The sequence below is a fragment of the Stegostoma tigrinum genome, chromosome 4 (genome assembly GCF_030684315.1).
Source record: "Stegostoma tigrinum isolate sSteTig4 chromosome 4, sSteTig4.hap1, whole genome shotgun sequence".
In the NCBI taxonomy this organism is placed as follows: Eukaryota; Metazoa; Chordata; class Chondrichthyes; order Orectolobiformes; family Stegostomatidae; genus Stegostoma; species Stegostoma tigrinum.
The window spans coordinates 39,813,396-39,885,484 of NC_081357.1; the positions used below are offsets into that span (position 1 = coordinate 39,813,396).

The 72,089-nt window shown below is 41.4% G+C and overlaps 1 protein-coding gene across 1 annotated transcript; it reads left to right on the forward strand.

The window, feature by feature from the left end:
* Window positions 1-3,500: 3,500 nt before the first annotated feature.
* LOC125452461 (uncharacterized) lies at window positions 3,501-52,251 on the forward strand. The gene is made up of 3 exons (XM_048530904.2): window positions 3,501-3,540; window positions 30,067-30,196; window positions 51,274-52,251. Exons 2-3 carry the CDS (start codon window positions 30,123-30,125, stop codon window positions 52,169-52,171), a joined length of 972 nt encoding a protein of 323 aa, XP_048386861.1. The 5' UTR covers window positions 3,501-3,540; window positions 30,067-30,122; the 3' UTR covers window positions 52,172-52,251.
* The last annotated feature ends 19,838 nt before the right edge of the window (window positions 52,252-72,089 follow it).

The following is a 72,089-nucleotide window of genomic DNA, read 5'->3' on the forward strand; positions in this document are numbered from 1 at the left end:
TTAGCCAAAAATGCTGAGATTCAGCCCTAAGTTTCTCTCTCTATAGATGCTGCAGAATTTTTCCAGCACTTTTCAAATAAAGAACAATATTCTTTTTCAAATTACTACGCCAACAGCTCTCTCTCCCATACCTCCGAAGGATTTGTTCTTAAAATATAGCGGGATAACACTTAGAGTGAATTTTGTTTTCACCTTTGCTAACTGAATATTCAATTAAATGTTAAAAGAAAATGTGAACAATAGCAAAGACATAACATATATTAATGACAACTATATTTTGCAACTTAGTTTTTTTTACCTACACTCATAGGGTGGGGGTGTCACTTACTGGCCAGCATTTATTGCCCCTTTCCCAGTTGCCCCCTTGAGGAGGTGGGAGTGAGCTGCCTTCTTGAATTGCCACAGCCTACTCATAGAGTGGAAAATAATGCATAGTCCACTAACCTGACTCATTACTTTTTATATGGATGTTTTATTAATCGTTTGCAATTATGGATGTTGTCTAGCTTATCTAATTCTCTTCAGAGATCGCAGTTAGATAATTTGGCAGAGTTTGAAAATGCTAATTTGAAGTCAGTGACTTGAAAAACATAGGTTAATAACTACCTCCAGAAGCAGTAACTAGAACCAATCAGTTATGTGAATAACTATCTGTTAAAGTTGCATTGCCTATCAGGCATGCCACTGAGGCAATCATATAGCATACTTTTAATTGGATTGTGTTGCTTATCATCATCTCAAGCATATTGCTTGGCAACCAACTGAACGGTTGCTATTAGATTGCATGGAATTAAACTGGTTTACAATTACTAGAAGTGAAGTTGGCTTTCAATCTCTTGTTACAGCAATAAAGAAATGAACACTTCTAGACAAAACAACTTCATTTCTGTCACAGCCTTAGCCACAGCCACTTTCCAACAGCCAGACTGGCTACCAAGCTCATGATAGAGGCAGCTGCAAAAACTATAGTGTAATGGACGTCTCTGGCAGAATTCCCAATGAGCTGAACCTGACCTTACTCACTCCCCCAAACCCTTTTCCCAAATATCGATTAGTTGGAGTGTGCACCATGACTACAGCCTGTACAATGCCTGATTTTGAAAAACCAGATCATCACTATAATTAAACCACACCCTGCCCCAGGCCCTGCAGTTGCGAAGCAAAGCTATTCTGCTGATAACAAGGCCATGACCCCATTCACTAACTTACATGCTTTGTTAACTCCTTCATTTTAAAATTCTCATTCTCTTTTTCAATTTCTTCCATAACCACTTCCCTCCCTAATTATACAATATCCCTTCAGTCTCGCAACTGTCTAAAGTATTGCTCACTCATCAAATTCTCTCCTTTCAAACATCCTCAGTTTAATCACTCCAATCTTTAGCAGCCACATGGTTGTAAGCTCCAAAATTCTCTATGCAAATCTCTTTACTTCTGTTATTCCCTTGCAGACAAATCTTAAAACTTTGTCTCCTTATAGGGTTCATTGTCAAAGTTTGGTTCTAATATTTCAGTGCAGCACCTTGGGACAGTTGATTAGATTAAAGGCATTTTTAAACTATTGTCTGAATTGTTTTGTTTAAGTTGTTTTCTAACAGAAAATCAGGAGGCCCTGGATTAATCAAATAAGTAAGGCTTTGGGCCTTTGTCAATGTAGTTGCCTACTTTCAACAACCAACTTCCCACTCCTCCAGTCTGGCCTGAGGGGAATTTAGAGCAGATGGTCTCCTGTCAAATTCTTCCAAAGCTGCCACTTATAAGTTCTTCAAAGAAAGGACCTAATGTGCATCTATAGTTGGAAGCCCAGGCTCACCTCTGTCTGGGGCAATGGCAAAAGGTATGGATACTAATAAAAACGATTAAACCTCAATTTTCTTGCATAGCACCTTGGAAATGATTAATGTCTAAGCAATAAGGATTACAGGATCATAAATAAAGAATCCTGACAAGACAGACTGCAGAATATTTGAACTTGACATGTCTAGAGCATGAGGTTCATGCTACATTCATCATGGTATTTATACCTAAACTTGTGATAACCTCCAATGTGAGTTCTACTGCAAGGAACCCTGCAGTTCTCTTATGGTAGTCTGCAGCTAAATCAAATGGCCATGTAGCATTGCACAGAGATAATGGGAACTGCAGATGCTGGAGAATCCAAGACAACAAAATGTGAGGCTGGATGAACACAGCAGGCCAAGCAGCATCTCAGGAGCACAAAAGCTGACGTTTCGGGCCTAGGCCTAGGCCCGAAACGTCAGCTTTTGTGCTCCTGAGATGCTGCTTGGCCTGCTGTGTTCATCCAGCCTCACATTTTGTTGTCTAGCATTGCACAGACACAGGTTGCCAACTCTTCCACTGACTTAACAAGGTGTAGAGTTGGATGAACACAGCAGGCCAAGCAGCATCAGAGAAGCAGGAAGGCTTTGACTTTCATTGATTTCCCTAAATTGCACTGGTTGTTTGTCTTTCTGCCAAATAGCTGCACAAAGCCCCAGTGTTGAGTTACTAAATCAATGTATTGACCTTGTGAGCTCTGAATCATTTGAAACAAAAACTAACAAAGCCCTGAAGCTAGCTCTCTAGCTAACAGATTACATCTCCTGCATTTTTGTTGGCACTTGCTTTTTTTGAATAATCTTTTCCTCACTCTTTATCAAATACTCTCTCCTGTAGCTCAGTAACTGAAGCACGACCTTAGTTTGAATAAACATGTGATGTTTTTTGCCAGTCAGCATGAGTGAGAGAGGATGATGTTGGGTGTTCAGCTGTGGCTAAGCATTTGACTTGGCCATCTTCATTTCTTGAACACCTTGAGGAGTAGATTAAGAGCATCATTTGCAATGCTCAATGTAGGGCACCCCTTGAAACACTGTTTCATATGGCAATACCCTGCAGAGCATTAATTGCACTTACTGTAGCGTGAGATATTGAATGAGAACCAAAAGTTACCAGCCATGACCTAGGTGAAATCCTGTGACAGTAGATTTTCTCAGTCTTTCTATTGCCAAAAGTAACCCAGTGTCTGAATGGCACCCAACTTATGAGCCTAAAGTCACAGGTTTGATGACCTCCCAGCCATCAACTCATGGGGTCTGCTATTATATGTAGTCTTCATCTGCCAGTAGAGATAAAAGTGATATACTTTTGGAAAGTGGAAAGTGAGCGAAGATACATACCATACAATTCCTGGCATAGTAGAAGCCTTATATGAGCGTGTGACCTGATAGCATTCGGGACTCTTGAGCTGTGCATTTTACATGGTCCTTAATATTTTCTACATTTGACATTAGCAAGATGTATGGGTTTTGGCTCATAGCCTTCTTAGAAAGCTAGATTTTTTGCTGTGTTAAAAATATTGGGGCAGAAGCTGAAACATAACAGTTAACAGCACACATGTCGACTGATTTTACAAGCGGGTTTTTTTTTTGTAGGTAGATGATTGCTACTTCGCTTGCTGATAGATTCCTGGGAATCGTCCACAGCCTAACATTGAGACCCTGAGAAGGAGTCTCTGGACCAGTAGTGGAATCTGTAAAGGTCAGTGTGTTCTTGCTGCTGGAGGATATGGGGAAGAGAAAAGGGGCATTGTATATGATAGGATACAAGTACTTTGAATTTTTAGGCTCCTTTTTTTTGTCATCACACATGGTCTTTATCTATTGGCCTTCATTGCTTCAACTAAATCCTCCAGCCTCCAACCGAGATCGGTGAAACCAATTTTTCGTAAGTCAGGAAAGCTTGCTCACACATAAATGACCTGTTGTTGCTGATCTCTTCTAAAATTTGATTACTGTGGAGAGGAAGTTAGTCTCTATCATCAGAGGAGACATCTAAGTGGTAGTTTCATCCCAGATGACATCTTATGAACCCTCACAATGTGAATAATGATCCTGGTTGTTGTTGGCAGGAGAAATACACCTATTTACAATGCGTCCTAGATTGCTATACATTTTCAGGTATTGTCATAATTCAGTACTCTGTCATTTTACTATCTGGCTGAAAGGTTCTCTTGAATCTTGAGTGGGCGGCCTCCACCAATGTTTCCTTTTAAAATTTAGTTGTTGTACATGGTCAGTTTTCTAATTGTTTAGTCCCAAACTGCTGTATAGCCGTGCACCCATGCAGCTTAGTGGTAATGTTGCTGTCCCTACTGTCTTGAGTTTTCTATCTGAGAGGCATTGTTGTGCACAGGATGTGTGTAGCATGGTCCAACTGGTGAAAGTATCAGCTACTACTTAAAACCTTTCAAACTCTCAGGGTCTTTCCTTCCTCCCTAAATTGAGGAATTCCTCGTGTACCTGCTACTATGTGAACTATAGGATTAGTTCTAGGATTCTCTCACTTCTTGCAGATTTCCTTTTTCACAGAGAAGCTTAAATTTAGTTAGTTTGCTTTTGTCTTTGACTCTTCAGATTTGATTTCAGGGTCATGCTCACTTCGCCATATCTATACACCAACACAAGTTAAAATATTTTTGAGGATAATATTCTTTTCTTTATTTGGAGGCAATTTACACCAGGAATGTTTATCGTTGAAAACGTTCTTATTCAGGTGGCATATCTGCATCTGAGACTTCCATGGCATAAATGACACTTCAGTCCTGTATAAATACTTATTTCATGAACTCGCATTTCCCAAGACAATATGCTGCATTACTGGTGCAGTACATGACATGCTGCAGAGTAAAGTTATGTTTGAAATTTGAGTTTTTAATAACAGATTACATTATTGTGTATAGCATTAATGCCATAGCAAAGATAAAATCAGATCCTCCAGTCGGTAATCCAAGTCACAGCACTTCATCAAAAGGCAGTTGATACAGGCAGATTGATTATTGCTGGTGGAGCATTCACTGCTTCTTGATTCATCTTCCTTTTTGTCTTTCCAACTTTGGTGGTGCCTTGCTGTATGTGCTTTGACTCTTTACCTTCTACTTTCTCAACTTTGTCAACAGAACAACTTTATCAACAGAAAGTGTGATGGTAAAACCAAAATCTATTTGTAAACAGCTTCAGTTCTGCACCGTTTTCAAAATTAACAATATTGGAACTTTTCCAATGTGTCTCATATACTTTCTTGGATTGAAGAACACTCAATAAAGAAATTCACAGACTTCTTCCTGTGCTTTTAGGAGTTCGGGGGAAAAAAAGAGTGTTTACCAAAGCTACTTTTAGTTTGGAAAGCAAAAGCCTGGATTTTGTCATAAAGGGAAATAATCATGAAGTCCAACATCAATTGTGTCCAGGAGAAAGATTTGATGAACAACTTTTTGGATGAAAATAGACGTGATTTTATTTAATGCAGATACATTTGAACAGAATATGCTGAAACCATAGTACGTTGTTAGATTTGAATTGATATTCATTTCATTTTCTCATAAACAAGAAGTTACTGTTTGTGATCCAGGCAGGCAGTGTGGCATTTCCCAGTTCATTATTTTAAGATGTTAATAGACTCACAATGAATCAACATGTCCCTTAAAATAATTATTAATATCCCTGTGTGGGTGTGGAGGGATGTGGTACTGAGTAGTGTTTCCATTGTACTGATGTGGACAGAGGTGAATGATCTTTGCATTTTTTTTTGACAAAGTGCTTTGCACACTAATACCTGAAGATAACATAAAACAAAGAATTGCAGATGCTGGAGGTCTGAAGGAAATAAATCCAGAAATTTGTGGAGAAATTCTGCAAGTCTGTGAAGAGAAAACAGAGTTAACACATCAAGTTTATTAATTCTATTTTCTCTTCACAGACGTTGCCAGGCCTGTCGAGTTTCTCCTAATATTTGAGGAGGTTTTTAAAGGCTGCTCATAAGATGTATGTGGAATACTGTTCTATGCATAAACAACTTGCATTTGTAAGACATAGAAAAATATGCTAAAGCACCTCATTGTTAGGCAAAGTAGATGGTTAGCCAAAGAATAAAGCATGACTAACAGTTTTATGTCATCTCTGAATGTTCTTCCGCTCTGTGAGAGACCATCAATGACCAGTGACAGCCAAAATCTGGAACATGAAGGTGGTATGTTATTAGTATGATTTTGTATTTCACCCTTCCATGAAAAGTTCCCGGAGGGGTAATACATTATACAATGAATTTTTAATTCTCTCATGGGGAGATACTTTTCCTGCTGGCAAGGCCAACATTTGTTGCCCTTCCCTAGTTGCCCTTCAGAGATTTGCTATGCCATTTCAGTTAAGAGTCAACCACATTTGCTTTAACTGGCATGAGGTTACATTTAGTCTGCCCAGTTAAAGATAGCACACTTTCTTTCCAAAATGACATTAGTGAACCAGATGGGTTTTTATGGCAATTGATGGTGGTTTCATGGTCCCCATTATATAGATCAACTTTTAATTCAAGATTTTCTAATTAAATTCAAATTTCACCAGTTGCATTGGTGGAATTTGAACCTGTGTTCCCACAACATTAGCCTGGGTCTTTGGGTTACTAATGCAGTGATATTGCCACTATTCCACTGTCTTCCCATGACCTACTACCTTCTGCAAATAATTCAATGATTTGAATGAAAATGTACTAAGACGCGAATGGTTGAGGTATATATTACAATCTGAAATTTTAATATTCAGAAGTTAACAATTAAAGTTTAGTATTGCAATATGGGATCAAACAAAATGAAAGCTCCTTTATTACAATGCAGTTAACAGAGTGCACTTCCATATCAAAGCATGATCACTGGGGACAGGAGTAATGGGATGGGTAAGAGTCATTGTCTCTTTAACAAACTTATAAACGTACTAGACATAAATGGCACAGAACTTGGCAGATGGCCCACTCTCCAATTCTTTGTCTGTCCCACTAGGGAGAAATGCTTTTCCTCGATAGCTCCATATCAATTGCACAATTGCCACTTGAGGAGCCGTGGGCTGGAAGGTATGTTATACAGCACTTCCCATTTGTTCATATGATCTGTGACACGAGTTTCAACAATCAGTGGTCATGAGGTATTTGACCCAAGACGTGAGACCATAGTTCACTTCGTTCTCTCATCTTGAGGTCATATGCTTGTTAGTTCAAGATCCCACTCTAGGACCTGAGCGCAAAATCAAGGTTATCACTCAAGTGCAGTACTTGTCAGAGGTGCTATTCTTTGGTTCAAACATTAAACCAATGCCCATCTGCCCTCTCTAATGGGTATAAAAGATCAAAAGAGTGTAATCCAGTTCCCCTGTACATTTAGAGATAGTAAGAACTGCCGATGCTAGAGTCAGATGACACAGTGTAAAGCTGGAGGAGCACAGCAGGCCAGGCAGCATCAGAGAATTAGGAAAGTTGACGTTTCAGGATGGGACCCTTCTTCAGAAATGGGAGAGGGGGTAGGAATCTCAGAAATAAATAGAGGAGGGATGGGGATGGGGAAGATAGGTGGGATGGTGAGGATTAGTCAGTGAGGTGGGAAGAGCTCACCTAACATCTTCCCACCTACTTCCCACAGCCCCACCCCTCCTCTCTCTATTTATTCCAGAACTCCCTTGCCCCTCTCACATTTCTGAAGAAGGGTCCCATCCTGAAACATCAACTTTCTTGCTCCTCTGATGCTGCCTGGCCTGCTATGCTCCTCCAGCTCCACACTCTGTTATCCCCCATATATTTCCTGTTACAACAGTGGTTACATTTTAAAAGTGCCTCATTGGCTTTAAAGCACTTCAGGGCTTCTCTGATCATAAAGAAACTGTCATTCTTTCTTGTTTTCTTCTACTTTGAAGAATGCATCTCAATACTTTATTCTCACCTGTCTGAACAAGGTCAACTAGGAGAAGCTTCACTGGGATAATATGATAGCTTTATTTCAGCGCACCTTTGGTATTACAACAAGAAATTCTGCATTATAGCTTATTAAACATTTGTTTATCCAATCCTGAAGTATTCAGCTTGTGCTTTGCATCCTTCTAATGATAAGATTGAAGTGTGATACAAACACATACTGCACACTTCTGCATGAATCAGTATTGGAACTATGGCTGTGTCACAACTTTGATTAAAGATTTGGAATGGGAATAACTACTGCATAGGAGAAAGCAAAGTAAGTTAACCGTGTTCCATAAATTATGGAGTGGACAAGGGGAGTTGACAGAAACACATACCTTGCGTCGTCCAGCAATGACAAAACATGAAGTAGCCATCCATAGACTATTTGTTTCCAAGTCAATGTTTCAAAAATCTTTCTTCCCAAGGACAATCCCTCAGTAGAACAGGTTGCTACCCCAAAGTTTGCAATATTCAATTATTTCTCTTTAACAGTTTCATTATCAGGATTACCATCGAAGTCTGTTATACGTGATTTGGCTAGTGCTGCCAGAAAAATGTTGGTACAATACAGTTATTAACCTGTAATGCCAATGTAAGAAAAAGGGAAGAAACAGACCAGCAGATAGCAGAGTGAACATTTTAATGCATCAACCTGATCTAGAAAAATGGCAGAAAAATAGATCAATAAACTAATGGCTAAATTTTAATTATTAGGCCTAGTATAGAAAATGCCTCTAATTTCTTGCAATGTAACATATTCTTCACTCTACAATGAGCAGCAAATGTTAATGATGGAAAACTTTTTATTGATTTAATGAACCCTGTAATCTGGTTGATTTTGCGCTTTCTGGAGCTCTTAGTCTCCCATTGCACTTTAAAACTTCTAAAACGTCTGTTGTTGCCATGTTGTAAATCAACCTATGTTTCCCCATGATTTAAAAGTTTCAGAAGCATATGAGAATTCAAATAGTATTTTCCTTGATTAACAATTAGCATGGACTCAGTTGAAAGCATACTTTAGTTTGTGATAAGAATATAATTTGTGTTATTTTTAAATGTATTTATTTCCAATTGCAAATCATTCTCTCTCACTGATCAAAGCTCTCCAGTATTGTCCAGATATGCTATCCTTTGTCTAAAGGCCGGGACACTCAGCTCAAGGACAGTTTAGCTAAAACAACAATGAATAGTGGAGTGATATAACCTTTCTTAGACACAACGACTAAAGCTGGCAAATTAAAGGGAGACCCTGAGAATGAAGCAGTGAGGATACAATAACCTATTAGGACAACTGTAGATTCTAAATCAGCATACCCCTTCGTTCAATAGCTCATTAGGAAATATTTCTGGATTATGTCTTGGTGAGATCAGTAATCCGCCGTCTTATTAATAACTGTGTAAGAAACACATTATTTCATCTTTATCTATAATTATAAGGAAAAGATCAGGTACAGTTTGGCCTTTATTTTACCACCAGTGGCATTCTGAACAAAACCAGCAATGTAGGAATGGCTTGACATGATTACTGATTCACCCTATTTCTTGAGCTGTAGCACTGCTGCCTCACAACACCAGGGACCCGGGTTTGATTCCAGCCTCGGGCGACTGTCTGTGTGGAGTTTGCACATTTTCCTCGTGTCTATGTAGATTTCCTCCAGGTGCTGTGGTTTCCTCCCACAATCCAAAGATGTGCAGACTAGGTGGATTGGCCATGCTAAATTGCCCATAGCATTCAGGGAGGTGTAGATTAGGTGGGTTACAGGGAGATGGGTCTAGTTGGGATGCTGTAAGGTTCAGTGTGGACTTGTCGGGCTGAAGGGCCTGTTTCCACGCTGTAGGGACTCGACTCTATTCTAAGACCATTTAGGGAGAAGCAGTGGCATAGTGACAATGTCACTCTACTAGTCATCCAGTAGATCCAGGCTAATGACCCATGGGAACACAGCAGGCCCAGCAGCATCTCAGGAGCACAAAAGCTGACGTTTCGGGCCTAGACCCTTCATCAGAGGGTCTTGGCCCGAAACGTCAGCTTTTGTGCTCCTGAGATGCTGCTGGGCCTGCTGTGTTCATCCAGCCTCACATTTCATTATCTTGGATTCTCCAGCATCTGCAGTTCCCATTATCACTATGATCCATGGGTATGGGTTTGAATCCCATGATGGCCAATGGTAAAATATACATTCACTAAAAATCTGGAACTAAAAAAAAGCTACTCTCAGAGCAGCCAAGGAACGATTGTTGTTAAAAATAAATTTTGCTTCATTAGTGTCCTTTAGGGAAGAAATCCACCATCCTTACCTAGTCTGGCCTGCATGTGACTCCAGACCAACAGAAAATTAGTGAGTCTTAACTACTCTCTGGACAGTTAGGGGTAGGCAAGAGATGCTGGCCGAGCCAATGATGCCGACATCTAATGACTAAATAAAACAAGATTTGAAAGTCTAGTGAAAGCAGGAAAATTTGATGTTGTGACGTTGCTTCGGATAGCAAAATAAATACCACCTCCCTGTTGTGACAAAAATAGTGTTTGAATGTAGATTGTCTTTAGAATTATATACCGCCTTACTTGAAGATTGGTGTTGTCCCTTTTTGGCTCTTCAGGAGCTGCTTCTCACATTCAGCTTCCTCTGGGCATCAAGCAGGCATTCTGACCCAATGGCCATCAGTGAGGCATTATAATTGGTCCCAATATTAACATTGGAAACCACCTCGATTTGTTTCTCACTGTGGGCTGAGATGGAATGTTTGACCATGGAGTGACAGCCCACCTGACCACCAGTTGCAAATGTGCAACAGTCACCAGTCATGGTGACTACAGAATCTCATTGACAGAAAGTCTTGAGGCTGACATACAAAGCCATTTGGTAGGAGGTAGGTGCCAATGTGAGACATGTGTATTTTTATATCTTTGATTGTCTGTACCAGCTCTGTTTAAAGCTGACGGTTTCACCTCTGGCCAGGAGCCGATTATTCTCCAAGAAGATCAACCCACCATCCACGTTGAAAAAGAAGACCAACCAGTAGCTTACCAGTGTGACACACTACTTGAAGGTGATGTTGTGGCATCCATAAAGTACTCAGTATATACAAATACTGGTATGTATTAAGGAAAAACACATAGAATACTTTCTAGTGATTTACTGCCATTCTATAACTTGTTATTCTACTTAGATGTTATATTTAGATATGTAGCTATGACTCCATTTGACTTAGTGAGAATTGGAAGGGAGGAGTTAAAATTTGGCCAAATCCAGCTGTGGGTCTGATGCCACAACTTTCCCAATCAGCAGCACCTTATCTCCAGCAACGTTGAAGTCGATTGCTAACAGGCAATCGAGGGGAATATTTAACTGCAGAATTCATAGATCGATAATCTCACAATGTTGTGAGGTGACTTGACAAAGACTGGGAGGAACACAGCTGGGTGGAATGTAGCAGAGTGGCCAGAGCCCTTTTTTGGGAACAATGGCCCACCCTAGCTCTTACTTTGTACCGTAGCTCATTCTCTCATTTTTCGCTCTTTCTTATTTCTCCCCTATTTCTTGCTCTTGATAGCTGGCCATGACATTGTTCTGTCCAGGATACCATCTGGATCATTCAAATGTGGTCCTTAAGTTAAAAATACTTCCTTCAGAATTGCTAAACATTCTGTCCCCATTAGGCTTCTGACATGATGCACTTGGCTTTCTGTACCCTGACACTTAAAATTAGGGTGACCTGTTGCATGTTCTTACAATGTCCTATGTCAGTTATAGAGCTTCAATGCAGCCAGTTCACAAATCTTGAAACAAACAATTATTTTTTAATATTGCTGAAGAGAACAGAAGTGTTGTCAAAAGAATTTCACCTTGCACACATCAGGACAGGAGCAAGAATTCCAAATTTCAAAGTGAGCAGTTGAGAAGGTTGCCAATGGTTTGTCAAGTCAATCAAAAGACAGCAATATTTGACTCCTTCTTCAGCAGTGCTCAAGTTTAAAAAAAAGACTAATTTGGAAAATAAATGTATGCATCAAATTTCTGGTAAGAGCTTAAAATTAGATTAGTTTCCCTACAGTGTGGAAACATGCCCTTCAGCCCAACAAGTCCACACTGCCCATTGAAGCATCCCACCCAGACCCATCACCCTATAACCCACACACACCTGAACACTACGGGCAATTTGGCATGGCCGATCCACCCAGCCTGCACATCTTTGGACTGTGGGAGGAAACCGGAGCACCCAGAGGAAACCCACACAGATACGGGGAGAATGTGCAAACTCCACACAGTCGCCCGAGCCTGGAATTGAACCTGGGTCCCTGGCGCTGTGAGGCTGCAGTGCTAACCACTGAGCCACCTGGAATGTGATTTTAACTCTGTCTGAGTGAATGGTTCAGAGTGAGTTACAGTCTTATCCATTGGCCTTGTGGTTCTGGATTTATCACAGCTGCTTAAATGAATTCTTGTCACAATACTCACTTCTAAACATCTTGTTGTCTAACATCTAATTTTAAATGATTTCTGGGAAGAAGCAATCATGTTTATTGACTTTGTGGATTGTAGCTACTGTTTTTTACCATAGTTCTTTCTCTGGTTGTAAGATTAACCTTGCATTTACAGTAAATGAATAAACTGAGAAGCTGTTCTGTATGTCTATTTTCTTGTTTAAAACGTCATACATAGTGAGTATTCTATTCAAGTTCACTATGTATCGTTGCTGCAGCAGTTGGGTTAGTATTTAAAGAGGGAATCCTGCTGTGAAAATTACCCTTTTTAAACTTTGCTATGTTAAATGTTACTGTTTTCATTCTTTTTTCAGATTTCCTTGTACCTTATAAAAACAGTAATTCTCAGGATGTAGGAGTTGCCGGTAGGGTCAGCATTTCTTACACCTCTCTAGAACTGAGTGACTTTCCAGATTGCTTCAAATGGCTATTAGTGACAACCTATTTTCCATTGGTGTGGAGTCACCTTTAGGTCAGCCTGAGCAAGGACAGCACATTTCCTTCCCTAAAGAACAGCAGGGAATAATCATAATCATTTTGTTGTTGATACAATTTGGGGTTTGAACTCTACATTCATAGTCCTATCCTTGGGATTATCAGCCCAATAATATAAATACCACATCACCGTAACCTTGGTACATACTATTCACTGGGCAAAAAGGAAGATATTGACATCGAAGAGCCCTATTAAAACTGGAGTCAATTGTGATCAGGAGAAAACTCTCCACTGGTTCAATAGGAAGATGGTATTGGTTGCTGGAGGCCAGTCATTTCAGCTTCAAGACATCTCTACAGAAGTTCTTCAGGATGGTGTCATGGGTCTAACCATCTTCAGCTGCTTCATCAATGACCTTCCTCTATCATAATATCTGAAGTGGAGATGTTCTCCTGTGATTACACAATGTTCAGCAAGTCCTCAGATACTGAAGCAGTCCATGATCAAATGCAACAAGATCTGGTTCAATATTCAGGCTTCAGCTGACATGTAGCAAGTAATATTCACGCCACATAAAGGCCAGGCAATGACCATCTTCAATAAGGGAGGGCCTAACCATTACCACTTAACATTCAATGATATTACCATCACTAGATGCATTAGCAGCGTCCTGGGATTACTATTAACCAGAAACTAAACTAGGCTTGCCATATAAATACAATGGCTGCAAGGACAGGTTAAAGACCAGGAGCACCACAACAAGTAACTCACCTCCTGACTTCCAGAAAGCACAAGTAAAGAGTGTGATGGAATACACTCCACATACCTGGATAAGTGCAGTTCCAACAACACTGAAGAAGGTTGACACCATCCAGGGCACAGGAGCCTGGAGAGTGGTACCATGTCCACAAGCAGCCAGTCTCTCCACCACTGACGCTTAGTAGTGTGTGAAATTAACAAGATGCACTGCAGAAATTCACCAAAGACGCTCAGACAGCACCTTCCAAACTATGACTATTTCCACTTAGAAGGACAAGTGCAGCAGATACATGAGAACACCACCACTTGCGATTTTCCCTCCAAGCCACTCACCATCCTAACTTGAAAATATATTGCTATTCTTTCAATATCGCTGGGTCAGAATCTGGGAATTCTTTCCCTAAGGGCATTGTGGGTCTTGTTACTGCACAGGTTTGCAACGTTCAAGAAGGCAGCTCAACACTACCTTCTCAAGGGAGACTAGAGACAGGCAATAAATACTGGCCCAGTCAGTGATGCCTATGTCCCTTGAGTGGATAAAAAAAAAATTGATCTCTCTTGAATGCAGGACAATTTGTTGCATTATAGAATGGTTACAGGGTAGAAAAAGGCCCACCCAGCTAGGACCAGCTCTCTGCAAGTGTAATATAGTAAGGCCCATTGTCCTGTTCCATCCCTGTAATCCTTTATTTTTCTTTGCCTTCCTGTCATAACTCAGGAAACCCGAGTGAAAAGGAACATTGTTTCTCGTTTAATATTAAAATAGAGCCACTACTCATGGCATACGTGAGCTAGTCCCAACCCAGGACAGGAACTTCTGCAGACCCATTCCTGGGTCTGCTCTATAAAGGGCTCAGTTGTTGAGTTCCTGCTGGGCAGGCCATTGCCTGTAACCAAGGAAACTCATACTCAACAAACTCCACAAGGAGATTAATTTGTGATTCCCCATGAGCTTTGTAGGGGTAATCACATTTTCTAACAGCATACAAATAAGTGTAGTCCACCCAGTGCTTCAAGCCTCTTCTATCATTCAATAAGATTGTGGCTGATTTAATTTTAACCTCAACTCTACATTCCTGCATTCCCTCAATAATCGTTCATTCCCTTGCTAATCAAGAATCTATCTCCCTGTACCTAAAAAATATATGAAGATTCTGCATCCATTGCCTTTGAGGTAAGAAATTCCAAAGATTCATCACCCTTGGAGAGAAAAAAATGCTTCGTCATCTCTATTTTAAATGGGCCCCCCATTAGTTTTAAACTATGACCCCCTAGTTGTATATTCTCACTCAAGAGGAAACATTCTTTCCATATCCACCCAGTCAAGTCATCTCAGGATCTTCCATGTTTCAATTAAGTCACCTCTGACTCTTCTAAACTCTCAAATATATAGAACCCTAGTCTGCCTAGCCCTTCCTCATGAGGAAATCTACTCATTTCTGTACTTAAGCAATCCTTGTTTGAAAAGAATGGTTGAATTTACTTGTAATGATTTGTCAGGCAGTGCATTTCTGATCATGGCCACTCGATGTGTAAAGGTGTTTTCCTTTTGCTTCCTTTGTTTCTTTTACCAATAGCCTTAAATTTCTGTTCTCTAGTTCTCACTTTATATGCCAATGGTGTAAATTGTGGAATGTTAATTAAATGGAGAACAGTGGATAGGCAATGGCAAATATTTAAAGAGATCATAGATGAATACAACAATTGTTCATTCTTGTCTGGTGCAAACATCCAACAGGTAAAGTGACACCAACATAAGGATTATATCCAAAGAAAGGGCATACAAATTAGCCAAAAGAAGCAGCAGATCTGAGGCCTAAGAGATGTTTAGATTTTGAATCAAGAGGACAAGGAAATTGATTAAGAAGTGGAAAATAAATGTTCATAATAAGCTTATGGGGGGCATACAACATAATTGCAGAAGTTTCTGTAGGAGTGTGAAGATAAAAAGATTAGTCAAGATTAGTGTAGCCAATGGGCTGAGGAGTGGCCAAAGGACTTTAGTTTAGATGAATGTGAGGTGCTGCATTTTGGAAAGGCAAATCAGAGCAGGACTTATGCACTCAATAGTAAGGTCCTGGGGAATGTCGCTGAACAAAGAACCCTAGAGTGCTGGTTCATAGTTCCTTGAAAGTAGAGTTGCAGGTAGAGAGGATAGTGAAGAAGAAATTTGGTATGCTTGTCTTTATTGGTCAGTGCAGTACATGTAGGAGTTGGGAGATCATGTTGCAGCTGTACAGGATGTTGGTTAGGCTACTTTTGGAATATTGCATGTAGTTCTGATCTCTGGCTATAGGAAGGATGGCGTGAAACTTGAAAGGGCTCAGAAAAGATTTATCAGGATGTTGCCGGAGTTGGAGGGTTGAGTTATAGGGAGAGGCTAAAGAGGCTGGGGTTATTTTCTCTGGAGCATCGGAGGCCCAGGAGTGAACTTACAGAGTTTTATAAAATCATGAGGAGCATGTAAATAGACAAGATCTTATCCCTGGGGTAGGGGAGTCCAAAATTAGAGGGCATAGAATTAAGGTGAGAGGGGAGAGATTTAAAATTGACCTAAGAGGTAACATTTTCACTCAGAAGGTGGTGTGTTTATGGGATGAGCTGCCAGATGAAGTGGTGGAGACTGGTACAATTACAACATTTAAAAGGCATCTGGATGGGTATATGAATAGGAATGGTTTAGAGGGATATGGGCCAAATGCTGGCAAATGGTACTAAATTTATTTAAGATATCTGGTCGGCATGGATGGGTTGGACCGAAGGGGTCTGTTTCCACGCTGTACACCTCTGACTCTATGACTATAAGACAAATGTAAGTCCCTTAAAGTCTGAAACCATGGAAGTTATAATGGGAACAAAGAAATGGCAGATCAATTATATAAATAATTTGGTGTTGTCCTCACTAAGGAGAATACAAATAATATCCCAAAAATGCTGAGGAACACATGGCCACATGAAGGGGAGGAACTGAAGGAAATTAGTATTAGTAAGGAACCGTTGTTGACAAAATCAATGGGATCAAAGACTGATAAATCTCCAAGCCCTGAAACATCCCAGAGAAATTGAGGAAGGGGCCTGGAAATATTGCACACACTTATGGACATCTGACAAGATTCTATAGACTTGAGGACAGTCCCTATGTCTTGGAGGGAGGCTAATGTAACCTCTCTTTGAAAAAGGAAGTTGAGAGAAAACTGGGAATTATAAAGCAGTTGGCCACTTTTGGAATTATGCAGTTCTGATCTCTGGCTATAGGAAGGATGGCGTGAAACTTGAAAGGGTTCAGAAAAGATTTATCAGGATGTTGCCAGGCTAAGAGGGTTGAGTTATAGGGAGAGGCTATAAAACATTCAGTTGCTAAGTAATTGGAAAATGGTGACAAGATCAGGCAGAGTCAGCATTGACTTACAAAAAGGGATTCATGCTTCAGAAATATACTGGATTTCCTCGAAGCTGCAACTACTAGATTTGGTAAAGGATAGCCGGCGGATTTGGTTTATTTGGCATTTGATGAGATCCTGTATGTGAGATTAGCATGTAAAATTTAAGTACATGTGATGGGCGCTAGTGTATTGACATGGATAGAGAACTGATTGGCAGGCAGGAAAGAAAGAGTAGGAATAAACAGGTCCTTTTCTAAATGGTGGCAGTGACTAGTGGAGTATCAAAGGGATCAGTGCTTTGACCCTAGCCATTCATAATAAATATTAATAATTTAGAGGAGAGAACTAAATGCAATATCTCCAAGTTTGTAGCCAACACAGCAGGGTGGGAAGGTGAGCTGTCAGGAGGATACAGAGATGCTTCAATGTGAGTCAGCAAAGTTATGGCAGATGAAGTATAATGTGGATAAATGTAATGTTGTCAAAGGTGGATTATAATCTGAATGGTGATGTATTGGGAAAGGGGAAGTGTGAAGAGAGCTAGGTCTTCAACATTAGTCACTGAAAGTAAACGTGCCAGTGCAGCAGGCATAAAAGAAGGCAAATGGATATTTTGGCCTTTATAGCAAGGGGATTTGAGTACAAGAGCAGGGATACATTTGCCACCATAAGACAGGATTTTGCTGAGACCACAGCTGGTGCATTGTGTGCAGTTTTGGTCTCCTTGCCTGATGTCGGATGTTGTGGTGACGGGGAGAGTGTGGAGTGATTTACCAGACTGATTCTTGGGATGGCAGGACCGACATATGAAGAGAGACTTCATCAGTTAGGGCTAGATTTACTGGGCTTGAGAAGAATGATATATTCTCATAGAAACAAATAAAATTCTGACAAGACTACACAGAGTAAATACAGGGAGGGTGTTCCTGATAACCAGATAGTCCAGAACCGGGAAGCATAGTCTATGGATAGGAGGTAGGCCATTTTGGACAGAGATGAAGAACAATTTGTTTGTTTTCATTCTGTTTATTAATGTTTGGCTAGAATCATCTTCCCGTGGCAGTGAAGCTGATTCCAAAAATACATCTTGGACTGATCTGTCATTATAAAACTGTAGTACAGAGTGCTGATGGACCATGAATGGTCGCCAGTTTTGGTTTACAGTACCATAATTATTGATTGCTTATTCTTGTAGAGTGTTAACTTTGGAGATAATGTAATAATGCAGATACAGCTGGCAAATGATATGTTGGTCTTCATAGTGAAAACACTTGAGTACAGGAGCTGCAATTGTCCATGGTCTTTGTGTGCTCACACCTGGAGTATTATGTGCAGTTTTGGTCTCCTTGTCTGCAGAAGGTTTTTGTGGCTAAGGAGGGAATCCACCAAACATTTGCCAGCCCTGATTCCTGGGATGGCAGGATCGACGTATGAAGAAATATGAAGGATAATATTCACTGGATCTTGAAAGGATGAGGGATGATCTCATAGAAACTTATAAAATTATAACAGGACTAGACTGGGTAAATACAGGAAGTGTCACCAGTGAGTTCAGAACCAGTAAGGATGGTAAGGATATGGGGTAAGCCGTTTAGGACTGAGATGAGGAGCAATCTCTTCACCCAAAGAGCCTATGGAGTTCCCTACCACAGAAAGCAGTGGAGGTCAAAAACATTGAATGTTCTCAAGAAGGAGTTAGATAAACTTCGCAGGGCTGAAGGGATCAAAGGAGAAAGCAAGAACAGAGTGCTGAGTTGAATGCTCATCCATGATCTCATTGACTGAATAAACAGGCTTTGAAGGCTTACTCCTGCCCCTGCTTTCTACATTTTTCTCTATTTAGACCTTAGAACCATTAGTCATGACCCCTCAATACTTTGGAACCCCCTGCAAGCTGCAGCTCAGATATCGGCACCATGTTGCTATGATGGTAATTTTAAAAAAAGCATTTGAATTCCCATTTAGGATTGAAAAGGCCAGGCAACAAAATTACATGGTTTAAATGCAAAAAATATTTTTACTAACAAAAGAAAATGAACAAACACTATTAATTTAACAACATAGCTCGCAAGTACTTATACTTCAAGCCAAAGTTCCACGAAGGACTCTCTTGGTTCTGTGATGACAGTGTGGAGCTGGAGAAACACAGCAGGTCAGGCAGCATCAGAGGAGCAGGAAAATTGATATTTTGGATCAGGATCCTTCATCAGAACTCTGAAATGTCAACTTTCCTGATCGTCTGATGCTGCCTGACCTGCTGCGTTCCTCCAATCCTACACTGAGTTGTCTCTGACTCCAGCATCTGCAGTTCTTGCTATCTCCTCTCTCTTGGTTCTATGTTTACTTTGAGCCAAGAGTTCTCATGTTTTTACGTCACAGCTTCTTGAGATTATTCAATTCTTCTGGAGCCAAACCAATCTGTGTCACAGCTCCCAGAAATTCACACTCATTCTCCATAGTTTCTCATTATCTTCTGTTACATTTTGAAGGTTTGTGGCTAGTTTTCTAACATAGGTATTTAGCCTTTCAACAGGAATTTTCAGACAGTTTATTAAGTCTATGAAGAAACAGCATTTTGGATAAATGCCGTTTGGATTAGTGACTTAGAAAAGTAAAGGACATGGCCCATGACAATTGAGGAGGGTTCACTGTTATCAGAGGATGAACAGGCTATAGGCATACAGTGCGTCAATCTCATTGTAGTTTTAAAGACAGGATCACACTCTTTAGCTATAGTGTTAGGGAACTCTTCTTTCGGTGTTCCCTCAATCTCCTCTGGTCTACCATCCATCTGAAGATTCATTTTCAATCATTTTGGGAAAGTTTTTTAATTGTTTCCTAAATCTTCCTATGATAATAGGACACATATGATGCCAGATAATTATTTGATGTCAGCCAATGGAATTTAGAGGCCATGGTGGCATTTATTGTCACCTCCCTTTGGATCTTGTTAATGAGAAATTGCTTATATTTGGGGAAAGGAAGTAACTGTTGCAACAGTCATTACATGAGATCTCATGCTACCCAGGAGAAACAAGAAAATTCAATTTTAAAAGGACCCAAATTTCCAATGTTTCTGAGATGAGGAAGAATTCTCCCACTACTATTTGTGTAGTCGAATCCTCCTGCCCTGCTGGAGCACATCATGAAAATGGATTTCCTATACTGATTCAGATCCTTGTGTAATAGTTGGAAGAAAGCTGGTATGGAGGACTGAACAATGAATGTACATTAAATGCTAACATGGGATTAAGCATAGGCCTGTGGTCATGAATCAACTAGATGTTGAGGGAACAACTTATCACTGATATCACCTATTGTAGCCTGACAAAACCTGTGGGATAATGGTTAGATGCCACGATGACTGATACAGCCTCAAATGCCTGGTACAATGCTTGGGTTGTAACTGCAGCAAGTGACATATTCACTAACCACCTTCATGTTGAAGTGAAGGAGCCTCATACATTGCATCTTTGAAAGGTTTCTGTCGGAGAAAGCGTCCTGGATACCAACAATGGGCAAAACCGTCTGCACAATGCTTTCCCTGATCTGTGCCTGCTTGTGTCATAGCCCTGTTGCTGGTCATTCCTTTAGTATGTCCTGTCATCGTTTGCCATGAGTCACTTAAATTTGCTGAGTATTAAAGTGAATGTTGGATGTCTCACCCATTAGTTGGAATGTAGTGTGAGACCCATAGCTATTCTGTGAGGAAGGCGGACAGAATTAATTATCTTTCAGGAATTTAATTGGCTAGCTTTGGATCCTCTCAGGATTTAATCCAAGGATGTAGAAATCCCATGTTCCTGAAAACCACCAGTCAATCAGAGGTTACAAAGTGTGAAGCCGGATGAACACAGCAGACCAAGCAGCATCTTAGGAGCACAAAAGCTGATGTTTCGGGGGTCTAGGCCAGCTCCACACTTTGTTATCTTGGATTCTCCAACATCTCCAGTTCCCTTTATCTCTGAGTCAATCAGAGGTTGGCAGTTCTAGATGGCCATCTCCATTGGGAATGGTGGCTTTTGCTGGTAACGCTACAAGGACTTCGCCAGGAATTGTCATTGGACCCCCACCCCTAGGCACATGTGAATGAAGGAGCGATAGGACCTCCAGGGAGGGGTCAGTGGGAGCAGGACAGGGAATTAGAAACAATGGCAGGGATGGCTTTGAGTGACCACCTTCCCGATATCTGGTTTTTGATTCCGTGATGATGTTTCTGATGCTGGGTTCCTCATGCTTGCTGCGAATGTGTGAGGTTGACACACAGCCCCTTCCCACCTCCAGCTTAATCGTGGGAGATTTTCCCACTGACATGAGGCCTCTCCCATGATTAAGTAAACCCAGCTGCCATATTTCTACATGATGTCCTCCATTAAATTCCAATGCATCAGGATAATATTAGATGATTGCTCAGTATAATAAACCAGGACAGAACTGACTTGCAGACCTAAGAGCCAAGGTCTCATATGGCAACACCTATGTTATTACCAGAAACTGCACTTTGATACACAGGAACAGGATTAGATCATTCAAAACATCAAGCTTGCTCTCTCCTTCAATTATCTATTTGCTTTGACCTTTGCCGATGCAGAATTTGGGGACGTGTTCTCTGTAGAAAATAACTTTTCCAGAAGGCACATGATTTGCTAAGGTACCACATCAAAATTTAAAATAAAAATTAAAAGCTTGTGGCGTTAGAAGTAACGTAATGACATCGGCAGCAGAGTGTCAGAACAGAAAGCAGAGAGTTGGTTTCCAATTGGCAAGATGTGTGGCAAGTAATGTGTACAGGGATCAATACCGGGACCGCAACTGTTACAACTTATATAAATTACTTGGATGAAGGGATGGAAAGTATGGTTTCCAGATTTGCTGATGCTGCAAAGATAAATAGGAAATTAAGTTGTGAAGAAGACGTAAGGAGGCTACCAAAAGATATAAAATAAAAACAAAATACTGCAGAGGCTGGAAATTTGAAGTAAAATCAGAACATGTGGGAGAAAATTAGCAGGTCTTGACAGTGCGACACCTTTTCATCTTTTGTCTCACTTTCTAGCGTCCCATTGTTAACTCTGAGCAGGCTTTGGTTGGATAGATAATGGATGAGTTAAGTATTCAATCAGGATTTGGAAAGCAGTCCAATTTAAGTGTCTCCCACATGATTTGTTGATGCAGTGAAACCATACAATTTGCACAACTTCCAGCATCAACCAGAGGCATAAGTAATACAAGGGATCCATTGTTTAAAGCCTCGTCCTCCAATAGTTTTGCTTAGAGTTGTAGAGGGAAGAATTGCATCAGCATGAAGCGTTGACAAGCCTCCCGCTTTCTCTAGAGATCCTCCTCACTTCCTGATGAAGGTGAGTATCTAAGAAAGGATGTGCTGGCATTGGACAGGGTTCAGAGAAGGTTTACAAGAATGATCTCTGGATTGAAAGCCTTGAGGACTCTGGGTCTATACTCAATGGAGCTTAGAAGCATGGTGGAGGGGATCTCATTGAAACTTACCGAATACTGAAAGGCCTGGATAGAGTAGATGTTGAGAAGATATTTCGGCTTGTAGGATAAACTGGGACCTGAGGGCACAGCCTCAGAATAAAGAGATGACCGTTTAGAACTGAGATGAGGAGCAATTTCTTCAGCTCGAGGGTAGTTAATCTGTGGAACTCTTAGCCACAGAGACCTATGGTGGCTAAGTCATTGAGTTTTTTTTAAGACAGAAATTGATAGACTCTTGATTAGTAAAAGGGTCAAGAGTTATGGGGAGAAGGCAGGAGAATGGAGTTGAGAAGCATAGAAGCTATGATCAAATAGCAAAGCAGATTCAGTGAGAAAAAAGGACTAATTTGCTCCAATATCTAATGGTCTTATGGTCTAAGACAAGAATCTACTATAGGAATCCTTTTATTAACTTCAGAAGGAGCATGTACTTTACATTTATAGCTTCTCCACGATTACATTTTGGTTCTTTCTGCTTTCAGCATTGTGCAATGAGTGGCCTCACATGCCAGCTCTCTCCTTTGTATGTGATATTCACTAAGTATCATCTTCTCTGAAAAATTACGCCCAAAGAGTGGGGTGAGAGTTGTTGGGGGATATCGGCTGACATCATGAATCTCCCTTGGTTATGGCAGATTAATGTGAAAATTAGTGGCTTCTCCAGAAAAGTATGTTAGGACATTTCAAGCCTAGGAGCATCTCTAAAAATGAACTTTGATTATCACTTCTAACCATGCACATTTTCAGGCAGCTTAACCACATCAAGTCACATTATCTTGGTTGTAATTTGCTATCACCCAATCTCTCAGTGCTTTTCTAACTCTTGTGCCTCTCTACTTCTGCCAGGTACTTAACAATATCTGTAACACATAGAAGAGGACACCTCAGTGGAGAAGAATCCACCTGAGTGGGCATCTTTACATATTGCATTATTCCCATTCACAAACATTAGCATTCAGGCTTGGCTAGAGAGTCATTGCGGCTGCACGTGGTGCTATATATTGCACTAGTGAGAAGCATCAGGTACTGCTGGCAGAGAAAGTCTTAGTAACAGCTCACTGGATTCAAGGTCCTTCCCTAGGTTTACTTAAGACGACAACATTGCAGTTTTGATGGGTCCAGCAATGAGCAAAAACAATCTTCTTGCCTCTAACAGTCATTAAATCCATTGGAAGATCTGTCAAGGAATTTCAACACGATGGTTGAAAGTTTTGGAGGAAACCCCTTTGGCCTGTATCATGTCATTTTGTATGATGACAGCTCTCCGCTGTCTATCGAAAGAAAATGAACAGGTACAGCAAATGTGTAGTTTGATCCTCAGAACAGTAATCAAGGCTCAGAGTCTTAACTGCTTTGGTGGGAGTTCAAATGGCTGCTTGTGGACTTTGAGCTCAGAACTGAGCTTTGGAGAGACAGATGTCAGTCTTGGAGAGACTGGTGAATGTAATGGGGGTTTAAAGGTGCCACTTATTTTGTGATGGTTGATCTCTTACAGAAATGAAAATGATAGTGGCATAGAAAGAGCGATTCTCTCTCTCTCAGAAGATACACACATTACTAGTCTCTTGACTGATCCCACAATACGTCAGAAGTTTCAGCTGCACCAGGCTGTCATAGTGGCAGCTACAGTGCGCAATCAAGCCCTCTGAGGATCCAGAGCTTAGGAGCTGCTGGACATGAACATCTGAATGGTCCCCATATGAGGGACAACAGCCCACAAAAGGAGCAAAATTAAGGATTGCAGCAGCAATGGCAGCATGCAACAGCTGCATGGATCAGCTATAGAAGAACAACCTCTTGGTATAGTGCTCTTCATGATTTAGGCAATGAATTATTTGTTTAAGAGGATATCGAATGTGAACTTTTACTCATGGTATATCATGTTTTCAAACGGTTTCATTTTTTATAGCTCAAAACCTCAGAATGCAGGAATTGATAGCGGCCTCCTCTTCATTGTGCTAACCTTTGTACACATCTAGGCCAAGATCAGTGTGACTATAGAGATTGCACTTAACCTTTCAACCACCTTGTCCAGCGCAGACACTTGTTAAGGATAGTAGGATAGTGCTCTTCCATACCAAATATACCAAACCGCCTTAAACTTCAGAGATAACAAGGTGTAGAGCTGGATGAACACAGCTGGCCAAGCAGATCAGAGGAGCAGGAAGGCTGACGTTTCGGGCCTAGACACTTCTTCATAAAATTTCTGAAGAAGAGTCTAGGCCCAAAACATGAGCCTTCCTGCTCCTCCGATGCTGTTTGGCCTGCTGTGTTCACCCAGCTCTACATCTTGTTATCTCAGAATCTCCAACATCTGCAGTTCCAACTTTCTCTGAAACACCTTAACTTCACCTTTTGTAACATGGAATACAGTATTATTATACAATATTATCCAGTTGGATACAAAATTGACCTTATGGTAGGAGACAGAGAGTGGTGTTGGAGGGTTGTTTTTCAGACTGGAGGTCTGTGATCAGGAATGTTTCATAGACATCGGCACTGAGTCCACTTTTGTTGTCTTTTGTATAAATTACTTAAATGAGAATAGAGGAGGCATTAGTAAATATGTGGATGACACCAAAATTGGTGGCACAGTAGACTGTGAAGAAGGTTATCCAAGATTACAAAGAGATCTTGATCAATTGGGTCAATGGGTTGAGTTGGGAGCAGAGGGAGTTTGATTTGGATAAATGCAAGGTATTGTATTTTGTTAAAACAAGCAAGGGCAGGACTTATACATTTAATGGTAGGTCCCTGGATAGAGTTATTGAACGTAGAGACCTAGGAGTTCAGGTACATAATTCTTTAAAATTTGCATCACATTTAGGACAGGGTGGGTAAGAAGGCATTTAGCATGTTTGAGTTCATTATTCAGTCCTTTGAGTATAGAAGTTGGTATGTCATGTTGAGGTTGTACAGTACGTTGCACAGTACTGTACGCAGTTCTGGTCGTCCTTCTATAGGAAGGATGTTATTAAATTGGAGGGGGTTCAGAAAAGATTTACCAGGATGTTGCTAGGAATGGAGGTTTTGTGTTATAAAAATAGGGTGGATAGGCTGAGACTTTTTCAACGGAGCATGGGAGGTTGAGATGTGACCTTATAGAAGTTTATAAAATCGTGAGGGGTGTAGATAAAGCGAACAGCAAAGGTCTTTCCCTAAGTTGAGGGAGTTCAAAATCAGGGCTGTATTTTTAAGGTGAGAGGGCAAAGATTTAAGAAGGGCATGAGAGGCAACGTTTTAAAATTGAGAGTGGTTGATATGTTGTGGAATGAGCTGCCAGAGGAAGTGATGGATACAGGCACGGTTACAACATTTAAAACACATTTAGATTAGTACACGAATGGGAAAAGTTTGGTGGGAAATGGGCCAAACACAGGTAGGTGGAACTAGTTTAGTTTGGAAACATGGTCAGCATGGACTGATTAGACTGAAAGGTCTGTTTCCATGCTGTATGACACTATTGATTCTACGACTCTAATATTAATTCGATGGTTTTTTAGGTGAGGGAAAAAACAACACATACAATTCTCGATCTGAATCACACATCATCTTGACGTGGTGCTTTATCACTTTTAATGCATTTTCATTGAGTAAAAATCTTGGAACTCCCTCGTTAACAGCACTGTGGATATACCTATGCGTCACTGAGTGCAGCAATTCAAGCAGTGGTTCATCAGCCTCCAATTTCTTAAGAGCAATTATGAATGGGTACCAAAGACTGATTTTTCATGTGACCATCATATGCCATAAGAAAATAAATTGGAAGCAATCTTCTTCTCATTGCTGGGCCATTGCACCAGCCGTACACATTTCTAATATTTCCAAACACAGCATTTGGGAGATATAGGCAATATAGGGGTCTCTGTAAAGTTGTGCTGCTCTTCTGCCCTCAATCTCCCTATTCCCAAGTAAATGATGAGAGTCCTGTGTTCTTGCTTAAATCAGGGAAACTTTGACAATACTAAGTGGTTCACCACGTTTATGGTTCATTTATGGTTCATACTTTGAGGCTATTTTCCTGTCATTTGTAGTCAAACATACACTTGAATTTGATATGTTATAAAGTCAATTCAATTGGCATAGCAAAATTTGAATTACATAAAATCTAGAACTGAGGGTAACAATGTAATCACTAATGATTGTCATAATGATGTCTGGTTCATCCTTACATGGTCTGACCTACATGTAATTTGGCTGACTGAGTTGCCCTCTGGGCAATAGGGATGGGCAATAACTGCTGGTGAAGTCACATCTCATGAACAAATGAAAATGGCTTTGAAAATTGGTTTATGTTGCAGTAGAAAATAAATTAACTACAAATAAATTCACAAGTATTTACACTTCACATGTTTCAACTTTAAACTCGAAATTTCCCCATTCTGTGTAGCAACATTCATACAGATCCATTAATGAAATTCTTTGGCACTCAATGCAAAGATAAATAGAACTATTTTACAAACACTTAACAAATATTTATTTACACCACTTAACACATTAGTTGGAAATAGAAGTCCATTCAGTAAAGTGGACACTGCAGCTGTACTCTGCACAGAATCTGACTGTGAATTCCTTCTCTTCTGCATTCAGTAGAACATTAAACTGGCTGAAGAATCATTTGGTTACATTGATTTCAATATAATCTGGTATGTTGTTAAAAAAGGTATAATTTTATTTTGACATATTATTTGCTGCATTGAGATGCGGTGTGACAAAATAATATAAGGCATCTGCATTTTCAAATAACAATGCCATACTGCAAGTCAAGGTGGCTCTTAACAGGGGAGCTATACAAAATTGTTAAATACAACAATTTCATATCGCATTGACATTAAGCCCAACAACAACTTAGGCATTGCATATAATGTTGCACACTGACGCCATTGACAAATAATGAAGGGGAGGTGATGGCCTAGTGTTATTATCCCTGGGCTATTAATCTAGAAACCCAGATAATGCTCTAGGGGCCTGGGTTTGAATCACAACCATGACAGATGGTGGAATTTGAATTAAATAAATATCTGGAATTAAGAGGCTAATGATGACCATTGTCGATTGTTGGAAAAACCCATCTGGTTCATTAATGTCGTTTCGGGAAACAAACTATCATCCTTACCTGGTCAGGCCTACATGTGATTCCAGACCCACAGCAATGTGGTTGACTCTTAACTGCCCTCTGGGCAATGAGGGGTGGGCAATAAATGCTGCCTAGCAGTGATGCCCTCATCCTGTGAATGAATTTTAAAAACACTTTCTCCACAACTGTTTTGGGTTTGAACTTGAGACGATGAAGATGGGTTATTCCAGGAATTTGCTGTTACACATATACTGAATTTCATCCCACATCAAAACTACAAGTCATGTTTTACATTCCAGTTACTTTTTTTTAATGGTTTTACCAATGAAATTCAAACATAGAACTTTAATGTAGGTTTGCATTCTATTTCTGCCTGGCACCAAAGCAATTTCAAAATTCATACAGTAAACTTCGAGGTGTTTAGCTAGGCTTCTTGGCAGCCTAATCTGTGCCTCTTAAAAGTAGTCAAAGAAAATGGTTGAGTAAATTCACTCCACCCCTCCTTGCATAATAAAATCATGGGTATGTATGCGTTACTAAAAGGTCTCAGGTTCCCCAGTATGCTGCAATTTCTCCTCTTGTTCTGCTCATATCATCTTGCTAGCTGAAAGTCTGCAACTGCAGGACAAGCATGGGATTGAAACTGAATATCTTTCAAAGGGATGTAAGTTATAAACTAATAAAATCACTTTAAAAAGCTTACAATGGAAAACATAAATTATTTGGTTACTTCCATTACACTTTTTATTCATTAATAATTAGATGAAGGGAGTGTTGTGATTCATGTCCATGTTAATGGCCAGTTACAGATACAATGCTCAAGTGAATTGATGCATATTGATAAACTTGATTCCCAATCACCCCCATGTCATACATCACACTGTACCTCGGTGGAGAACTGATCGTGTTTGTTAATGAGAAAGCTTGGATTAACAATCTTCAGGGTCATTTTCAAAGCAGGTCTTCAAATCCAGTGATGAGCAATAAAAATTTGTGGAGTATATTGCACTGTGCATATTAAGCACACAGCCTAACATTTGCCCTGCCACTTGGCCAGTCTGAATGGAAGTGGCATGATTATGTGGTCTTTAACTCAAACAACTTACTCAACTCCCCGCTCAATTCCTAACCATTCATACCCCTTATGGCCTTATGGTTTTTGGCACCTTCTCTCTACTTTTCAAAATTGTGCCATTTCCCCCCAACCTCTTTAATAAGAAGCTGCATTATTGGCATTTTAAAAATTGAAACTGCATTGAAAGAGACACAGCTTCTATGCTATGTTGTTTAAATTATGTACTTTGCTTGACTAATTCATTTTGTTTTATTTTGAGCAAATTCCTTCTAATCCTTGCCTATTTTACAATGCGTTCAATATATAATTGACTGTGCCATCCTGCATTAATTCTTCTCCTCCATCATGCCATCCTTACTGGGCTTCTCTTGAAAGGTCCCATTCCTGCTTACCTGAACACAGCCGGAAATCCTACAGCAATGTGTTCTCCTTCCTTCTTTCTCCTGCACTAGCACCTTCAGGATCATTAAGAATGTGCCATTTTTATCCCCTTCTTTTCTCTATTAACATATATTCCTTTGTGATATCATCCCTACTATTGGGTACGTGTGCTTAATGGGTAGACAATGAGAAACATTCCGGCTAGGATTTCCCTTCACCCATCACATTCCTTCTTATACTTGTCCTTTTTTTGAAATATCTACAGAATCCAGCACAGACTGGTCAGGAAGTTCAGGGGTCAGCACATGTTGGCTCTTTAGTTCGATTCTTGCCTGATGTACACTGTGGTGAAACAGGGCACATTTCTGGCCCCACTTATGTCACTATCTAGTATTCAGACATTTCTCTTCTTGAACATCAATGCTCCACTTCCAACTGGTCCAATGCCCTCCTGCAAAAATCTTCTCTTGCATGAAAACTCACTGGCCTATCACTCCTCACTTCCTGATTGCATTGACTCGCTAACCTCTGGTACTTTCCAACTAAATTCTTTGCTGTCAGCAACAGGTCCCTTCGTGGCCTTACAAACCCTCCTCACCCGACTCTTGACAATTTCCCCCTGTTGGTGTCAAAGGCTTCACTCACCTTGGTTCTATTCCTTACAATTTGCCTTCCTCTACTTTAAAAACATCTCCTTAAAACCTAGCTCTTCAATCTAGCTTTTATTCCCTCTTACTATTTTTACCCTCTGGTTTGACTTACATTTTTAGTCATTTGTGCTTTGGGATCTTTGATGTTAAACAGTCTGCGTGCTGCGTGAGTGCTACTCATTGTTAGACATTTAAGCATTTAGATATGTTTAAGAAAATTTGGCTTGTTAACTATAGTGGAGACATTATGTATTTTTTAAAAACCAAAAGAACTGTGGATGCTGTAAATCAGGAACAAAAACAAAGTTGCTGGAAAAGCTCAGCAAGTCTGGCAGCATCTGTGGAGGAGAAAACAGTTAATGTTTTGGGTCCGTTCTGAGGAAGGGTCACTGGACCCGAAACATTAACTCTGTTTTCTCCTCCACAGATGCTGCCAGACCTGCTGAGCTTTTCCAGCAACTTTGTCTTTGATTATGTATTTTTTGCTTCCTATTCACCATTTTCTGGTCAGACAGTCCTACTACCTAGATTTTATTTTCTTCAGAGGCTTTAACAGGATCTGGAAATCCTAGTTTGGGAGTCAAGTCGCAGATAGTTTTGATGGCTGTTGCTGGTGGCGCTGTTATGGTTGTTATAAGCATAATCTGTGGAATTGTCTTCTTCTGCCTTAGAAGGTAAGTGATCGACCTGTTTTATAAATTGAATAACAAGCCTAAGAATTAGTCTGTTCAAGTTCTGATGGGGCAATTGTTTTGTAAATACTTCACTGCTTCGGGAACTGGTAATTATAATAACTTAAAGTGGCAAAAATTTAACAGATTTAATTTTGTTTATAATCTTGCCCAACTTTAGCAAAAATCTACCTTTGGGGTTAGTACATGAAATGTGGCTTTGTTTCAGAGTACAATTCTTTTCTTCTGACAATATTGTGTCATCCCAATCTTAGAAGAATCCTTTTACCACTAAGACTTGAATATTACACCAACCCTGCTAAAGCAGATGTTGCAGTTTCTGATGGAATTATAGAACCCCAAAGAGCGGAAACAGGCAATTTGGCCCAACAGGTCCACAATGACTCTCCAAGGAGTGTCCCATCCAGACTCATGCCCCCCAACCCCCCAGCTAGCCCTGTATAATCCAACTAACCTACACGTCCCTGGACACTATAGGCAATTTAACATGTCAAGTTCACCTAACCTGCACATTTTTGGACAGTGGGAGGAAACCAGAGCAAACAGACACAGGGAAAATGTGCAACACTCCACATAGACCCAGGTCCCTGGCACTGTGAAGCAGCAGAGCTAACTACTCAGCCACCATGCTGCCTGGAGCACAACTTGAGAATTTTAGCAACCAACAGAACAAATAGAGCTTTGCATTGCACAGCCAAAACAGTGGAATACAAATTGGGGGAAGACATGTTTAAATTGCCTCATGCTCTGATTAGTCAGATCATGAGTGCTGAACAGAATTCAAGTAGTAAGGGTACAGGTTTCATGGAGGACTCATAACATATAAATCCAAATTATGAAACCTCCACAGTGGGACGGGTATATCACAGGTTCATACTTCTCAAATGGAAATTTAGAGCTAAAATCAAGAAGCTCTGCTTCACGTGAAGAGTGACCAACATGTTGGTAGCATGTTGCTGTCTGAGAGACACCTCAGTGTTCTCAAAGAGAGGAAAAATAACAAGTAGGAACCAGATCCCAATTGACAGCCATTTCCATTTTTGTGGAACTCAGTGGATGTACCAATTTCCAAAGAACAAGGCCCCACCAGGTCATGGCTCTGCACCTACTGTGAATTGGCCTTAGGCAATGACTTGTGGTACAAATGTACATAAGTCCAGTTCAGGACAAGCAGCAAATGCACTGTTGAGAATCACAGAATCCCTACAACGTGGAAGCAGGCTATTTTGTCCATCGAGTCCACGCCAGCCCTCTGAAGAACATCCAACCCAGACCCATCACCACCCTCTCCCCGCATTTCATGCACCCCCCCCCCCCACCCCAGTCACAATGGGCAATTTAGTATGACCAAACCACCTAACCTGCATGCCTTTGAACGATGGGAGGAAACCCGAATACCCAGAGGAAACTTGTACAGATGCAGGGAGAATGTGAAAACTCCACACAGACAGTCACCCAAAGCTGAAATCAAACCCAAGGCACTGGCACTGTGTGGCAGCAGTACTAACCACTGGGCAACCATGCCACCCTGAGAGACTCAGTCTGGCCTCGATTCACCATCTTGGGGAATCAGATTGAGACAGTGCTATCATTCAGAGCCTCAACAATTTCATTGTTGCCTAGTAATTTTCACAGGAAGGACAATGCACAGTATTAAAAAATAACAAAGCTCAGCATGAATAAGGAAGATACCTGTTTGGGCACTATCAGACCAGTATTACCTGGCTACCACACTCAATAAATTTACATACGATGGTGTGTATATCCAGAAAGGCACCCCAGAAGTACCCTTGGCATCTCTAGTAGCTAGGGTAATTGATCGAACTGAAGAAAGCCACTTTTCTCACCAGAGGAAGCTGATAACATATCCTCCTCCCAGTGGAGGAGCAATTAAAAGCTCCTTAGTATTGAATATTGAGGGTGGGGGCTTACTGTTCACTCAATACACATCATTTATCTGTCAAGCATCGACATTGGCACTGGTCTTGCTTCAATATGAATCAATTATTTTATAAATTATACATGGCATCTTAACCCACAAACAAATAGTTGGCATGAAATGTTGTCTTTTTTAAGATTTAAAGAAGTTACACTTATGGGGAAGACTATAACCATAAATATAAGACAGTTCATAAATAGATGGATAAGAAATATAAAATAGTAAATCCAGTGATGAATATTGGAGACACGTTCTCCTACAAAGCGTGGTTAAAAATGGAAATTGTACCCTATGGAGTAACATCATCACATAGGTGCATTTGAAGAGAATCTGGATAAACATGTGAGACCGAAAGGAATTAAGGTACATCGATGCAGAAAAGAGGGAAGAGTGTGGAGTATAAACACAAGCATAGAGCAGTTGGGCTGAATGGCCTACTACTACGCTGTAAACTCTATGTAATTTTATGCAAAATGATCAACCTGCGGTTCTGTGAGTTAGTAATGGGTTTATCTGTTAGGAGCCTTCTAGTATCAGAAGACTTCTAAAAATGACAGCATGCCAATGACTTTTATTGAATGTTACAACTGTTCAGAGTGGGCGTGGGGGAATGGAGTGATGTAATGGTGTGTCACTAGGATAGTATTACAGACCCCCAGGTTAATATTCTTGGGCATGATGGATGGTGATATTTTAAATTCAATAAAAAATCTGGGAAGAGCTAGCCTAACGGCAACCATGTAACCACAACTGTAAAAGTTCATTTGGTTCTCTAGCATCCTTTAAGAAAGAAAACCCTGTTGTCCTGAATTTGTTTGGCCTAAATTTGTCCAAAGCAATGTGGCTTTCTCTTAAGGGTCATCTGGCCAATTAGGAATGAGCAATAAATGTTAGTCTAGCCAGCAATGCCCTTATCCCGTGAATGAACTTTTTAAAAACAAAAACTTGTATGTTTGTTTGTCTGGAATATAACTATACATGGAGGCAAGGGGAGACCTCTAAGATAGTTCCAGGAACTTCTGCAGACCATCAGTAAATGTAAAGTGTATTGGCAGGAGAAAATTTGTGGCTAAATGATTGGGCGATCTACCTGGTACATGGCAATTGTACACTGTCAAATCAGCTCACTGCATAGTACTGCTAAGGTCTGACATCTTGTTTATAGCTACTTTGCTCACTGTGCTGGCCATCACTGCTAGTCTTACCAGGTATGCTGCACCAAACACCCTTAAAGGATGCTCAGGGTAACTTCGAGTCTTAGAGGCTTAGAGTTGTATACCACAGAAACAGACTCTTCAGTCCAAGCCATCCATGCTAACAAGATATCCTAAATTGATCTAGTCCCATTTGCCAGCATTTGGCCCATATCCCTTCCTATTCATATACCCTTCCAGATGCCTCTTAAATCTTGCAATTGTACCTCCACAACTTCCTCTGGCATCTCATTCCATATGCACACCAGGCTCTGAATGAAAATGGTGCCTCTTAGGTCTCTCTTAAATATTTCACCTCTCACCCCCTAGTTTTGGATTCCTCTAATCTGGGAAAAAGACCTTGGCTATTCACCCTATCCATGTCCCTTTGAACTTCATCGTCTAACATATGGAGAAGGGTTGGCAGCATCTGTGAAGGGAAAAAACAGTGTTAATGTTTTGTGTCCAGTAACCCTTCCTCAGAGCTGCTCTGAGGAAGGATCACTGGACCAGAAACACTAACTCTGTTTTCTCCTTCACAGAAGCTGCCAGACCTGCTGGGCTTTTCCAGCAAATTTGTTTTTGTTCCTGATTTATAGCATCCGCAGATCTTTCGATTTTTACATGGAGAAGGAGGGCAGGTAAATGGATTCCTCATCTTCAACAAGTGACAAAGAGACTTCATGGTTATTCATTTGCTATTTTTCCTTCCACCTGCCTCTTACTGTCATTCAGATATCGGCTACTTCTGTTCACCTTCCGGCAGTGCTTTGCTGTTTATGTTGTTTCGCATCTACATTACACTTGCAGCAGCAGTCATTTATGTTTGAAGAAAAGAACCATGGCAATTCCTCCTCCCTTATCCCTACTTATTCCCCATCTCAGAGCAAGTTCATGGCAGCAGGTGCAAACACAGCATAAGTTTCCAGTATGGAATTAGTGAATCTGATCCTCAAAGTTCCTGCAGGCAAAGTGGATACTGGACGGTGCATTGCCAAACAGGCTGCCTCATTCACAATGCTGTATCAAAGCAAAACCCTCCCTATGATTTGAGGGGCAGCAGTATCCAGTAGATAGGACTAAAAAAACTATAATTGTAAGAAGTGCAGGTGGATGAAGACTTTGCATCCCATTGTTGCTCCCTTATAATGTCTAAAACCAATTTATACATCATTGTAACATGCGTGATCTATCATTGTGTTTTAATTATTGAACTCAACCTTACGTCCTAGTTGTGTATCACCATCTGCTACTTCTGCTGGAAGCAATAAAATTGACAACACGAGGGTGTTGACACACGTAAATAACAGCAGTAAATTTTACACATACACTTCAAGGGAAAACAAAAATTGGACTCGTTTTAAGCCATGGATAAGACCCTTTTGTGCAATTATGGATTTCAGTATTCTGTGCTTCTATGCTTTTTATCTCCGAGCAAACAGTGAAAAGATTTGAAGTTATAGTGTTCGCCTTACAGAAGAAGTTTGAATCATCCTCTTCATAAGGAATGTATTGAACCGTGTTTTACCATGGGAACGAGGCAGCAGATATTCAGTCCTATTGATTGAAGTACTCAAAGCAATCTTTTTATATTTCAATTGGCCTTCTTCTACCCTCCCACACTGCTAATACCACCGCCCATCCCCCACCCCTGCATTCCCTAAGCTTGGAGCAAACCTGTTCACTGAACACATGCTGTTCTTTGTGTCCACTGTTGCTCAGGAGAAAATAATGAGGCATACATTGGATGAGATATTCTAGTCAATTGCATCTAATTACAACTAGTTTTCCCATATTTGGGCAAACATTTTGCAACCCACATTCCTTCTGGCAGGAAACCCCAGGAAGTTGTGTGGGTGGTAGTGAGTTGTCAATGTGATATCCAGCCCAATTTTATTCTCTTGTCCACCCTTGCAACTGATGTGAAATTGTGACAACCTGTGTTTTTCTGTAAACACAGAATTAGGGGCTAGAAATGCACTTATCCAGATTTTCTGATGACTTAAAGATCGTCGGATCAGAACTCATGTGACACCAGGTTGTAGTCCAACTCATTTATTTGAAAACACAAGCTTTCGGAGCCTCGCTCCTCCTGCAGGTGTTTGTGACAGAGGTGGTATCAGACACAGAATTTATAAGTAAAAGATCAAAGGGTTACATTGCTGATGGGGGGGAGAGAGCGAGAGAGAGTGTGTGTGTGTGTGTGAGAGAGAGAGAGAGAGAGAGGAAGAGTGTGTATGTGAGGGGGAGAGAGAGAGAGAGTGTGTGGGAGTGAGAGAGAGAAACCGTGTGTGTCAATGTGAGGAAGAGAGTGTGTGCTTGCGTGTGTGTGTGAGAGAGTGTATTGTGTTGTGCGGTCACCAATAGTGCAGCATGAGCCCAAAATATCCGTATGGGTACTGAACTTGACTCTCAGTCTCTTCAGCAGCTCTGTATTGTTGTGTGTTCCTAAGCCCACCATGGGAAATGTTTACCCAAAGATCTGAGGCCAAAGATCTGTGGCCGCTGAAGTGTTCCCCCTCTGGTAGGGAACATCCCTGCTTGGCAATTGTACTGTGTCCATTCATCCGTTTTGTTAGCATCTGCATGGTTTCACCAATGTACCATGCTTGGGGCATCCTTGCCTGCAACATTTGAGATAGACAACATTGGCCAAGTCACATGACTATCTGCCATGCATGTGGTGGGCAGAGTTCCCAAATCTCACGGTAGTGTCCATGTCGAAGATCTAACATGTCTTGCAGAGGTTACCATGACAGGGTGGTATAGTGTTGTGGCCGATGTTGTCCCGAAAGCTGGGTAGTTTGCTGCAAACAAAGGTTTGGCTGTTGGTTGAAGGTGACAAGTGAAGGTGTAGGAAAGATCTTGGTGAGGTCCTCATCATCGTTGATAATGTGTTGAAGACTGCGAAGAACATGGCATAGTTTCACCACTCCCGGGAAGTACTGGACGATGACGGGTACCCTACTAGTTGTGTCCTGTGTGTGTCTTCTGAGGAGGTCATTACAGTTTTTCGCTGTGGCACATCAGAACTGGCGATCGATGAATTGAGTTGTCTCAGGGCAGTGACTTGAAAGAAATTCGGGCATTTACGTATGCACATTAATCAATTACAACCTTCTAACTGATTAAAGATCTAACAGCATCTTAGATTTGTTTAATACATCCTCATCAGTGGTATGACCCTTTGATCTTTTACTTGCAAACTCTGTATCTGATACAATCTCTCTCACAAACACCTGAAAAAGGAATGATGCTCAGAAAGCTTCTGTTTTCAAATAAACCTGTTGTACTATAACCTGGTGTTGTGTAATTTCTGACTTTGTCCACCCAGTCCAACACCAGCACCTCCATGTCATGGTAAAGTTCAGAAGCATTGAATACGGTGTAGATTATAGGCAGATCATTACCTCTGGACTTAAGAATACAATATCTCCGACATGATGAAAATCCAGCAATAAGGGCCAAAAAGATTTTCATAGATCATTAAACTATCATAAATAAGTGCAGAAAATAATTTTTAAAAACAGTGCTGATATAATACTGGCCTTTATATCTTGAGAAAGTAGAGCTTGAGTTTAGTAATTAAAAGATAATGGTGTAAAAGCCATGCTTCAGCCATAGCAAATCCAGGTTCAACTGCATGTGGAGAACTGTCAATAATTCTGAATAGCACAAATTACGAAAGAAGTATTGGCAATGTGTAATATAGATTTATTAGAATAGTGCATGAGCTCCAAACATTGGATTCTGAAGAGTGATTATTTTAAACAAGGTTGTATTCTCTGGAATTTAAAAGCATTATTTGATCAAATTTTTCAGAGTAGTGAGGTGATAAGATAGGGTAAGTTGAGATAAAACTATCGCTGACAAAGGAGGAGTCTAGGACTTGGAGAAAGAAGCTGAGTAAACATTTTGAATCTGATATAATACCTCTTCAGAACAGACTCTTCCGAAGAAGAGCCAAAATGGGCTCAAAATATTAACTATTTTTCTCTCCATAGAAATTGCCAGACTTGCTGAATTTCTCCAGCATTTCAATGTCCAGCATCTGTAGTATTTTGCTTTTATAGGACTAAGGGAGTGAGCCTTTCTGGAGTGAAATTAGTAAAAGCTTCTGTGTGCAAATAATAGTTGATGTTTGGAACTCTCTTCTGGCAATGTTAGTTGATGCTAGATAAATTATTCAATATAAAATTGGCTGATAATCAAACTTGCTGAGGGAGGTTGGGCAAAGGCGGGTCTTTGGAATTAAGTTACTGATCTCATTGAATAGCAGAATGGCCTTTCAGAGCTAAATGGTTTCCTCCTGTTACTATATTCTGTGGCACAGACACAAATGCTGATTCCAAGAAGAGCAACCTTAGCCTGATCCTTACAAGGCCAATGATATCAAAGATTAATGCCAGATATGAGTTGGAAAGAAGTAGCATCCTAGCTAGGATTCCCACTTCCGAGGCACAAACAGGACTCAGTGTCAGATTTGAGCTTGGTATGTTTGCAAGATGGGGACTGAAAAGATTCCTTCTATGAGGTGATAATCATAAATGTGGCTGGGATCTGACTCTAAGGTTCTCAACCCCATTAATGGCCCTTCATTAATGTATTTTACAGTACAGATGGATAAAACTTCTGTACCTGGCATTCCTGAACTAGCCAGCTCTATTGTAGAGATAGGCATGGCCTATTTGACCATCATTTTCATGGAGTGGGCCCTTCTTTTTTAAAGAGTCATGGCTCACAGCACACTGAGGTGTCATGAACTAAAATCTGCACAAGGGACCCATTTTAAAATTAATGTCAAAACACTGTCCTCGTGCCCCCAAGCCAAAATATGTCTCTCTTCCCATCCCCTATAGCTTCTCGTGCCAATGTATCACATGCATACCCATTCACCAACTAAACATTTAATAGAAGGAATGAACCTTACCATGACAACTGGGTGCATAAAGCTTAAAAAAGAGATTCATTCATAACTTTCCACACAATTAAAACCAGTATGGGGCATGATAAATCCTTAGAGTTTCCTGGACAGCATGATATGATGTGGAGTGAAGTGGGGATGAGTGGGTATGAAAGGTGGGGGCTACAGAGACTTTTTACTCTTATTGCAGCTAGAGTGAAGTCCCAGAGCACCAAACAGCCCACCAATGCTGCTGGACACATCCAAACATTATCCAGAGTTGAATAAAGGAAAATCCTGCAGATGCTGGAAATCTGAAACAAAGTCAATGCAGATTCGATGGGCTGAAGGGCCTCTTCTTTACTGTATGATTCTATGAATACAGAAAATGCTGGAGAAATTCAGCAGGTCTCAAAGCATCTGTAGAGAGAACACAGAGTTAATGCTTGAGCCTGGTATGACTTCAAAACCGAAATGTGTTAATAAACAAAATGAGGCTTTTTTTCCACTGCCAGAGGTGGAGGAGGGACAAGAGGGAAAGTGACATGGAAACTATTTTAATTTCTGCCCCACTTCATTCATAGCCATGATAATGAAATGTGAGGCTGGATGAACACAGCAGGCCCAGCAGCATCTCAGGAGCACAAAAGCTGACGTTTCGGGCCTAGACCCTTCATCAGAGAGGGGGATGGGGTGAGGGTTCTGGAATAAATAGGGAGAGGGGGGAGGCGGACCGAAGATGGAGAGAAAAGAAGATAGGTGGAGAGAGTATAGGTGGGGAGGTAGGGAGGGGATAGGTCAGTCCAGGGAAGACGGACAGGTCAAGGAGGTGGGATGAGGTTAGTAGGTAGGAGATGGAGGTGCGGCTTGGGGTGGGAGGAAGGGATGGGTGAGAGGAAGAACAGGTTAGGGAGGCAGAGACAGGTTGGACTGGTTTTGGGATGCAGTGGGTGGACGGGAAGAGCTGGGCTGGTTGTGTGGTGCAGTGGGGGGAGGGGACGAACTGGGCTGGTTTTGGGATGCGGTGGGGGAAGGGGAGATTTTGAAGCTGGTGAAGTCCACATTGATACCATTGGGCTACAGGGTTCCCAAGCGGAATATGAGTTGCTGTTCCTGCAACCTTCGGGTGGCATCATTGTGGCACTGCAGGAGGCCCATGATGGACATGTCATCTAAAGAATGGGAGGGAGAGTGGAAATGGTTTGCGACTGGGAGGTGCAGTTGTTTATTGCGAACCGAGCAGAGGTGTTCTGCAAAGCGGTCCCCAAGCCTCCGCTTGGTTTCCCCAATGTAGAGGAAGCCACACCGGGTACGGTGGATGCAGTATACCACATTGGCAGATGTGCAGGTGAACCTCTGCTTAATGTGGAAAGTCATCTTGGGGCCTGGGATAGGGGTGAGGGAGGAGGTGTGGGGGCAAGTGTAGCATTTCCTCCGGTTGCAGGGGAAGGTGCCGGGTGTGGTGGGGTTGGAGGGCAGTGTGGAGCGAACAAGGGAGTCACGGAGAGAGTGGTCTCTCCAGAAAGCAGACAGGGGTGGGGATGGAAAAATGTCTTGGGTGGTGGGGTCGGATTGTAGATGGCGGAAGTGTCGGAGGATGATGCGTTGTATCCGGAGGTTGGTGGGGTGGTGTGTGAGTACGAGGGGGATCCTCTTTGGGCGGTTGTGGCGGGGGCGGGGTGTGAGGGATGTGTTGCGGGAAATTCGGGAGACACGGTCAAGGGCGTTCTCGACCACTGTGGGGGGAAAGTTGCGGTCCTTGAAGAACTTGGACATCTGGGATGTGCGGGAGTGGAATGCCTCATCGTGGGAGCAGATGCGGCGGAGGCAGAGGAATTGGGAATAGGGGATGGAATTTTTGCAGGAGGGTGGGTGGGTGGAGGTGTATTCTAGGTAGCTGTGGGAGTCGGCGGGCTTGAAATGGACATCAGTTACAAGCTGGTTGCCTGAGATGGAGACTGAGACCGCTTTGCAGAACACCTCCGCTCGGTTCGCAATAAACAACTGCACCTCCCAGTCACAAACCATTTCCACTCCCCCTCCCATTCTTTAAATGACATGTCCATCAAGGGCCTCCTGCAGTGCCACAATGATGCCACCCGAAGGTTGCAGGAACAGCAACTCATATTCCGCTTGGGAACCCTGTAGCCCAATGGTATCAATGTGGACTTCACCAGCTCCAAAATCTCCCCTTCCCCCACCGCATCCCAAAACCAGCCCAGTTCGTCCCCTCCCCCCACTGCACCACACAACCAGCCCAGTTCTTCCCCTCCACCCACTGCATCCCAAAACCAGTCCAACCTGTCTCTGCCTCCCTAACCTGTTCTTCCTCTCACCCATCCCTTCCTCCCAACCCAAGCCACACCTCCATCTCCTACCTACTAACCTCATCCCACCTCCTTGACCTGTCCGTCTTCCCTGGACTGACCTATTCACTCCCTACCTCCCCACCTATACTCTCCTCTCCACCTATCTTCTTTTCTCCCTATCTTCGGTCCGCCTGCCCCTCTCTCCCTATTTATTCCAGAACCCTCACCCCATCCCCCTCTCTGATGAAGGGTCTAGGCCCGAAACGTCAGCTTTTGTGCTCCTGAGATGCTGCTGGGCCTGCTGTGTTCATCCAGCCTCACATTTCATTACCTTGGATTCGCCAGCCTCTGCAGTTCCCATTATCACTCATTCATAGCCATGTCATGTTTGGGACTTGTTTACTTTACACTTAGTAGCAAGGACTAATTCTCTCCCTTTTCCACCTCAGTTTATACCCATTTAAATCTCTTTATTTTCCCTTCTCCATTAGTAGCAGCCCCTTTGTCTTTTACATTGGGCCTCTATATCATTTGGGCTTTCTGCATCTTTGGGAACATCTTGCAGCTACCTTGTCCAGTCATGTTAGGATTTTATAATTTCCGTGAAATTCTCTCTCATTCTTCTGAACTCTCAGAAATGTATTATTCAAGGATTTGACCTCACCTCATAGAACATAGAACATAGAACATAGAACAATGCAGCGCAAAACAAGCCCTTCGGCCCTCGATGTTGTACCGACCTGTGAACTAATCTAAGCCCCTCCCCCTACACTATTCCATCATTATCCATATGCTTATCCAAGGACTGTTTAAATGCCCCTAATGTGGCTGAGTTAACTACATTGGCAGGCAGGGCGTTCCATGCCCTTACCACTCTTTGAGTAAAGAACCTGCCTCTGACATCTGCCTTAAATCTATCACTCCTCAATCTGTAGCAATGCCCCCTTGTACAAGATGAAGTCATCATCCTTGGAAAAAGACTCTCACTGTCCACCCTATCTAATCCTCTGATCATCTTTTATGCCTCTATTAAATCCCCTCTTAGCCTCCTTCTCTCCAATGAGAACAGACCCAAGTCCCTTAGCCTTTCTTCATAGGGCCTGCGCTCCAGACCAGGCAACATCCTGGTAAATCTCCTCTGCACCTTTTCCAATGCTTCCACATCCTTCCTGTAATGGGGCAACCAGAACTGCACGCAATATTCCAAATGAGGCCGCACTAGCATTTTGTACAGTTGCAGCATAACATAATGGCTCCGGAACTCAACCCCTCTACCAATAAAACCTAACACACTGTAAGCCTTCTTAACAGCACGATCAACCTGGGTGGCAACTTTTAGGGATCTATGTACATGGACACCAAGATCCCTCTGCACTTCCACATTGCCAAGAATCTTTCAGTTGACCCAGTATACTGCCTTCCTATTATTCCTCCCAAAGTAAATCACCCCACATTTATCTGTATTAAACTCCATTTGCCACCTTTTGGCCCAATTCTGCAGTTTATCCAAGTCTCCCTGCAACCTGCAACATTCTTCCACACTGTCCACCATTCCACCCACTTTGGTGTCACCTGCAAACTTACTAACCCATCCATCTATGCCTGCGACCAAGTCATTTATAAAAATGACGAATAGCAGTGGTCCCAAAACAGGTCCTTGGGGCACACCTTGGGACTCCGGGCTGAATATTTTCCATCAACCACCGCTCGTTGCCTTCTTACAGAAAGCCAGTTTCTAACCCAAACTGCTAAATCTCCCTCAATCCCATGCCTCTGTATTTTCTCCAATAGCCTACCATGTGGAACCTTATCAAAGGCTTTACTGAAGTCCATGTACGCCACGTCAACTGCCCTTCCCTCATCCACGTGCTTGGTCACCTTCTCAAAAAACTCAATGAGGTTTGTGAGACACGACCTGCCCTTGACGAATCCATGCTGACTATCTCCAATCATAATCCTACAATCCCAGCCTGGTAAACATTCACTGCACTCCTCCTATAGCAAGGACATGCTTCCTGAGATAAAGAGATCAAAACTGCTCACGATATCCCGGGTGTGGTCTCACCAAAGCCCTATATAATTGCAACAAGGTATCCTTGTTCCTGTGCTCAAATGCTCTCTGTGTGAAGGCAAATACCATTTGCCTTCCCCATCGTCTGCTGCACCTGTATAAATACCATTGGCAGCTGGTGTATCAGAACACCCAGGTCTCATTGCGCATGCCCTCTTTTAATTTATAGCTTTCAGGTAACAATTTGCCTTCCTGTTTTTGCTAATAAAGTGGATAACCACATATTTATCCACATTAAACTGCATCTGTCATGCATTTGCCTACATACTCAAATTGCTGAAATCACAATGAAGCATCTCTAAATCTTTCTTACAGCTCACCTTCCCAGCCACTAATCTCTAATGTAAGATTTTGTCGAAAACATTCTGAATTACATCCTCAAAGAATTTCAGTATTTGTCAAGAATGATTCCCCTTTCTTAAATCCATGCTGACTCTATCTGATCCTGCCACTGTTTTCTAAGTGTTTAGCCATTAAGTGTTTTATAATAGAGTCTAGCATTTTCCCCAATACTGATGTCAGGCTGGCTGGTCTGTAATTCCCGGTTTTCTGTCTGCATCTCTTTTTAAGTAGAGCAGTTACAATAGCTGCTTTCCAATCTATGGGAGCTGTTCTGGAGCCTATAGAATCTGTAGAAACTACCCAGATAGTATTGTCCCCTTGGAGATCCTAAAATGTTGTGCTTTTCCCTTATGACAGAATCATGTTGGCAGGAGCTTAATGCAGTCAAATGCAGTATTATCCCTTTTGGTACAATTGCCTTACACAACAGGCATCGGCAATCCAGCACAAAGATTTTCCGCCTAAGAATCCACTTGCTCTCTGCACACCCTGCTCACGGCCCAAATCATTCAAGTAGTGTGCCTGAGAAGTCCTCGATTTTAAGGCCCTTAGTTCCCACCAATAGCACAAAAATTCAATACCACGACAACAGCAGTTAACTCTGCATGCCCGCAATTTTCCAAATCTCCATTATCCATTTCTAACCTATCCCCTTTTCCTAACAACTTACTGACCTCAAAACAGCTATCACCCTCCCAAATATCACCAAACAACATCTAAAGCTTTCACCCCCACCTCATAGATTCTCTCTTGCAGTATTCCTTTAATGCTCCATTCCACTATTCACTATGGCCCTACAAACAAGGTTGTAAACATTGGAGCAGAGAGTTATAAAGTAACATGGACAGTCTAAGTGAGAAGCAAAGCTATTGCAGTTAAGAGGTTTTTATTTTAGTATAGTTATATTCTTTCATATGATGTGGGTATCACTGACCAGGCCACCATTTATGGACATCCTAATTGCCCTTGAGAACAGTTAAGAGTCAACCACACCGTTATGGATCCGGGGTCTCATGTGGCCCAGACCTAGGAAGCATGTCAGATTTCCTTTCTTAAAAAACATCTTATGACCCAAATGGACTTTTACAACAATTGATGATGGTTACTGTTCATGTTTGATTCCAAATCTAATTATATAAATTTAAAGTACCTCTGCTGCCATGGTGAGATTTGAACCTATATCTCTAGAAAAATGACCAGGGCCTTGGAATAACATGTTCAGTGACGTTGCAGTGAAAACTTCAAAATGATAAAGGGATTCAAAAACTTACACATATGACAATGATTATAAATAGCCTTGCACTTTTACATTTACATCAGTCACTTGTGAGATGAAGTTCTTCAGACGTCACATTAAATATCACTCATGGTGTGTAATATGCTCACCACTTCGATTTGTTTGACTCAGACCATATATTTGTATGAAAGTTAACAAAAAAAATCACAACAAGCAGGGCCAGCCTCACAACTGAGCAAAGACAGTTAAATAAACTTCCAATTAAAACTGTTGGGAAAGAAATATTAACTGAGGTTGAAAGAGTGCACTACCATTCTAATCCAATTACTCCATAGGTTACAAATTAAAATAGTCTTTCCAGTTAATAACATAACCAAGAGGCCTGAGCAACATGGGCAGTGGTGAGAAATCGGGCAAGGCTGACCACAACATCGGGAACAATTTGCTGCATTTGCTAAGTGGTGAGGTGCCTGTTAAAGGGCTGTAGTGATTGTAGTGAGGTCAGACAGGTGGACCTCATAGAAAATGAGTTCCCTGATTGGGGCAGTTGATATGATGCAATCAGGGAGCCCTGACTGACAGATAAGGATAGCAGTGCCAGAGGTTCTGATTACTCTGAGAGCTGACTCTAAGGGAACTGGATCAGTGTTACGAAGTCTCCACGTTGAAATAAAGAGTGACTTGGCTACAGTATATCGGCCTCTGCAGAGTTATTTCAGGGGAATTATTGCTTTTTAAATGCCTTTAACATCACACTCCACCTCATAAACATCCAGCTTCCTATGTTGCCAAAGGTGCCGAATAAGGCAGATGTTGAGAATTCTCAACATGGAGGTCACAGCAACTTCAACCCACCACTGCTGCAAGGAGCCCCCACGTTGCATAGCTCCAAACAGCATCTCAGGGCACAATTCATAGGTACAAGTCACACTCAGCCCTCAAACACAGACATTTGTATCTAACATTTGCTGACATTTCACAATCCTTGCGGCACCTCTCCAACCCACCTACAGGATGCTTAAGGAAGCACACATTCACTGTCCAGGTTGCAATAGCAACCAGTGTGATAGTTTGCAGCAAGGACACTTTGCGAACATGGACAAGCACACAGCTCACGGACTGGAGCAGGCTGCATCCCAGGGGTACTTACTTGCTCTGTTTGCACCTACCTGCATGATCACAGCATCCATACCTTGGCTTGCAAAACCGGTTAGCACATTGGCTCTTCAGCCAGGACTAAAGGCTATAAGCATTGCTGTACTGAAGTGCTGTTTTATGCAATCATGCCAACAGGTTGGTCGACATTGCTTATCTTTAGGGACCTGTCTGCAGGGGGAGTGGCTGAGGCACCTTTTTGTAAGGCACAATGAACTATAAATAAAAAGCAGGAAGAAAACAGAAACTTTCTAAACCTGGCACTGTTCAAAGACAGCCCCAAGCCAGGGTCCACAGCAAGCAAAGTAGTTATTACCAGTCATGTGAATCCTCGGTAACCTTGTTAACACAAAATCTCCAATAGCAACGCTGGCCTGTCAGTAATTTATTTTACAGAAACCATTCCAGGTATTTCCACAAAATTTGATATTAATCTATTTTTGCACTATCCCTCAAAATCTCCAAGAAATAAATCTGAAAGATTTTCATAACAGTCTGGAATATTCAACCATGTTTGTGACACAATCAGGATAAACTTATTGGGCCGAGGCCCGAAACGTCAGCTTTTGTGCTCCTGAGATGCTGCTTGGCCTGCTGTGTTCATCCAGCTCCATACCTTGTAAACTTATCTCCAACTGCCTCTTGTAAGCTTGAAACACCATCTCAAAAATGTTTTGAATGAGGAATCTTCTCTGAGAAGCCTGACCACTGAGCTTATAAGTTCCTTAAGGCAATCAATCTATCCTTATAAAACAAGTGCCAATGAGTAATGATCTGCACTTCTCTGTCTATTTCAGTGTGATTGTAAGAAAATTTACATGAGGTTAAATTTCCGTATATTCACCTATGTCACTTTCCTTCTGAAGGTGGTGAGCCTACCCATATTTTTGAGTCAAAGAGGAGCTTTTACAGTTGACAGAAAAACCAGGCATTCACAGAATGTGCTGGACTTGCTACTTGTTAATCAGTCAATCAGGTGCTTGTGCAGGAGCTAGTGGAATCTGATGGGCAGAATTTGCTTCTTTCCCTTTCCTTCTGCCTCACCATTCAGGCATTTGTGTAAGACAGCTTGATGGATACCTTGTTGCCATTCTAATAACAAGTCCGTCCCGGTATTTAACATTAATGCCGCGGCTCTGCAACAAGTGTCTCTATAATGTTTTCTTTGTCCTCCACCGGAATACTGGCCTTAGAGAGGCAGGGCTGCTTTCCAACCATCAGGACATATTGCCCTTCTTGAAGGGACAATAAGGAAACAACAACAAGAAAAACAGCAAAAGCCTAATAAGCAGCATGAAATATTTTAAAATATTTTGAAATTGAACTTGATTATGCCCAAACACTGTAGGGCATAAACATTCAAATGCTTTCTGAGGTGACCAATGTCAAAGTTTCCATTGTTTAATGCAGTAATCTGAGCAGAAATTCCACACCAATGCGTAAGATCAGGAATTTTAAATGCAAATCTATCAAATCCAAAACTGCTTATGCGCAAGGAGATATGCGCTGGCTCCAAATTCTCTTCAGTTATATCCAGCTCCTAACCGACTTTAACTTGAAAAAACTGTAAGATTCTGATGATTGTGCGTGTTTGGGAAAATATTCAAATTTGTGGTTGTTTTCTTCGGTCTGCTGTCATTTGTACACACAATGTGTTCACTTTTTTAAAAATTGCTAATTTACGAAGAAATTTCATATAGTACACTAGTAAAATTGTTAAATAGTCTGGTATGGTTTTTACGTGAGTTCATTTTTAATGATTTTGAATTAGGTTATTAAGAGTTGAAGGATTCCTATGAACAGTTTAATTTTAGTGATGAACTAATTTTTAGCTGTGATACCACACTTAAACACATCATGGAATGCTTTGGAACCAGACCTGGGCCTCCCTTCTCATGAGACACCCACCTTGATTTTTAAAGGGCCAGGCCAACTGATTGAAGAGAAAGGGCTCACTATCCAATTAGTTTCAAGAGTCAAGATTAACTAATGGCCTCATGGTAAAGGCACCATTAGGTACTAGTGTTCATAACATACTTGAATTTTACATTCAACTTTGAGGTTGAGATCAAACACAAGTGCTTTAAACTTAAAAAAGGGCAATCATGAAGCTATGAAAACAAATGGCTAAAGTGAACTGGGAAATAAGTTAAACTAATAGATAAATAGAGATACCATGGCAGACATTTAAGGGGATATTTTAGAATACACAGAAAAGATACATTACAGAGATAAAGAAAGACTCTAAAGGAAGGATACATCATCTATGACTAACTAAAGATGTGAAAGAAAGTATTCAACTGAAAGAAAATGTGTAAAATTCTGCAAAATTTAGTGCCATGTCAGAATTATAGAATCCCTACAGTGTGGAAACTTGCCACTTGGCATATCAACACTGAACCTGTGAAGAGCATCCATTCCACCCTGGCCCCATCTCTGTCATCCCACACTTTCTCATGGCTAATCTACCTAGCCTGCATATCCCTGGACACTATGGGCAATTTAGTATGACAATCTACCTAAGCTGCATATCTTTGTACTGTGGGAGGAAACCGGAGAATCTGAGGGAAACCCACACAGACAAAGAGCAAATGTGCAAACTCCAAACAGACATTTGCCCGAGGAAGCAATCAAAGGATCCCTGGTACCATAAGGCAGCAATGTTAACCACTGAGCCACCTTGCTGCCCCATCAGAAGATCAGACAAAATATATAGAACAGCAAAGAACGCCTAAAGACTAAAAAGGAGACATTAGTGTGTGAGAGGAAGCTAGCTAGAAATGTAAAACCAGATAGTAAGAGTTTCTAATGTATATAAAAAGAAAGGTATGCAACATATGGGTCCTCTAGTGAGTGAGTCTGACAAATTTATAATGTCACAGATGAATTAAACAAATATTTTGTGTCTGTCTTCACTATAGATGATACAAATAACATTTCCAAAATAATTATGAATGAAGTGTGAAAGCGAGCAAAGGAATTCAAAATAATTACAATCAGCAGAGAAGGGATACTGAGAAAATTATTTGAACTTTAATCTGCTAAATCCCCGGCCTTGCTGGACTTCATCCTAGAGTGTAAAAAGAAGTGACTTCTGAAATCATTATTGCATTGGTTTTAATTTTCCAAAGTTCCCTGGATTTTAGAACCTAGATTCCAATTAATCAGACTGCTAAGAAAGGATATAGAAAGAAGATAAGAAACTATGGCTGGCTAGCCTAGCACAAGGAAATGCTGAAAGCCATTATTAAGGATGTTTGTTTTATTCTTTTGTAATATATGGACTCCTTAATTGTGCTTGAAAAAGTGGTGGTAAGCTGCTTCTTGATCTGCTGCAGTCCATTTAAAGCAGGAAAGTTAAAAAGCCATAATGCAATCGGGCAGAGCGAACATGGTTTGGTAAAAGTGAAATTATGTTTGAATAATTAATTAGATTATTTATTTAAATTATTTCAATACTTTATTTTTTGGGGAAAATTCTGGCCAACATTGATAAAGAGGAAGTGGTGGATGCACTGTACTTAGATTTTCAGAAGGCTTTTGACAAGGTGTCACTTCAACGGTTACTAATACAGAATAAAAGGTCATGGTGTTGGTGAGTAACATATTCGTGTGGATAGAAGATTGGTTGGCTACTAGGAAACAAACGTTGGCATAATGGGTCCCTATAAATGGGTAAAAGCATCTATTTATTTACTTTTGCGGGAAGAATGAATAATCAATGTATTATTTAAAAGAAGAGCTTGCAGAATTTGAAGATCCAGCAGGATCCAGGTATTCTGGATTCTTGACTAATGAGAGAGTTAATGATTTTTGGGATAAATGGAATTGTGGAGTTCATTCTATATTCAGATCAGCCATGAGCTTACTAGATGGTAGAGCAGGATAGAGAGGCTGAATGGCATATTCCTTCTCCTAATTCATGTTTGTATGACAGGTGTGGGTAAGGTGGGTAATTTTGCCCACCTCCAACTACGCTGCCGCCTTAATAGGAATCATAATTATCTTCAATTATCTACCCCACAGCTTGTCTCTAAAGCTAATGTGGCCTCTCTCAAAATGGCTGAGGCTTAAGGGTCCTGTGCAACAGCCCGCAGCATGAGATTCAATCCCAGCCCTGCAGCCATCAGAAAATTCCACCCAAGCTGATTGACTCTGTAACTGAGATAACAAGGTGTAGAGCTGGATGAACGCAACTGGCCAAGCAGCATCAGAGGAGCAGGAAGGCTAACGTTTCGGGCTCTAGACCCTTCTTTTTCTGAAGAAGGGCCTAGGCCTGAAACATCAGCCTTCCTGCTTTTCTGATGTTGCTTGGCCTGCTGCGTTCATCCAGTTCTACACCTTGTTATCTCAGATTCTCCAGCATCTGCAGTTCTCCCTATCTCTGACTTTGTAACTGAACTTTATTGGAAATTTGAGAAGCTACCTAACTAATACAATTTCCTGCACATTTGGGCTGCAATTTCGTGACTTAGTCCAAAGCTGTTCTACCCTATTATGATCAAGGGATGGCTTATGCATTGACAGCTGTTGGATGCACACATGTATTTGTGCCTGTAAATGTGGTCTGCTTCTTTATTTTCTTATCCAATAGATAATTATTCTCCAGAATGTTTCACAAAACAGTTCATTGTTTACCATAATTTCTCTCTAAACTTTTTCTACGGCAATGTACTGTCCCAATCCTGCTGCAGTGTAAGTTCCAACTCTCTGTCTGTAACAACTGGGAAATCTGCCTCATACATATAAAAGGCATTGAGTTCCTTTTCAAAAATACACATCAAGCAATTGCTCAGGTATGTAGTAGGTTATAACATCTGTTGCCACCTGAAACTTCCCAGTTGTCAATCCAGGAATTCCACAACAATTCAAACTTCGCAGAATTGGCTGAGTGGGAGCTGAATATTCATCAATTCTCTGAAAGGACATCATGAAATTACCTAGTGTGGCTTTCAGCCCAACTAATCTGTACTGGTTTACATGTTCCACATGATCCTCATCCAACTCATTTAACTCTATCAGTATATCTGTTTCTCCCCCATGTTTTTAACAAGTTCCCCGTTAGCACATGTCTGTTATTTGTCTCAGTTTCTGGAGTAACTTGTTTCTCACTCTCACCACTTCCTGAGAGTAAACAGGTGGATAGTCAATTTGTGGCTTGCATTTCTGGGTTCCCTACTTTTTTCCTGTATTTGATCTTTGAAATCCTTGGATTATTTTAAAGACTTAAAGATGTGCTCATTGGGTCTTTAATCATAAATTGCAAATGAGAAAAAAAAGCCCCCGCCCCAACGCACCAAGCACTGAGATAAAATAACTGAAAGGAAATACATGAGCCCCTTCCCAACAAACACTGAGGTGATGTACATGATGCAGAACTCTGTGCTCGACCGGCTGTTCCCCAGGGATGCACGCCAAGACAAGCATCGACTGCACCTTGAAGACCATCAACCCAGTGAAAGATGCTCTTTGGCCTACCTGGAATCTGCTGGTCTTCCAGTGCAAACAGTTGACCTTGGCTGAATGTTACAGACTGGCACAGTCCAAAGTCCAGGACTACGGGCTGAGAGATGCACTTAAGCTTGGGGCAGTTGCTGCTAAGACTCGGTGGGCGAAGGACTAACCCTGAGGTCTTTCTGTCAAAGCACAATGGGGGTCCATTCAGTTATTGAACCCTCCCTGTGCCTCAAAACGTGTAAATAGTACTTTGTATAACAATAAAGTTAAACTCCAATTTTTCTTTGTTCTCAATATATAAAGAATGTACAGAACTGAACTGCTTTAGTAACTGTGTATACACATAGAGAATTTTTATTGAACAATGTATATCTTTACAAAAGAAGACTAAAAGGTGGTATTTGGGCAACTGTAACTGTACAGCTTCTTTTTAATCCTCGTCCTGTGTTGTAGGAGATCTAAGCAGAGCTTGAAGAAAGTGTTGCCCCCTCCACGGCCTCCGCTACCCGCCCAATACACCTGCAAGAAACCCGTGAAGAAACATGTGAAGAAGCAGGAATCGCATCCAGCTGCATCCCCGCCTCGGCGACACAACGCTCCGCCCCGTCCGCCGCCTCCCTCGCCATCCCGATCTCTGTCACCACGGAGGAGGCCAACACGGCCTCTTGGTCCGCCACCACCCCGCCCAAACACAGCTTCTCAAGTATCGCGCTCGAAAACGATTCCACACCCTAAAGCAGCTCCGCCACCCTGTCCCAATCAGCCTGCATCCCTGCTGCCTACATTTACTCCCGGGTCTATGCTTACCCCCGGACCTACATTTACCCCTAAGCCAACGCTTACCCCTGGGCCTACATTTACCCCTAAGCCTCCGCTTACCCCTGGGCCTACATTTACCCCGAAGCCTCCGCTTACCCCCGGGCCTACATTTACCCCTAAGCCTCCGCTTACCCCCGGGCCTACATTTACCCCGAAGCCTCCGCTTACCCCCGGGCCTACATTTACCCCTAAGCCTCCGCTTACTCCCGGGCCTACATTTACCCCTAAGCCTACATTTACCCCTGGGCCTACATTTACTCCTGGGCCTACATTTACCCCTGGGCCTACATTTACCCCTGGGCCTACATTTACTCCTGGGCCCGCCTTTACTCCTGGGCCCGCATTTACTCCTGGGCCCACATTTACTCCTGGGCCCGCATTTACTCCTGGGCCCACATTTACTCCTGGGCCCACATTTACTCCTGGAATGGCATCAACAAGAGAACAGCCCCACATGAATAAACCCTGTGCGGAAGAGTTGTGCAACCAAGGCTGCAATATGGCGAAGGCTGAAAATACGGGAACGAGCTAACTTCAGCCATTAATAGTTCCACGCATTTGCTATAGTTGTAGGTTTAAGCAAAACAAAGAATCTGATTATATCTGACTGACTCAGACCAGTTTCTTTCCATGTATAAGATAGTCCCATTGAAATGTAATCAAAGAACATTGACCAAATAAAACAACATTGTTGTAAAAATATTTGCATTGCAGTCTACGCTTAATATAAAACATTAAAAAAAACTACCATTGTTGAAAGGTATTTCCACTCTGAGTTTGATGTTTCAGTGCTGTGTTACTGTTAGCTTACAAGATATAGCCGGCCTGGATTTTCCGATGGCTGGATTTCTGCAGTGTATGTGGGATTTGTGCATTGGAACCCCCGTGGAAACCCCATTGTAGCAGGCTCCAAGGGAATTATCCAGGACATTGGAGGCTCTGTTGTGCAATCCCCTTACTCCTAGAATCCTCTGAAAGTTGGAGGTTTCTGTTACAGCTAAGTAGATAACTACACAGGAAAAGTTAGATTATTAAAGATATAACCAAACCACTGCTTAATTATTAAACTGAACAACATGTTGTGACACACATCCTCCTCCTGGCTCCACCTCCCGCAGACCCCTAACACTCCCAGATCCCTGTCAGCAGGGACCTGAGAACATCAGCCCCTCCACCCTGCCCCAACTGTGGACCCAATATCCCCTTCTCATCCTGGGAGCCGAGACCCTTCCCAGCCCGATGAATAGACCAATTCCCCCCACCCTCCATCTTCCCTACCATCTGATCCAAAAGTCCCACTGCACCAAGGACCTGATTCTTTTGCCCCCACAACCAGGCCCCATTGTCCTTCATTAGCCAGACCTCACACCTCCCTTTGCTGCAAGGATCCAAAGATCCCTCCGCCACAGGACATAACACCCCACCATTGAACTCAATAGCCCTTGCTAACTGACATATCTACCTGTCCCTGTGGACCCTGACACACCTACCTGTCCTCTGGGGAATGATGCCCCCTTACCCCAGGACCTGAAATCCTTCTTTCTCCCCAGGACTTCACACTATTTCCCAAAGACCCAACGTTCCCAGCAAATCCCTCAAAATCTGACTGACCCTCTATATCAACCCTAGCACCGGACAACATCCTTACCCCTCACCCACATACCTACAGGACCCAACTTCACTTCCAACCCCTTCCACTTCCCACCAGACCCAATACCGTCCAGTCAACTTAAACTGACCCAACAAAGACTCCAACAATTAAGGTCACGTTTGGTGTACAACTTTGGTTGCCCTGCAATAGGAGAGGTGTTATTAAAGTGGAAAGGGTACAAAAAAGATTAACTAGAATGTTATCGAGCCTGGAGGCCTTGAGTTATAAGGAGAGGCTCAATAGGTTGAGACTTTTTTCACTGGAGCATAGGAGACTCAGAGGTGACTTAACAGAGGTTTATAAAATCATGAGGGGCACACATAAAGTAAATAACCAAGGCCTTTTTCCCAGGGTAGGTGTATCGAAGACTGGTGGGCATAGCTTTAAGGTGAGAGGGGAAAGACTTCAAACGGACATGAAAGGCAACATTTTTACACAGAGGGTGGTGCATGTGTGGAATGTGTTATCAGAGTTTACGGTAGAGACAAGTACAATTACAACAATTAAAAGGCATTGCAACTGGTACATAACTAGGAAAGATTTAGAGAGGGATATGAGCCAAATGTAGGCAAATGGGACTAGGTCAGTTGAGGAGACCTAGTTGGCATGATGAGTTGTGCCAAAGAGACTGTTTCCATGCTATATTATTCCGACTCTATGACTCTTTGCCTATAAAACATAGGCATAGATGTAAGCCATTTGGGTCACTGAGTCTGCTTCACCATTCAATGAGATTATGTCTAATCTGATAATCCTCAATGACATTTTCCTCTAGATTAAGAACCTGTATGCCTGACGCCCCTTGCCATCTTGCAACCTGGAGCCCTAATCCCCACCTTATCATGCATCCTAATAATCTGGTATGCTACCCCTTACCCACTTGGCACTCTATCCACCTGACACCCTCCACCTACATGGTACTGTCCAGACACCCTAAGCATACACACCTTATGTATTTATGCATTTACAGGAGCAGTTAAAGTGGCTGGCTGAGATGTTGGACGTTAATGTAAAAAAGAAGTGGAGTGGTAATTGTTTGCGACTGCCATTCCTTGGAAAATTGAGCCCCATGTCTGACATGTTTAATTGACTGAGCCAACCAGTCAGCTCAGATGTTGGACCATTCTTCTATAACATACCAAACGATGAGATGAATCTTCAAATGTAGCCAACATGTTATTACACACTTTTGGAGCCAATACTTATTTAGCAACGAATCAAAGAGACAAAGTCCCTGTTTTTGATAGTTCTCATCATTTGCCATTAAAACTCATTTAGCTTCCTATCTGGAATACAGCTGTGCCAAAAACCTGCAGCAGAAAGTAGTGGACCTTGGTTGGGTTGTTATTTCAGTTCTGGGACTGTGTGCCAGAAGTATGTAGAGCGAGCAAATTCTAATATAAACCAGCCTGTAACATTTTCCAGCTCCATGCTCCAGTTAAAACCTTTTTTTTGCTGAACATGTGCTCAGTAGCAGGAGTAGTCCTACAGTGTTATTTAAAGGGTTTCTCAACAATTTATATTTATATAGCACATTTAAAGTAAAAAACAGTCCAAGACACTGCATAGGAGCATTATAACTCTACGTAAGATACCATGCCACAGAAGGGAGTGTTAGGTTAGAAGATTTATTTGTAGTCATCTGCTCCAACAACTGATGCTGTTTGTACCAAACCATGTCCACACTGTGAATAAAGTATTCATAGCAGATTCTCATACTGGTAGGATTGATGCCAGATTTTACATACTGCCAATGTTCATCTGAAGCCCAACTGTGATACTTTCAGTTATAATCAGACTCATGCCAGTTTTTCCTTTCCGGCATTACAGACTATCATTTATATCTGTATACCAAAACTGGATAAACCTGATGGTTTGTCCGATCCACCAGAGGTATCCTCAATTTGCCATTATGTAGAAATCAAGATATAATGAGGAAAAGTCAGCGTGAGAATCAATGGGTGACAAAGGAGAGAATTGATTAGGATGCTGAGACAGGAATTGAGGTAACAGGAAATAGGAGACGAGGGGTGAGTGGTGAGCAGCAGTAACACCCTAGAGAAGTCAGGAGAGGCAGAGGTGTTCATATCAGCTTTCATTTCAGGTAAATGTACTGTTTAAATGAATTTACTTGATGCTAAACGTTTGATGTTGACCTGTTTAATAACAATTGATTAGGTTACATATTGACACAATTTTTTTGTATCAACTATAACGAGGATGATCCAACATTGTACAGAGGGCCATAAACTAGTAGGAAGTCCTTTAATTGCATATAAAGGGAAACTAGATCTGCTTCAGTTGTGCAACCTGGATGCCTTTCTTGTTTGCCTGCACTAATCTGGTATGGAGCACAGTTACAATTTGCAACGATGTACAGGTAGCCAGCCTGTCAGTCACATTGGCGTTTTTGACACCCATTTAACGTACAGAAAGCAGGAGCACTGCCATAAACTTTCTAGACCATTAATTGGCTAGAGATAATGGGAACTGCAGATGCTGGAGAATCCAAGATAACAAAGTGTGTAGCTGGATGAACACAGCAGGCCAAGCAGCATCTCAGGAGCACAAAAGCTGATGTTTTGGGCCTAGACCCTCTCTGATGAAGGGTCTAGGCCCGAAACGTCAGCTTTTGTGCTCCTGAGAGGCTGCTGGGCCTGCTGTGTTCATCCAGCTACACACTTTGTTATCATTAATTAGCTATTCGTCTAATTTTTCAGCTTATTATTTGCAAACTTATTTCTCTCTGTCATATGATGTAAGTTGTGAGATTTATATATATTTCAATGTAATTTATTTAGAGTTTAAATTTAAGCTAGTGGCATGTATGCATAATGCTGTGTATTTGATGGGTCTTAATGATTCACTTGTATGTTTTTCTGTCACTATGATAATTTCATTTCAAACAGAATTAGAGAGACTTCATGGAGAGGTTTGGGGTTTTGTTTACATTTTGAGAGTTTACCAGTGAATGAAAGAAACATGTCAGTTCATTAGATTCTCAGGTAGGAAACTATGGAATAGTTTTATTTGGGCTTAGGGGAAATATCCATGGTTTTAAAGCAAGCTCTCTAGTTTCAGTTTGGGGACTTTTCAAAGGTCTTGACTGATGTTAGATGTATCAAACAGTTGTTATATAAAACCAAGACAACACAGTGTGGGGCTGGATGAACACAGCAGGCCAAGCAGCATCTTAGGAGCATAAAGATGCTGCTTGGCCTGCTGTGTTCATCCAGCCCCACACTTTGTTATCTTGGATTCTCCTGCATCTGCAGTTCCCATTATCTCTGCTACATAAAACCATAAGACCATAATTTAAAGGAATAGAGTTGGGCCATTTGTCCCATCAAGGCTGTTGTAAAATTCAATCATGGCTGATAAATTTGTTGACTCCATTCTTCTGTCTTATTCTTGTAACCTTTGATCCCTTAATAGTCAAGAATGTACCTCTGTCTTTATTTCTCATCATCTTGAAATGAATGCGAACATTCCATTTCCCTTCCTATCAACTGAACCATGTTAACCTTAAGAGAATCCTGAACTAGGACACACAATTCCCTCTGTGCTTCAGATTTCTGATGTCTTTCACCATTTAGAAAATAGTCTTTGCCTCTATTCTTCCTACTGAAGTGCATAACCTCACACTTTCCCATATTGTATTCAATCTGTCACTTTTTTTTGCCCATTTTCCTAGCCTTTCCGAGTCCTTCTGCAGCCTCCCACATCCACAACACTACCTGCCCCCCACCTATCTTTGTGTCACCTGAAAACTTAGCAAAAATGTCCTCAGCATCTTTGTCCAGGTTGTTACTATATGACATGAATAGTTGTCATTCCAACATTGAGCCCTGCAGAACACCACAAGTCACTGGCTGCCATCCTGAAAAAGACCCCTTTGTCTCCAGTCTCTGCCTCCTGCCAGCCAGCCAATCCTCCATCATGCCTGTACCTTTCCCAAACACCATGGGCTCTTTATCTTATTTAGCAGCCTCCTGTGTGTGATAACTTGTCAAAGTCTTATGGAAATTGAAATATCTAACATCTACTGGCTCTCCTTTCTCCTTAGAAAGGGAGGTAGTGTTAGATCTGTTAAGAAAGAGGTTTCCTTAGTGTCAGGAGCTCAGTAAAAGTTCCAGGCCAGAAATGTTTGGATAAAACTCAGGAGGGATCATTTAAAGCAAGGAAAGTTTAAGTTCAATTTATAAAGGCTCCAGGAAGAAGTTGTTAGAATTGCCAGACTAGAATAAGTTATATTAAACCGTATAGGAGTGACACAGAAGGGCATTCTCTCTAGTGTGAGTTCTATAAAGATTTGTTTTGGGGATTCTTTTTAGCTGTCTGCTTTAATTTTTTTCAATTTATGATATTCATAACTTGTTTGTTTTATTCTATTTTATCTTTTTTATTCTATGTAATAACCTTTTTTATTACTTTTAAAGCAAAATTTACAACATTGCTTGCTTATGATTCAGTAAGAGATTGTCCTGGTAAAACCAAATTGTTTTTAAAAATGCAAAATTTCAGCCTGATATCTGAATTGTCCAGTAGTAAGCTCAGACTGGATCATAACAATTGAGGTACTTGGCAGGATTTTTGAATTCACTGGATTTAAGCAGGATCCATCAATTTCTTTTCAGAGAAATTTTCTATGTGGTGCTTGCATATATAATACAGCAATGTTGTAGTGAAGTTTATTGCACATAGGTAGAAGATGGCTTTGAGCATTGCTCAGTGTTTTCATGTAATCTTTGACGAAAGGTCAACTGAAGGAGTTAGCAGGGGTAGAAATAAAAGCAGGATCTTGTGAGGAAAGGATGCATCATATGATTACCGAGCATCCAGAATGAGAAGAAAATAAACCTGAATTTCGGGTATCACAGCTCAAATTGATTAAGATACAGTGACAAGGAAAAAGACTTAATTAAAAGATAAACAGAAAATAGCAGACTCAGAGTTAAGAAAACTTGAAATGGTAAGTGAGGAAAAAATAACAAGTAAAGGTGAAGATTGAAGAATAAAAGACAGAGGGAAATGGAAATATATATTTGTCATTGAGGAAGTGCAATGAAAGTTTAGGAAACTAATTTCTGGGATAGTGAGATTATCCTTTTTGTATCAGGTAATTATACACTGATTCATTGATATTAGTTGGTTGGAGATAAAGATCTTACGGGCTGCAGGCCTATATCTGGAAGTCTTCTCATCATCCTAATAACAATGACTAATGAACCAATGTAACTTGTACTTAATTGCTGTCATGTAGTAAATGACATCTTGTTAAGATGAGAGTCTCTTCTAGTTAAAGTTAAATTTTAATGGCTGATTCTTTACCACTGAAAACCAATTAGGAGTTTAGACATAGCCAAAAGCAAAAGGATTGGAGGTGGCTTTGACCCAGAAATAACCACATGCTGATCAAAGTTGGATGTTGTTGCTTAATACCATAAGATTTAACAGTGAAAAAATTGATTGGACTCAGGTGGAACGCAATTTCAGAGCAGGAAAGGACAAATGCCTACCCATTCAAAACTGTTAACCTAATAGAACCAGCTGCATTGGAAAGATAACAAGGTGTAGAACTGGATAAACACAGCAGGCCAAGCAGCATCAGAGGAGCAAGAAGGGTCAAGGCCCGAAACATCAGCCTATTGCTCCTCTGATGCTGCTTGGCCTTCTGTGTTCATATAGCTCTACACCTTGTTATCTCAGATTCTCCAACATCTGCAGTTCCCATTATCTCTGCATTGGAAAGATCCTCGGTGTAATCCAAGAAGCCACAGTCAAGTATCTCTTTTAGTGACAATGTAACTTTTTGGAAAAATATCCCACTGGTCTGTCTTTTCCTGAGTTATGCTTGAAGTAGAGCTGCGTCTGTCTTCAAGTTACCAACATCAACCACCTTCTTGAAAGACATGTTGAAATTTGTGGCTGTCAATTTATTTTGTTTTTGCTCCTTTAGCATAACTTGCAAATCTGTACATGGAGACCTCCATTCTCCAACAAAATTATTCCTTCAACAAAGATAGCTGCTGCACGAGTAAATGGCCCAGAGGAAACACCACAGTATTCCACTTGGTGATCAGACATTGTTCTTTCTATCTTTACTCGTAGTGTGGAATCTTGCAGGGATTTAAATGACATGATGTATGACATGATTTGTGGCAAAATGATGTAAAAATTCCAATAAGGCTAATCTCTTTGACAAGGACAGTAAACCCAATCTTTCATGCCACTGCCAGGTGCCAAGATGAGATTTTTGCTAGGCAGGGATGAGTTGCCTAAAAAAGGGGATTATTACTTGTTGAATGTCTTTTTAGCTGCTCATCTTATTAATATGCAACTTCCTAATGTGCCAAACATTCCAAACACCTTGATCGCAAAATAAGGTAGGAGACAGAGGGTAATGGTGGAGGGTTGTTTTCCAGACTGGAGGCCTGTAACTAGTGGTACATTCCATTGATTTGGTGCTGGGTCCACTCCTTTTTGGTCATTTATATAATTGATTTGGATATGAATATAGGAAGAATGGTTTGTAAATTTGCAGATGACAGCAAACTCGGTGATTATAGTGGACAATGAAGAAGGGTATCTCAGAGTACACCGGGACCTTAATCAGATGGGCCGAAGGGTGGCAGATGGATTTTAAATTAGATAAATGTGAGGTGTTGCATTATGGTAAGGCAATTCAGGGCAGGCCTTTTACACATAATAGTGGGGTCCTGGGGACTGTTGCCAACAGACAGACGTTAGAGTGCAGATTCATAATTCCTGGAAGGTGGGGTCACAGATAGACAAGATAGAGAAAAACGTATTCGGTACATATGCCTTTTTAGGTCAATGCATTGAGGAATTAAGATGTCATGTTGTGACTGAACAGGACATTGGTTAGGGCATTTTAGAATACAGCTTTCAGTTCTGGTCTCCATGCTACAGGGAATATTGCGGTTAAACTTGAAAGTGTTCAGAAAAGATTTACAAGGATGTTCCCAAGTTGGAAGGGTTGAGCTATTAGGAGAGGCTGAATCGACTGGGGCTATTTTCCCTGGAGCATTAGAAGTTGTGGGGTGACTATATAGAGCTTTATAAAATCATGAGAGGCATGGGTACGGTAAATAGACAAGATCCTGTTCCCAGAGTAATGCCAAAATACAGGGCATAGGTCTAAGATGAAAAGGAAATTTTAAAAAGGGACCTAAGGGGTAACGTTTTCATGCAGACGGTGGTGTATGTATGGAATGAGCTGCTAGAGAAAGAGGTGAAGGCTGGTACAATTACAACATCTAAAAGACATCGAGATAAGTACATGAATAGGAAGGGTTTAGTGGGATATGGGCTAAATGCTGCCAAACAGGATCAGATTAATTTAAGATATCTAGTCGGCATGGATGGTTTGAACTGAAGGATCTGTTTCTATGCTGTACAACTCCATGACTCTATGAGAACAGTACTAGCAATGTCAGCTCACCAACAAGAACATTGTGGAGGAGGAACCTCACCTTGGCCATGACTGAGCAGAGCTGCATTGGGCACTACCATCCAAGGTCATTGGTCATGATGCCAATATTTGGTTTTATGTGGGGGAAAATTGTAGCCTCTGTTTTTGGGATCCTTAAGGGGGAGGGGGAGCAGCCCCAAGTCGTGGTCCACATTGGCACCAACGACATAGGTAGGAAGAGAGACGGGGATTTAAGGCAGAAATTCAGGGAGCTAGGATGGAAGCTGAGAGCTAGGATGAACAGAGTTGTTGTCTCTGTTTTGTTGCCCGTGCCACGTGCGAGTGAGGCGAGGAATAGGGAGAGAGAGGAGTTGAACACGTGGCTGCAGGGATGGTGCAGGAGGGAGGGTTTTGGATTCTTGGATAATTGGGGCTCTTTCTTGGGTAGGTGGGATCTCTACAAGCAAGATGGTCTTCACCTGAACCAGAGGGGTACCGATATCCTGGGGGGGTGAAATTTGCTAAGGCTGTTCGGGTGGGTTTAAACTAATTCAGCAGGGAGATGGGCACCAAAATGTAGTTCGACCATAGAAAAAGGTTGAGAGTAGGGTGGTCCAAAATAAAGTTTCAGGGAAGGAAGATGGCACTGGCAAGCAAGAAGTTGGATTGAAGTGTGTCTACTTCAATGCCAGGAGCGTCCGGAATAAGGTGGGTGAACTTGCAACATGGGTGAGTACCTGGGACTTCGATGTTGTGGCCATTTCGGAGACATGGATAGAGCAGGGACAGGAATGGTTGTTGCAGGTTCTGGGATTTAGATATTTCAGTAAGAACAGAGAAGATGGTAAAAGGGGCGGAGGTGTGGCATTGTTGGTCAAGGACAGTATTACAGTTGCAGAAAGGATGTTTGGGGACTCGTCAACTGAGGTAGTATGGGCTGAGGTTAGAAACAGGAAAGGAGAGGTCACCCTGTTGGGAGTTTTCTGTAGGCCTCCGAATAGTTCCAGAGTTGTAGAGGAAAGGATAGCAAAGATGATTCTCAATAGGAGTGAGAGAGAAGGGTAGTTGTCATGGGGGACTTCAACTTTCCAAATATTGACTGGGAACACTATAGTTCGAGTACTATAGATGGGTCAGTTTTTGTCCAGAGTGTGCAGGAGGGCTTTCTGACACAGTATGTAGATAGGCCAACAAGGGGCGAAGCCACACTAGATTTGGTACTGGGTAATGAGCCCGGCCAGGTGTTAGATTTGGAAGTAGGTGAGCACTTTGGTGATAGCGATCACAATTCTGTTATGTTTACTTTAGTGATGGAAAGGGCTAAGGTGTATACCACTGTGCAAGAGTTATAGCTGGGGGAAAGGCAATTACGATGAGATTAGGCAAGATTTAGGGAGCATAGAATGGGGAAGGAAACTGCAGGGGATGGGCACATTAGAAATTTGGAGCTTATTCAAGGAAAAGCTCTTGTGTGTCCTAGATAAATATGTACCTGTCAGGCAGGGAGGAAGCTGTAGAGTGCGGCAGCCGTGGTTTACAAAGGAGGTGGAATCTCTGGTCAAGAGGAAGAAGAAGGCTTATGTTAGGATGAGATGTGAAGGCTCAGTTGGGCGCTTGAGGGCTACGAGGTTGCCAGGAAAGACCGAAAGAGAGAGCTCAGAAGAGCCAGGAGGAGACATGAGAAGTTGTTGACGGAGAGGATCAGGGTAAACCTGAAGGCTTTCTATAGGTATTTAAGGAATAAAAGAATGACGAAAGTAAGATTAGGCCCAATCAAGGATAGTAGTGGTAAGCTGTGTGTGGAGTTAGATGAGATAGGGGAAGTGCGAAATGAATATTTTTCAACAGTATTCACTCTAGAAAACGACAATGTTGTCGAGGAGAATACTGAGATACAGGCTACTCGGCTAGGTGGGATTGAGCTTCACACAGAAGAGGTATTAGAAATCCTTCAGAAGGTGAAGATAGATAAGTCCCCTGGGCCGGATGGGATTTATCCTTGGATCTTCTGGGAAGCCAGGGAGGAGATTGCCGAGCCTTTGGCATTGATCTTTAACTCGTCATTGTCAACAGGAATAGAGCCAGATGACTGGAGGATAGCAAATGTGGTTCCCCTGTTCAAGAGGGGGAGTAGAGACAACCCTGGTAATTATAGACCAGTGAGCCTTACCTCAGTTGTTGGTAAAGTGTTGGAAAAGGTTATAAGGGATAGGATTTATAATCATCTAGAAAAGAATAAATTGAATAGGGATAGTCAGCACGGTTTTGTGAACAGAAGGTCGTGTCTCACAAACCTTATTGAGTTCTTTGAAAAGGTGACCAAACAGGTAGATGAGAGTAAACCAGTTGATGTGGTGTATATGGCTTTCAGCAAGGCGTTCGATAAGGTTCCCCACAGTAGGCTATTGTACAAAATGCGGAGGAATGGAATTGTGGGAGATTCAGCAGTTTGGATCGGAAATGGGCTTGCTGAAAGAAGACAGAGGGTGGTAGTTGATGGGAAATGTTCATCCTGGAGACCAGTTACTAGTGGTGTACTGCAAGGGTCGGTGTTGGGCCCACTGCTGTTTGTCATTTTTATAAATGACCTGGATGAGGGCGTAGAAGGATGGGTTAGTAAATTTGCAGACGACACTAAGGTCGGTGGATTTGTGGATAGAGACGAAGGATGCTGTAGGTTACAGAGAGACATAGATAAGCTGCAGAGCTGGGCTGAGAGGTGGCAAATGGAGTTTAATGCAGACAAGTGTGAGGTGATGCACTTTGGTAGGAGTAACCGGAAGGCAAAGTACTGGGCTATTGGTAAGATTCTTGGTAGTGTAGATGAGCAGAGAGATCTTGGTGTCCATGTACACCGATCCTTGAAAGTTGCCACCCAGGTTGACAGGGCTGTTAAGAAGGCGTACAGTGTTTTAGCTTTTATTAATAGAGGGATCGAGTTTCAGAACCAAGAGGTTATGGTGAACCTGTACAAAACTCTGGTGCGGCCGCACTTGGAGTATTGTGTACAGTTCTGGTCACCGCATTATAAGAAGGATGTGGAAGCTTTGGAAAGGGTGCAGAGGAGATTTACTAGAATGTTGCCTGGTATGGAGGGAAGGTCTTACGAGGAAAGGCTGAGGGACTTGAGGCTGTTTTCATTAGAGAGAAGGTGGTTGAGAGGTGACTTAATTGAAACATATAAAATAACTACAGGGTTAGATAGGGTGGATAGGGAGAGCCTTTTTCCTAGAATGATGACGGCGAGCATGAGGGGGCATAGCTTTAAATTGAGGGGTGAAAGATATAGGGCAGATGTCAGAGGTAGTTTCTTTACTCAGAGTAGTAAGGGAATGGAACGCTTTGCCTGCAACGGTAGTAGACTCGCCAACTTTAGGTACATTTAAGTCGTCATTGTATAAGCATATGGACGTACGTGGAATAGTGTAGGTTAGATGAGCTTGAGATCGGAATGACGGGTCGGCACAACATCGAGGGCCGAAGGGCCTGTACTGTGTTGTAATGTTCTATGTTCTATGTTCTATGTTCTATGTTCAATTTGTTTGTGCTCATTTTCACAGGCTGGAAAGCAAAGCTCATCTTTGTGGAATTGCCTGATTGCTTGCCAGAATGTAATGTTCCCCTCCTGGACAATGAAAAGATGTGGATTTCCAGTGGGCAGTGGGAATAGAGTAGCATGACCAAGGGAGGGTGTTCAGAAGGTGCTAAGGGTAGGTGAACTGTGTGGCCTGGTTTTAAATGGTAACTAGGGTGTGAGATTGAGGTTGTTTGTGCAAAAGAGTATCGTGGTGAAGAGAGTGGTTTGGTGTGTATTATTTCACTATATTATAGGTGAAGGGCAGCACTTGTCCAGGCGCACAGAAGACTTTTAAGATCTTCTGTCAATATCAAGCGAATGATATGCTGTTCTGAGAATGGCCCTTGGTGAGTTAGGGCTAAAATCAGGTGAGACAGACATCACAGAGCCAGGGTTAGTAGTTAATGAGGGAAGCTTTGAAAGATAAAGCAAAATAAAATCTCATTCGGCCTTGCAGTAAAAAACCTCCAAAAATCTCAACACACTTTGCCAAAAAAAATTTAACCTTTAAATATTAACTCATTGGCTCAAACAACTCCGTTCACAATTGAACCTACATAGAGGGATTTTTTTTTGTATCCTCTTGCGCAAGGTAGCTCAGTGTGGGCCATGCCCTTAAGGATTGTCTTTATTGAAATAGAATAGCCTCCTATCCATTTTGAAGGATAGATTACCTCTCTTATGCATGCAGTCTAATCTATCAGTTATAAAAATAACTGTGGTCTAATTTCCTCTGGACAATTAGGAGTCACAATTTTCTGTTGTATTCAGGGCTGTCTATTTTGTATAGAATAAAATGCTTATTCTTCCATTACATTCTTTTTAGGTTTTGTATGAGGCTAGAACATGCCATTCACCACTACTACTGTTCAACTCTCTAAATTCCTAAATGGTTGCTGAATTTGCTGATGATACAAAGATAAATAAGAAAGTAAGTTGTGAAGAAGACAGACAGAAACTTCAAAATTATGTAGCAAGGTTAAGTGAGTGGGCCAAAAGACTTGTAAATGGTGTATAATAAGAGAAAATGTGGAGTTGGATTCCTCCTGTCTTTTCTCCTCTGAGTAGTTTTGGAATGAATCCAAGAAATAACATCTTTGCTCCATTAGGAGGTTGATAAAATAGTTATGTTTTGGATATATCTTTAGCTTAAGTTGAATTGAAGGAATAAAGTGACTTCCTTTGAAGCCTGTATGACAGCAAACAAGAGGTAGTGGTGTGATGGTATTGTCACTGAACTTGTGATCCAAACACATATGCTCTGGGGACATGGGTTTGAATCTCACCATAGTAGACAGTGAAATTTTTATTCCATTGGTAAACCTGGATTAATGATTACCATAAAGGCAACGTTGATCATAGTAAAATCCCAAATGATTCACTCATGCCCCTCGGAGAAGGAAAATCAGGCATCATCACCTGATCTGGCTTACGTGTGACTTCAAATCCATAGCAACATGGTTGATTCTGAAATCCAAGAGAGCCACCCAGTTGTATCTAACCGATACTATGCTAAAGGAATGAAACTGGTAGACCAACTGACATCAAAGAAGGCATCAGAAATTACAATGGCACATTATCAAATTACAATAGCTCAAGCCTTCTTCCAAAATTGGTAGACTATTCCACAGGCCAGTTTTGCAAGAACCTGACATAGGGTGGGCAGAATATTTCTTGAATAGAAAGTGTAAGTGTGCAAAGGAACATGGGTGCCCTTATGAATAAGTCACTGAGGCTCACGCAGATACTGCAAGGCTATAAGAATGTTAGTTGTGAAAGGATTTTAGTATAGGAATCATGAAGTCTTTCTTCAGTTGTATAGGAGCTTGGTTAGACCATAGCTGGAGGACCGTGTGCAGTAGTGATCTCTTTAACTCAGGAAGGACTTTATTACCATAGAGCAAACACAGAAGAGGTTCACCCGACTTGCTCCAGTGATTGTCCTATGAACAGAGATTGGGCAAACTGAGCCTGTACGTTCTAGATTTTCAAAAAATGGGAAGTGATCTCGTTGAAGCGAACAAAATAATTAAAGGGATAGACAGCTGATGAATCACTTCCCCTCTATTTTGAATACCATTTGGAGGATGCACTGTGTGCGCCAAGGGCACAGAGTGTACTTGGGGTGGGTCCATGTCTTTATATGTCATATCACCTCTTCCTCTTCCAAACTCAAGCACATACAAAACTAATCCTCCTTCAAAACATAACCTGCCTATTCCAGACACAGGTCTGGTAAACCTTTGCTGAAATGTTCCCAACACATTTATATCCTCTTTAAAATTAGATCACCAGCATTGTGCACAGCAGTCCACATAAATTTCTCTTGCAAAAAATGATAACATTCCATTTCCAACTTACATGCTCTATCTGCAAAACAACCTTTTCTGATTCATGCATGAGGATACCCAGAGCCCTCTGCAGCCCAGAGCTCTGAAATATCTCGTTGTTCAGATAATTTTTAAAATTCTTCCAGCCAAAATGGATAACTCCACATTTTCCCTTATTATACACTATTTACCAGTCTTTTGGCCCACTCACTTAACCTTGCTACATAATTTTGAAGTTTCCGTCTGTTCTCTTCACAACTTACTTTCTTATTTATCTTTGTGTCATCAGCAAATTCAGCAACCATACCTTTTGTCTCCTCATCTTATTCACATTTATAAATTGTAAACAGTTGCGGATCTAGTACCAATCCCTGTGACACATCACTTATTATAACTAGCCAACCTGAAAAAGACTAAACCTCTGAAAAAGAACAAATCTCCAATCCTCTGCCTCCTGTTCACCTGCCAATCTTCTATCCATGCCAACATGAGCTTATAGTTACTGTGATAATCTTTGGTGTGACACCTTAGCAAATGCCTCCTGGAAATCTAAATACAATACATTCTCTGGTTTCCCTTTATCCAAAACACATGTTACTTCCTCAAAGAACTCCAAAGATTAGTTACACAAGTTGATGATGCTGCCTGATTAATTTGAATTTAGCTCAGTGTCCTGCTATAACTTCTTTCAGAATATTCCTGACACTTCCCTTATAACAATTGTTAAACTAACTGGACTGGCTTTTTGTCTCCCTCCACCTTTGAATAAACAAAGTATGTTTGCTATTCTAATGGGAGCTTCCCAAAATCAAGGTAGCTTTGGAAAATAAAAACCAATGGAATAACAATCTCATCAGTCACTCATTTAATACCCTAAGATATCCAACAGGACTTGGGGGCTCGTCAGCTTCAATAATTTATTTCTCTGGTGATTGTATTTTTTCTTGAATTCCTCCCTGTCTTCCATGTTCTGATTTGTGGATACTTCTGGGATATTTCTTATGTCCTCTTTTGTGAAGATTGATTTAAAATGGCTGTTTGAGTCATCTCTAACCTCCTTATTTTTCATTTTTAATTCCCCACACTCATTTTCTTTATGACCAATGCTCACTATACTGACTCTTTTATTAAAAGAAAATGTATTGAAATTCTTACTAGATGTTTTTATAGTGGTAGCTAGCTTTTTTTTTAGCAAACTTTTCAGTCCTTATTAATCTTTAGTCACTCTTTGTTTTTCATGTTCTGTCAAATCTTCTGACATGCCAATTACCTTTGCACAATTATATGTATTTTCATTAAGTTTGACATTATCTTTAGCATTTCTAGTTAACCATAGATCATGTGTCATCATTTGGAATTTTTCCTACTCTTAGAAAGTGTCTATTCTTTGTATTCTAATGTCTCTTTAAATATCTTTATAGACCTATATTTCCCTAAAATTGACACCACTTTACAGACCTCTCCTTTCATGCTGTCATAAATGCCCTTACATAAATTTTTCAAAAATTGCCTCAGACCCACTCCTTCAAGCTGAATGTAAAATTCACTGATACTATGATTTTCCTAGCCTCCTGTACTTCCTAAACGGTGAACATCCTACAATGTTCAGGTCCCACTCCGTGTCATCCTGCAGCCGTGTCTTAGTAGTGGCTATTAGATCATGTTTATTTATCTCCATTTGCACGGTCAGTTTATCTCGTTTCAAATGCTGTGTGCATTCAGGCATGGAGATTTTAGTTTTATCCTTTCGTCCTTCTTGCAAATCTAAATTTAAATGTCGGTTAACTCTTTGACTTGCACTCGCTATCTCCTCCTGCCATGATCTGTTTGTCACTTCTCACATCTCCTTGCACTCCTCACTCAGTAGTCTTGCATCCTAATATCTGGGTTAGAAAGAAACTGGAGACTCTAACAGCTCAGACATTATGTTATTGAATAGGGGAGTAAGCTCAAGAGAATGATTGGCCTACCTGTGTGCCTAATACTTGCCTAATCCTGCTCAATGCTTTGACAGTGACACGCACAGACAGATCATAACAGATCACAACAATCCACTTCCCCTCCTCCATTTCTGAAGAAGGGATCTCCTTCCCCTCCCCTATTTCTGAAGAAGGGTCCAGATCTGCAACGTCAGCTTTCCTCCTCCTATGATGCTACTTGGCCTGCTGTGTTCATCCAGCTCTACACCTTGTTATCTCAGATTCTCCAGCATCTGCAGTTACTACTCTCTTGTTTTTTTTTATCTAGCTACATTGTTTCTACAGCAGGACTGTAACAAAGCTTCAAAAGATATTTCATTTGACGTAAAGTATTTTAGGAAATCCTGAGGGAATAAAAGGTGCTATATTAACACACATTTCACTTTTCGTTCTGTCTTTGTCCTCTTATAGAGTCATACAGCATGGAAACAGACCATTCAACCCAACCAGTCCATGCCATACATAACCCCAAAGTAAACTAATCCCACCTGCCTAGCCCATATCCCTCCAAGCCTTTTCAATTCATCTATCCATCCAAATATCTTTAATATTTTGCAATTTTACCAGCTTCCACCACTTCCTCAGGAAGTTCATTCCACATGCAAACCACCCTCTGTGTAAAAATAAATTGCTGCTTATGTCTTTTTTAAATCTCTCTCCTCTCATCTTAAAATTGCACTCCCTTGTCTTGAAATTCCCCATCCTTAGGGAAAAGACAACTACCATTAACTCTATCTACACCTCTCAACATTTTATAAACTTCTATCAGGTCACCTTCCAACTTTCTACGCTTCAGTGAAGAAAAGTCAGCCTATCCAGTCAATTATGTGTCGAATTGGCAAGGTCACCCTAAATCCCATGTGACCTAACTTTACTAATTAGTCCAACATGTGGAACCTTTTCAAAGGTTTTACTAAAATCCAAATAAACAACATCTACTGCTCTGCCACCATCAATCTTTTTGGTAACTTCCTAAAATACACAATCAAGTTAGTGAGACACGATTTTCCTGCTTTGTGAATTTATAATTTGTATCCATATTAATTTCTTCTATGATCAAGGCAAAAAATGTTCTTGGTCTACTAGTGGCATCATGTCTGTGATTCCACACTGACACAATAATACTGCTCTGATTGTCACCCACAGTGTACTGAGTTCACTTCCTGAATAAGGTCATTATTCTTTTGCTGTAAAGGCAGCTTTCCCTTTGATGCACCCTGCAATGAAACTTTCTTTAAAGTTCATGCCAATGTATAGTTCACTACATCTTTGCACAAGAATTCCAATAATATCACAATGGCACAGCTCCAACATGCTGTGCTACAGATTGGTACAGAGTGGATTTATGCTTACAGTTCCCCAATTTCTACCATGCCACAGAGAAGTGCACAGTCGGAGGTATATGCTTCTCTGTGGGATGGAAGGTGGAAAATCAAGGCAGAGTCATCATAGATCACTTTCATGCACTTTCTAGCAAGTGGCTAATGATTAGCATTAGCTCAGGGTTGGAGCTGGCTCTGACTGTCCTTTGTGAAAAGCGCCAGGATTTGTCCATAAGCGCATTGAAAATTCGAACAGGAGTAGGCCGTTCAGTCCTTTTGAATCTGCTCCACCATTCAATTATATTTGATCCTTTATATCTACGACTCCATTCAGCATTAACTCCATATCTTCTGACATCCTTATCTAAAATTTTAAATAAATTCAACTCCAGAGCATATGTGAGTCTCTGGGCTACACAGTTCCAAAGATTCACATCCCTCTCATTTGTACTGTGCTTGTTTAGAGATTTTGTAATGTACAAGATTCTGAATCAATAGCAACAATTCGTCACTGTTTCTTGTGACCACCTTGCAACCCATGGCCTCTGCCGCTGAGAAGGACAAGGGGAGCAGATGCATGACACAACCATTTCCTGCAAACCCCCATCGATTATAGGACAATTCCTTCAGTGGGTCAAAATGCTGAACTACCTTTTAATGACTGCCCTTTGGGTGTACCTTCATCACAAGGACTGTGATCATTCAAGAGGGAGCTTATCATGACCCTTTCAAAGGCAAATAAGAATGGGTAATAAATGCTGGCCTAACCAATGATGATCCTGTGAACAAATGCTTAAAAATTATAGAATCCCTATAGTGTAGAAACAGGCCATTCAGCTCACACTGACCTTCCAAACAACGTCCTACTCTGTCCCTGGAACCCTGCATTTCCCATAGCTAATTCACCTACCCTGTACATGCCCTGACACCATGCGCAATTTGGCATGGCCTAATCCACCTAACCTGCGCACCTTTGGACAGTAGGAGGAAACTGGAGCATCCAGCAGAAACCCTCACAGACAGGGAGAACGTGCAAAATCCACATAGACAGTCACCCTAGGGAGGGATCAAAGCCAAATCCTTGGAGCTGTGAGGCAGCAGTGCTAACCCCTGAGCCACTGCGTCACCCTAGTTATCAAGCCTTTGGGTTGTGCACCTGAGTTGGCATTACCTCATGTTTAAGCTTGGACGCCAATGCCATGTTGCTGGCATCTCAGGTGATAATAACCATTGTACAATTGGCAGCTGATGCCATCTCTCTGGCCCCAACATGTTTTAGTCATGAAGTCTTTCCCTGTGTGGAGAGAATTATTGTGCTCTACCATCCCATTCCATGCATTATTTGTCATAGTTGTGACCAACGAAGGTGGATGGGTTACAATTTTGCCTTTATAGCTGAGCAATAAACATTTCCCAGGGTGAAGAAAGTATATTGATGAGGATTTAAAGCCCCTTGCAGAATCTGCTGATTATCAATGAATTAAAGTCAGTGTGAGGGAGATCATATAAGTCCTGTTTAAGTTGCTCTCCACTATTCTTTCCTTATCGTGCTTCAGAGTCATTGAGTCGTAGAGATCTGAAGCACAAAAAAAGGCCCTTTTGACCCATTGAGGTTACATCAGTCAAAAATTACCACCTAATTATTCTCATTTAATTTTCTAGCATGTGGTCCATAGCCTCACATGCCTTGGCATGGCAAGTGTACATCAAAATATTTCTTAATTGTTATGAGGGTTTTTTCCTCTATAACCCTACAAGCAGTGGATTCCAGATTTTCATCACCCTTTGAGTAAAAAAAATCCTCATATCCCCTCTAAACCCTTGCTTTAAATCTATGCCCCTTGTTATTTATCCTTCCACCAAGGGGAAAAGTTTCTTCTTATCTGTGCCCCTCATAATTTCACACATCTCAATCATATTCCCCTTCAGTCTACTCTGCTTCAATCTCTCTTCAGAACTGAACTTCTCCAGTCCAAGCAACACCCTGATAAATTTCCTCTATACCTGCTCCAGTGCAATCATATCGCTTTTATAATGTGGATCCAGAACTGTACACAGTACTCCAGCTGCAGCCCAACTAACGTTTTATACAATTCCATAAAGACTCTGCTCTTAAACTCTATGTTTTGGCTAATAAATACCAGTATCCCATATGC

Coding starts and splice junctions, on each gene's coding strand:
- LOC125452461 (XM_048530904.2), top strand. CDS start 30,123: ATGGCTGTTGCTGGTGGCGCTGTTATGGTTGTTATAAGCATAATCTGT. Junction 30,197..51,273: donor GTCTTCTTCTGCCTTAGAAG/GTAAGTGATCGA, acceptor CCTGTGTTGTAG/GAGATCTAAGCAGAGCTTGA.